The sequence below is a fragment of the Ascaphus truei genome, chromosome 3 (assembly GCF_040206685.1).
Source record: "Ascaphus truei isolate aAscTru1 chromosome 3, aAscTru1.hap1, whole genome shotgun sequence".
NCBI lineage: Eukaryota > Metazoa > Chordata > Amphibia > Anura > Ascaphidae > Ascaphus > Ascaphus truei.
The window spans coordinates 132,084,056-132,156,144 of record NC_134485.1 but is presented as its reverse complement, the minus strand read 5'-3'; the positions used below and the strand labels follow the sequence as shown (position 1 = coordinate 132,156,144).

The 72,089-nt window shown below is 41.0% G+C and overlaps 11 non-coding genes and 2 pseudogenes across 11 annotated transcripts; all 13 read right to left on the bottom strand.

Moving 5' to 3' along the window:
* Nucleotides 1-24,010: 24,010 nt before the first annotated feature.
* On the bottom strand, nt 24,011-24,227 carry LOC142491711 (small nucleolar RNA U3). The gene has a single exon (XR_012800471.1). It is a non-coding gene; the product is annotated as a small nucleolar RNA U3 (small nucleolar RNA).
* Nucleotides 24,228-32,443: 8,216 nt separating this feature from the next.
* Nucleotides 32,444-32,630, bottom strand: LOC142491757 (small nucleolar RNA U3; annotated as a pseudogene).
* A 2,388-nt stretch (nt 32,631-35,018) lies between these two features.
* LOC142491725 (small nucleolar RNA U3) lies at nt 35,019-35,235 on the bottom strand. Its single transcript, XR_012800483.1, has one exon. It is a non-coding gene; the product is annotated as a small nucleolar RNA U3 (small nucleolar RNA).
* Nucleotides 35,236-36,088: 853 nt separating this feature from the next.
* LOC142491744 (small nucleolar RNA U3) lies at nt 36,089-36,306 on the bottom strand. The gene has a single exon (XR_012800500.1). It is a non-coding gene; the product is annotated as a small nucleolar RNA U3 (small nucleolar RNA).
* An 856-nt stretch (nt 36,307-37,162) lies between these two features.
* Nucleotides 37,163-37,379, bottom strand: LOC142491733 (small nucleolar RNA U3). The gene has a single exon (XR_012800491.1). It is a non-coding gene; the product is annotated as a small nucleolar RNA U3 (small nucleolar RNA).
* An 868-nt stretch (nt 37,380-38,247) lies between these two features.
* Nucleotides 38,248-38,464, bottom strand: LOC142491710 (small nucleolar RNA U3). Its single transcript, XR_012800470.1, has one exon. It is a non-coding gene; the product is annotated as a small nucleolar RNA U3 (small nucleolar RNA).
* An 856-nt stretch (nt 38,465-39,320) lies between these two features.
* Nucleotides 39,321-39,537, bottom strand: LOC142491732 (small nucleolar RNA U3). Its single transcript, XR_012800490.1, has one exon. It is a non-coding gene; the product is annotated as a small nucleolar RNA U3 (small nucleolar RNA).
* Nucleotides 39,538-40,405: 868 nt separating this feature from the next.
* On the bottom strand, nt 40,406-40,622 carry LOC142491709 (small nucleolar RNA U3). The gene has a single exon (XR_012800469.1). It is a non-coding gene; the product is annotated as a small nucleolar RNA U3 (small nucleolar RNA).
* An 868-nt stretch (nt 40,623-41,490) lies between these two features.
* LOC142491708 (small nucleolar RNA U3) lies at nt 41,491-41,707 on the bottom strand. The gene has a single exon (XR_012800468.1). It is a non-coding gene; the product is annotated as a small nucleolar RNA U3 (small nucleolar RNA).
* Nucleotides 41,708-42,563: 856 nt separating this feature from the next.
* Nucleotides 42,564-42,794, bottom strand: LOC142491755 (small nucleolar RNA U3; annotated as a pseudogene).
* Nucleotides 42,795-43,658: 864 nt separating this feature from the next.
* LOC142491752 (small nucleolar RNA U3) lies at nt 43,659-43,875 on the bottom strand. The gene has a single exon (XR_012800508.1). It is a non-coding gene; the product is annotated as a small nucleolar RNA U3 (small nucleolar RNA).
* An 853-nt stretch (nt 43,876-44,728) lies between these two features.
* Nucleotides 44,729-44,945, bottom strand: LOC142491736 (small nucleolar RNA U3). Its single transcript, XR_012800492.1, has one exon. It is a non-coding gene; the product is annotated as a small nucleolar RNA U3 (small nucleolar RNA).
* A 15,512-nt stretch (nt 44,946-60,457) lies between these two features.
* Nucleotides 60,458-60,674, bottom strand: LOC142491749 (small nucleolar RNA U3). The gene has a single exon (XR_012800505.1). It is a non-coding gene; the product is annotated as a small nucleolar RNA U3 (small nucleolar RNA).
* Between the last annotated feature and the right edge of the window lie 11,415 nt (nt 60,675-72,089).

The following is a 72,089-nucleotide window of genomic DNA, read 5'->3' as shown; positions in this document are numbered from 1 at the left end:
AGTTGCTTCTAATGTACCAAAGCTGGACTTAGACATAATTTCACTCTCACAACATTACTGTATGGCTGGTTGGAGAGAGTCCGAACCACAAGTACCGGGTCCATGGTTCTGTGCGTATACTGGGGGGATGGGGGGGATTCCCATTAACCCCTGACTATACCGGGGATACGCTTATCACAATGCCTTTCTGGTCTGTGCTGAAGCAGGGCATTCTGGCAGCCAAGTGGCTTGACCTTTATTAGTGAGCCTGGTTACCCCCTCTCGGAACCACAGACTTAGAAATCGCCAGCTCATATACAGTGCATAAAATATATTTATATATATACCCTTATACACCATTTTAATAAAAAATATCACAAAATTCTTCTAAGTCCCTCGGGAAGAGTGAAAGACGCGCACGTTCATTTTCAGAGCTCCTAGACCTTCCTATAAGAAGTTAGCCAAAAAGTAGCTTCGAAAAACGCTTAGGTTAAGTTTCAGAGTTGCTTCTAATGTACCAAAGCTGGACTTAGACATAATTTCACTCTCACAACATTATGGCTGGTTGGAGACAGTCCGAACCACAAGTACCGGTTCCATGGTTCTGGGCGTATACTGGGGAGACGGGGGGGATTCCCATTAACCCCTGACTATACCGGGGATACGCTTATCACAATGCCTTTCTGGTCTGTGCTGAAGCAGGGCATTCTGGCAGCCAAGTGGCTTGACCTTTATTAGTGAGCCTGGTTACCCCCTCTCGGAACCACAGACTTAGAAATCGCCAGCTCATATACAGTGCATAAAATATATTTATATATATACCCTTATACACCATTTTAATAAAAAATATCACAAAATTCTTCTAAGTCCCTCGGGAAGAGTGAAAGACGCGCACGTTCATCTTCAGAGCTCCTAGACCTTCCTATAAGAAGTTAGCCAAAAAGTAGCTTCGAAAAACGCTTAGGTTAAGTTTCAGAGTTGCTTCTAATGTACCAAAGCTGGACTTAGACATAATTTCACTCTCACAACATTACTGTATGGCTGGTTGGAGAGAGTCCGAACCTCAAGTACCGGGTCCATGGTTCTGTGCGTATACTGGGGGGATGGGGGGGATTCCCATTAACCCCTGACTATACCGGGGATACGCTTATCACAATGCCTTTCTGGTCTGTGCTGAAGCAGGGCATTCTGGCAGCCAAGTGGCTTGACCTTTATTAGTGAGCCTGGTTACCCCCTCTCGGAACTACAGACTTAGAAATCGCCAGCTCATATACAGTGCATAAAATATATTTATATATATACCCTTACTGTATACACCATTTTAATAAAAAATATCACAAAATTCTTCTTAGTCCCTCGGGAAGAGTGAAAGACGCGCACGTTCATTTTCAGAGCTCCTAGACCTTCCTATAAGAAGTTAGCCAAAAAGTAGCTTCGAAAAACGCTTAGGTTAAGTTTCAGAGTTGCTTCTAATGTACCAAAGCTGGACTTAGACATAATTTCACTCTCACAACATTACTGTATGGCTGGTTGGAGAGAGTCCGAACCACAAGTACCGGGTCCATGGTTCTGTGCGTATACTGGGGGGATGGGGGGGATTCCCATTAACCCCTGACTATACCGGGGATACGCTTATCACAATGCCTTTCTGGTCTGTGCTGAAGCAGGGCATTCTGGCAGCCAAGTGGCTTGACCTTTATTAGTGAGCCTGGTTACCCCCTCTCGGAACCACAGACTTAGAAATCGCCAGCTCATATACAGTGCATAAAATATATTTATATATACCCTTATACACCATTTTAATAAAAAATATCACAAAATTCTTCTAAGTCCCTCGGGAAGAGTGAAAGACGCGCACGTTCATCTTCAGAGCTCCTAGACCTTCCTATAAGAAGTTAGCCAAAAAGTAGCTTCGAAAAACGCTTAGGTTAAGTTTCAGAGTTGCTTCTAATGTACCAAAGCTGGACTTAGACATAATTTCACTCTCACAACATTATGGCTGGTTGGAGACAGTCCGAACCACAAGTACCGGGTCCATGGTTCTGGGCGTATACTGGGGGGACGGGGACGACTCCCATTAACCCCTGACTATACCGGGGATACGCTTATCACAATGCCTTTCTGGTCTGTGCTGAAGCAGGACATTCTGGCAGCCAAGTGGCTTGACCTTTATTAGTGAGCCTGGTTACCCCCTCTCGGAACCACAGACTTAGAAATCGCCAGCTCATATACAGTGCATAAAATATATTTATATATATACCCTTATACACCATTTTAATAAAAAATATCACAAAATTCTTCTAAGTCCCTCGGGAAGAGTGAAAGACGCGCACGTTCATTTTTAGAGCTCCTAGACCTTCCTATAAGAAGTTAGCCAAAAAGTAGCTTCGAAAAACGCTTAGGTTAAGTTTCAGAGTTGCTTCTAATGTACCAAAGCTGGACTTAGACATAATTTCACTCTCACAACATTATGGCTGGTTGGAGACAGTTCGAACCACAAGTACCGGGTCCATGGTTCTGGGCGTATACTGGGGGGAGGGGGGGGGACTCCCATTAACCCCTGACTATACCGGGGATACGCTTATCACAATGCCTTTCTGGTCTGTGCTGAAGCAGGGCATTCTGGCAGCCAAGTGGCTTGACCTTTATTAGTGTGCCTGGTTACCCCCTCTCGGAACTACAAACTTAGAAATCGCCAGCTCATATACAGTGCATAAAATATATTTATATATATACCCTTATACACCATTTTAATAAAAAATATCACAAAATTCTTCTAAGTCCCTCGGGAAGAGTGAAAGACGCGCACGTTCATTTTCAGAGCTCCTAGACCTTCCTATAAGAAGTTAGCCAAAAAGTAGCTTAGAAAAATGCTTAGGTTAAGTTTCAGAGTTGCTTCTAATGTACCAAAGCTGTAATTTCACTCTCACAACATTATGGCTGGTTGGAGACAGTCCGAACCACAAGTACCGGGTCCATGGTTCTGGCGTACACTGGGGGGACGGGGACGACTCCCATTAACCCCTGACTATACCGGGGATACGCTTATCACAATGCCTTTCTGGTCTGTGCTGAAGCAGGGCATTCTGGCAGCCAAGTAGCTTGACCTTTTTTAGTGAGCCTGGTTACCCCCTCTCGGAACTACAGACTTAGAAATCGCCAGCTCATATACAGTGCATAAAATATATTTATATATATATACCCTTATACACCATTTTAATAAAAAATATCACAAAATTCTTCTAAGTCCCTCGGGAAGAGTGAAAGACGCGCACGTTCATTTTCAGAGCTCCTAGACCTTCCTATAAGAAGTTAGCCAAAAGTAGCTTAGAAAAATGCTTAGGTTAAGTTTCAGAGTTGCTTCTAATGTACCAAAGCTGTAATTTCACTCTCACAACATTATGGCTGGTTGGAGACAGTCCGAACCACAAGTACCGGGTCCATGGTTCTGGCGTACACTGGGGGGACGGGGACGACTCCCATTAACCCCTGACTATACCGGGGATACGCTTATCACAATGCCTTTCTGGTCTGTGCTGAAGCAGGGCATTCTGGCAGCCAAGTAGCTTGACCTTTTTTAGTGAGCCTGGTTACCCCCTCTCGGAACTACAGACTTAGAAATCGCCAGCTCATATACAGTGCATAAAATATATTTATATATATACCCTTATACACCATTTTAATAAAAAATATCACAAAATTCTTCTAAGTCCCTCGGGAAGAGTGAAAGACGCGCACGTTCATTTTCAGAGCTCCTAGACCTTCCTATAAGAAGTTAGCCAAAAAGTAGCTTCGAAAAACGCTTAGGTTAAGTTTCAGAGTTGCTTCTAATGTACCAAAGCTGGACTTAGACATAATTTCACTCTCACAACATTATGGCTGGTTGGAGACAGTCCGAACCACAAGTACCGGTTCCATGGTTCTGGGCGTATACTGGGGGGACGGGGGGGATTCCCATTAACCCCTGACTATACCGGGGATACGCTTATCACAATGCCTTTCTGGTCTGTGCTGAAGCAGGGCATTCTGGCAGCCAAGTGGCTTGACCTTTATTAGTGAGCCTGGTTACCCCCTCTCGGAACCACAGACTTAGAAATCGCCAGCTCATATACAGTGCATAAAATATATTTATATATATACCCTTATACACCATTTTAATAAAAAATATCACAAAATTCTTCTAAGTCCCTCGGGAAGAGTGAAAGACGCGCACGTTCATCTTCAGAGCTCCTAGACCTTCCTATAAGAAGTTAGCCAAAAAGTAGCTTCGAAAAACGCTTAGGTTAAGTTTCAGAGTTGCTTCTAATGTACCAAAGCTGGACTTAGACATAATTTCACTCTCACAACATTACTGTATGGCTGGTTGGAGAGAGTCCGAACCACAAGTACCGGGTCCATGGTTCTGTGCGTATACTGGGGGGGATGGGGGGGATTCCCATTAACCCCTGACTATACCGGGGATACGCTTATCACAATGCCTTTCTGGTCTGTGCTGAAGCAGGGCATTCTGGCAGCCAAGTGGCTTGACCTTTATTAGTGAGCCTGGTTACCCCCTCTCGGAACTACAGACTTAGAAATCGCCAGCTCATATACAGTGCATAAAATATATTTATATATATACCCTTACTGTATACACCATTTTAATAAAAAATATCACAAAATTCTTCTTAGTCCCTCGGGAAGAGTGAAAGACGCGCACGTTCATTTTCAGAGCTCCTAGACCTTCCTATAAGAAGTTAGCCAAAAAGTAGCTTCGAAAAACGCTTAGGTTAAGTTTCAGAGTTGCTTCTAATGTACCAAAGCTGGACTTAGACATAATTTCACTCTCACAACATTACTGTATGGCTGGTTGGAGAGAGTCCGAACCACAAGTACCGGGTCCATGGTTCTGTGCGTATACTGGGGGGATGGGGGGGATTCCCATTAACCCCTGACTATACCGGGGATACGCTTATCACAATGCCTTTCTGGTCTGTGCTGAAGCAGGGCATTCTGGCAGCCAAGTGGCTTGACCTTTATTAGTGAGCCTGGTTACCCCCTCTCGGAACCACAGACTTAGAAATCGCCAGCTCATATACAGTGCATAAAATATATTTATATATATACCCTTATACACCATTTTAATAAAAAATATCACAAAATTCTTCTAAGTCCCTCGGGAAGAGTGAGAGACGCGCACGTTCATCTTCAGAGCTCCTAGACCTTCCTATAAGAAGTTAGCCAAAAAGTAGCTTCGAAAAACGCTTAGGTTAAGTTTCAGAGTTGCTTCTTATGTACCAAAGCTGGACTTAGACATAATTTCACTCTCACAACATTATGGCTGGTTGGAGACAGTCCGAACCACAAGTACCGGGTCCATGGTTCTGGGCGTATACTGGGGGGACGGGGACGACTCCCATTAACCCCTGACTATACCGGGGATACGCTTATCACAATGCCTTTCTGGTCTGTGCTGAAGCAGGACATTCTGGCAGCCAAGTGGCTTGACCTTTATTAGTGAGCCTTGTTACCCCCTCTCGGAACCACAGACTTAGAAATCGCCAGCTCATATACAGTGCATAAAATATATTTATATATATACCCTTATACACCATTTTAATAAAAAATATCACAAAATTCTTCTAAGTCCCTCGGGAAGAGTGAAAGACGCGCACGTTCATTTTTAGTGCTCCTAGACCTTCCTATAAGAAGTTAGCCAAAAAGTAGCTTCGAAAAACGCTTAGGTTAAGTTTCAGAGTTGCTTCTAATGTACCAAAGCTGGACTTAGACATAATTTCACTCTCACAACATTATGGCTGGTTGGAGACAGTTCGAACCACAAGTACCGGGTCCATGGTTCTGGGCGTATACTGGGGGGAGGGGGGGGGACTCCCATTAACCCCTGACTATACCGGGGATACGCTTATCACAATGCCTTTCTGGTCTGTGCTGAAGCAGGGCATTCTGGCAGCCAAGTGGCTTGACCTTTATTAGTGTGCCTGGTTACCCCCTCTCGGAACTACAAACTTAGAAATCGCCAGCTCATATACAGTGCATAAAATATATTTATATATATACCCTTATACACCATTTTAATAAAAAATATCACAAAATTCTTCTAAGTCCCTCGGGAAGAGTGAAAGACGCGCACGTTCATTTTCAGAGCTCCTAGACCTTCCTATAAGAAGTTAGCCAAAAAGTAGCTTAGAAAAATGCTTAGGTTAAGTTTCAGAGTTGCTTCTAATGTACCAAAGCTGTAATTTCACTCTCACAACATTATGGCTGGTTGGAGACAGTCCGAACCACAAGTACCGGGTCCATGGTTCTGGCGTACACTGGGGGGACGGGGACGACTCCCATTAACCCCTGACTATACCGGGGATACGCTTATCACAATGCCTTTCTGGTCTGTGCTGAAGCAGGGCATTCTGGCAGCCAAGTAGCTTGACCTTTTTTAGTGAGCCTGGTTACCCCCTCTCGGAACTACAGACTTAGAAATCGCCAGCTCATATACAGTGCATAAAATATATTTATATATATATACCCTTATACACCATTTTAATAAAAAATATCACAAAATTCTTCTAAGTCCCTCGGGAAGAGTGAAAGACGCGCACGTTCATTTTCAGAGCTTCTAGACCTTCCTATAAGAAGTTAGCCAAAAAGTAGCTTAGAAAAATGCTTAGGTTAAGTTTCAGAGTTGCTTCTAATGTACCAAAGCTGTAATTTCACTCTCACAACATTATGGCTGGTTGGAGACAGTCCGAACCACAAGTACCGGGTCCATGGTTCTGGCGTACACTGGGGGGACGGGGACGACTCCCATTAACCCCTGACTATACCAGGGATACGCTTATCACAATGCCTTTCTGGTCTGTGCTGAAGCAGGGCATTCTGGCAGCCAAGTAGCTTGACCTTTTTTAGTGAGCCTGGTTACCCCCTCTCGGAACTACAGACTTAGAAATCGCCAGCTCATATACAGTGCATAAAATATATTTATATATATACCCTTATACACCATTTTAATAAAAAATATCACAAAATTCTTCTAAGTCCCTCGGGAAGAGTGAAAGACGCGCACGTTCATTTTCAGAGCTCCTAGACCTTCCTATAAGAAGTTAGCCAAAAAGTAGCTTCGAAAAACGCTTAGGTTAAGTTTCAGAGTTGCTTCTAATGTACCAAAGCTGGACTTAGACATAATTTCACTCTCACAACATTATGGCTGGTTGGAGACAGTCCGAACCACAAGTACCGGGTCCATGGTTCTGGCGTACACTGGGGGGACGGGGACGACTCCCATTAACCCCTGACTATACCGGGGATACGCTTATCACAATGCCTTTCTGGTCTGTGCTGAAGCATGGCATTCTGGCAGCCAAGTAGCTTGACCTTTTTTAGTGAGCCTGGTTACCCCCTCTCGGAACTACAGACTTAGAAATCGCCAGCTCATATACAGTGCATAAAATATATTTATATATATACCCTTATACACCATTTTAATAAAAAATATCACAAAATTCTTCTAAGTCCCTCGGGAAGAGTGAAAGACGCGCACGTTCATTTTCAGAGCTCCTAGACCTTCCTATAAGAAGTTAGCCAAAAAGTAGCTTCGAAAAACGCTTAGGTTAAGTTTCAGAGTTGCTTCTAATGTACGAAAGCTGGACTTAGACATAATTTCACTCTCACAACATTATGGCTGGTTGGAGACAGTCCGATCCACAAGTACCGGTTCCATGGTTCTGGGCGTATACTGGGGGGACGGGGGGGATTCCCATTAACCCCTGACTATACCGGGGATACGCTTATCACAATGCCTTTCTGGTCTGTGCTGAAGCAGGGCATTCTGGCAGCCAAGTAGCTTGAACTTTTTTAGTGAGCCTGGTTACCCCCTCTCGGAACTACAGACTTAGAAATCGCCAGCTCATATACAGTGCATAAAATATATTTATATATACTGTATACCCTTATACACCATTTTAATAAAAAATATCACAAAATTCTTCTAAGTCCCTCGGGAAGAGTGAAAGACGCGCACGTTCATTTTCAGAGCTCCTAGACCTTCCTATAAGAAGTTAGCCAAAAGTAGCTTAGAAAAATGCTTAGGTTAAGTTTCAGAGTTGCTTCTAATGTACCAAAGCTGTAATTTCACTCTCACAACATTATGGCTGGTTGGAGACAGTCCGAACCACAAGTACCGGGTCCATGGTTCTGGCGTACACTGGGGGGACGGGGACGACTCCCATTAACCCCTGACTATACCGGGGATACGCTTATCACAATGCCTTTCTGGTCTGTGCTGAAGCAGGGCATTCTGGCAGCCAAGTAGCTTGACCTTTTTTAGTGAGCCTGGTTACCCCCTCTCGGAACTACAGACTTAGAAATCGCCAGCTCATATACAGTGCATAAAATATATTTATATATATACCCTTATACACCATTTTAATAAAAAATATCACAAAATTCTTCTAAGTCCCTCGGGAAGAGTGAAAGACGCGCACGTTCATTTTCAGAGCTCCTAGACCTTCCTATAAGAAGTTAGCCAAAAAGTAGCTTCGAAAAACGCTTAGGTTAAGTTTCAGAGTTGCTTCTAATGTACCAAAGCTGGACTTAGACATAATTTCACTCTCACAACATTATGGCTGGTTGGAGACAGTCCGAACCACAAGCACCGGGTCCATGGTTCTGGGCGTATACTGGGGGGACGGGGGGGACTCCCATTAACCCCTGACTATACCGGGGATACGCTTATCTCAATGCCTTTCTGGTCTGTGCTGAAGCAGGGCATTCTGGCAGCCAAGTGGCTTGACCTTTATTAGTGAGCCTGGTTACCCCCTCTCGGAACCACAGACTTAGAAATCGCCAGCTCATATACAGTGCATAAAATATATTTATATATATACCCTTATACACCATTTTAATAAAAAATATCACAAAATTCTTCTAAGTCCCTCGGGAAGAGTGAAAGACGCGCACGTTCATTTTCAGAGCTCCTAGACCTTCCTATAAGAAGTTAGCCAAAAAGTAGCTTCGAAAAACGCTTAGGTTAAGTTTCAGAGTTGCTTCTAATGTACGAAAGCTGGACTTAGACATAATTTCACTCTCACAACATTATGGCTGGTTGGAGACAGTCCGATCCACAAGTACCGGTTCCATGGTTCTGGGCGTATACTGGGGGGACGGGGGGGATTCCCATTAACCCCTGACTATACCGGGGATACGCTTATCACAATGCCTTTCTGGTCTGTGCTGAAGCAGGGCATTCTGGCAGCCAAGTAGCTTGAACTTTTTTAGTGAGCCTGGTTACCCCCTCTCGGAACTACAGACTTAGAAATCGCCAGCTCATATACAGTGCATAAAATATATTTATATATACTGTATACCCTTATACACCATTTTAATAAAAAATATCACAAAATTCTTCTAAGTCCCTCGGGAAGAGTGAAAGACGCGCACGTTCATTTTCAGAGCTCCTAGACCTTCCTATAAGAAGTTAGCCAAAAGTAGCTTAGAAAAATGCTTAGGTTAAGTTTCAGAGTTGCTTCTAATGTACCAAAGCTGTAATTTCACTCTCACAACATTATGGCTGGTTGGAGACAGTCCGAACCACAAGTACCGGGTCCATGGTTCTGGCGTACACTGGGGGGACGGGGACGACTCCCATTAACCCCTGACTATACCGGGGATACGCTTATCACAATGCCTTTCTGGTCTGTGCTGAAGCAGGGCATTCTGGCAGCCAAGTAGCTTGACCTTTTTTAGTGAGCCTGGTTACCCCCTCTCGGAACTACAGACTTAGAAATCGCCAGCTCATATACAGTGCATAAAATATATTTATATATATACCCTTATACACCATTTTAATAAAAAATATCACAAAATTCTTCTAAGTCCCTCGGGAAGAGTGAAAGACGCGCACGTTCATTTTCAGAGCTCCTAGACCTTCCTATAAGAAGTTAGCCAAAAAGTAGCTTCGAAAAACGCTTAGGTTAAGTTTCAGAGTTGCTTCTAATGTACCAAAGCTGGACTTAGACATAATTTCACTCTCACAACATTATGGCTGGTTGGAGACAGTCCGAACCACAAGCACCGGGTCCATGGTTCTGGGCGTATACTGGGGGGACGGGGGGGACTCCCATTAACCCCTGACTATACCGGGGATACGCTTATCTCAATGCCTTTCTGGTCTGTGCTGAAGCAGGGCATTCTGGCAGCCAAGTGGCTTGACCTTTATTAGTGAGCCTGGTTACCCCCTCTCGGAACCACAGACTTAGAAATCGCCAGCTCATATACAGTGCATAAAATATATTTATATATATACCCTTATACACCATTTTAATAAAAAATATCACAAAATTCTTCTAAGTCCCTCGGGAAGAGTGAAAGACGCGCACGTTCATTTTCAGAGCTCCTAGACCTTCCTATAAGAAGTTAGCCAAAAAGTAGCTTCGAAAAACGCTTAGGTTAAGTTTCAGAGTTGCTTCTAATGTACCAAAGCTGGACTTAGACATAATTTCACTCTCACAACATTATGGCTGGTTGGAGACAGTCCGAACCACAAGTACCGGTTCCATGGTTCTGGGCGTATACTGGGGGGACGGTGGGGATTCCCATTAACCCCTGACTATACCAGGGATACGCTTATCACAATGCCTTTCTGGTCTGTGCTGAAGCAGGGCATTCTGGCAGCCAAGTGGCTTGACCTTTATTAGTGAGCCTGGTTACCCCCTCTCGGAACCACAGACTTAGAAATCGCCAGCTCATATACAGTGCATAAAATATATTTATATATATACCCTTATACACCATTTTAATAAAAAATATCACAAAATTCTTCTTAGTCCCTCGGGAAGAGTGAAAGACGCGCACGTTCATTTTCAGAGCTCCTAGACCTTCCTATAAGAAGTTAGCCAAAAAGTAGCTTCGAAAAACGCTTAGGTTAAGTTTCAGAGTTGCTTCTAATGTACCAAAGCTGGACTTAGACATAATTTCACTCTCACAACATTATGGCTGGTTGGAGACAGTCCGAACCACAAGTACCGGGTCCATGGTTCTGGGCGTATACTGGGGGGACGGGGACGACTCCCATTAACCCCTGACTATACCGGGGATACGCTTATCACAATGCCTTTCTGGTCTGTGCTGAAGCAGGGCATTCTGGCAGCCAAGTGGCTTGACCTTTATTAGTGAGCCTGGTTACCCCCTCTCGGAACTACAGACTTAGAAATCGCCAGCTCATATACAGTGCATAAAATATATTTATATATATACCCTTATACACCATTTTAATAAAAAATATCACAAAATTCTTCTAAGTCCCTCGGGAAGAGTGAAAGACGCGCACGTTCATTTTCAGAGCTCCTAGACCTTCCTATAAGAAGTTAGCCAAAAAGTAGCTTTGAAAAACGCTTAGGTTAAGTTTCAGAGTTGCTTCTAATGTACCGAAGCTGGACTTAGACATAATTTCACTCTCACAACATTATGGCTGGTTGGAGACAGTTCGAACCACAAGTACCGGGTCCATGGTTCTGGGCGTATACTGGGGGGACGGGGGGGACTCCCATTAACCCCTGACTATACCGGGGATACGCTTATCACAATGCCTTTCTGGTCTGTGCTGAAGCAGGGCATTCTGGCAGCCAAGTAGCTTGACCTTTTTTAGTGAGCCTGGTTACCCCCTCTCGGAACTACAGACTTAGAAATCGCCAGCTCATATACAGTGCATAAAATATATTTATATATATATACCCTTATACACCATTTTAATAAAAAATATCACAAAATTCTTCTAAGTCCCTCGGGAAGAGTGAAAGACGCGCACGTTCATTTTCAGAGCTCCTAGACCTTCCTATAAGAAGTTAGCCAAAAAGTAGCTTAGAAAAATGCTTAGGATAAGTTTCAGAGTTGCTTCTAATGTACCAAAGCTGTAATTTCACTCTCACAACATTATGGCTGGTTGGAGACAGTCCGAACCACAAGTACCGGGTCCATGGTTCTGGCGTACACTGGGGGGACGGGGACGACTCCCATTAACCCCTGACTATACCGGGGATACGCTTATCACAATGCCTTTCTGGTCTGTGCTGAAGCAGGGCATTCTGGCAGCCAAGTAGCTTGACCTTTTTTAGTGAGCCTGGTTACCCCCTCTCGGAACTACAGACTTAGAAATCGCCAGCTCATATACAGTGCATAAAATATATTTATATATATACCCTTATACACCATTTTAATAAAAAATATCACAAAATTCTTCTAAGTCCCTCGGGAAGAGTGAAAGACGCGCACGTTCATTTTCAGAGCTCCTAGACCTTCCTATAAGAAGTTAGCCAAAAAGTAGCTTCGAAAAACGCTTAGGTTAAGTTTCAGAGTTGCTTCTAATGTACCAAAGCTGGACTTAGACATAATTTCACTCTCACAACATTATGGCTGGTTGGAGACAGTCCGAACCACAAGTACCGGTTCCATGGTTCTGGGCGTATACTGGGGGGACGGGGGGGATTCCCATTAACCCCTGACTATACCGGGGATACGCTTATCACAATGCCTTTCTGGTCTGTGCTGAAGCAGGGCATTCTGGCAGCCAAGTAGCTTGAACTTTTTTAGTGAGCCTGGTTACCCCCTCTCGGAACTACAGACTTAGAAATTGCCAGCTCATATACAGTGCATAAAATATATTTATATATATACCCTTATACACCATTTTAATAAAAAATATCACAAAATTCTTCTAAGTCCCTCGGGAAGAGTGAAAGACGCGCACGTTCATTTTCAGAGCTCCTAGACCTTCCTATAAGAAGTTAGCCAAAAAGTAGCTTCGAAAAACGCTTAGGTTAAGTTTCAGAGTTGCTTCTAATGTACCAAAGCTGGACTTAGACATAATTTCACTCTCACAACATTATGGCTGGTTGGAGACAGTCCGAACCACAAGTACCGGGTCCATGGTTCTGGGCGTATACTGGGGGGACGGGGACGACTCCCATTAACCCCTGACTATACCGGGGATACGCTTATCACAATGCCTTTCTGGTCTGTGCTGAAGCAGGGCATTCTGGCAGCCAAGTGGCTTGACCTTTATTAGTGAGCCTGGTTACCCCCTCTCGGAACTACAGACTTAGAAATCGCCAGCTCATATACAGTGCATAAAATATATTTATATATATACCCTTATACACCATTTTAATAAAAAATATCACAAAATTCTTCTAAGTCCCTCGGGAAGAGTGAAAGACGCGCACGTTCATTTTCAGAGCTCCTAGACCTTCCTATAAGAAGTTAGCCAAAAAGTAGCTTTGAAAAACGCTTAGGTTAAGTTTCAGAGTTGCTTCTAATGTACCGAAGCTGGACTTAGACATAATTTCACTCTCACAACATTATGGCTGGTTGGAGACAGTTCGAACCACAAGTACCGGGTCCATGGTTCTGGGCGTATACTGGGGGGACGGGGGGGACTCCCATTAACCCCTGACTATACCGGGGATACGCTTATCACAATGCCTTTCTGGTCTGTGCTGAAGCAGGGCATTCTGGCAGCCAAGTAGCTTGACCTTTTTTAGTGAGCCTGGTTACCCCCTCTCGGAACTACAGACTTAGAAATCGCCAGCTCATATACAGTGCATAAAATATATTTATATATATATACCCTTATACACCATTTTAATAAAAAATATCACAAAATTCTTCTAAGTCCCTCGGGAAGAGTGAAAGACGCGCACGTTCATTTTCAGAGCTCCTAGACCTTCCTATAAGAAGTTAGCCAAAAAGTAGCTTAGAAAAATGCTTAGGATAAGTTTCAGAGTTGCTTCTAATGTACCAAAGCTGTAATTTCACTCTCACAACATTATGGCTGGTTGGAGACAGTCCGAACCACAAGTACCGGGTCCATGGTTCTGGCGTACACTGGGGGGACGGGGACGACTCCCATTAACCCCTGACTATACCGGGGATACGCTTATCACAATGCCTTTCTGGTCTGTGCTGAAGCAGGGCATTCTGGCAGCCAAGTAGCTTGACCTTTTTTAGTGAGCCTGGTTACCCCCTCTCGGAACTACAGACTTAGAAATCGCCAGCTCATATACAGTGCATAAAATATATTTATATATATACCCTTATACACCATTTTAATAAAAAATATCACAAAATTCTTCTAAGTCCCTCGGGAAGAGTGAAAGACGCGCACGTTCATTTTCAGAGCTCCTAGACCTTCCTATAAGAAGTTAGCCAAAAAGTAGCTTCGAAAAACGCTTAGGTTAAGTTTCAGAGTTGCTTCTAATGTACCAAAGCTGGACTTAGACATAATTTCACTCTCACAACATTATGGCTGGTTGGAGACAGTCCGAACCACAAGTACCGGTTCCATGGTTCTGGGCGTATACTGGGGGGACGGGGGGGATTCCCATTAACCCCTGACTATACCGGGGATACGCTTATCACAATGCCTTTCTGGTCTGTGCTGAAGCAGGGCATTCTGGCAGCCAAGTAGCTTGAACTTTTTTAGTGAGCCTGGTTACCCCCTCTCGGAACTACAGACTTAGAAATTGCCAGCTCATATACAGTGCATAAAATATATTTATATATATACCCTTATACACCATTTTAATAAAAAATATCACAAAATTCTTCTAAGTCCCTCGGGAAGAGTGAAAGACGCGCACGTTCATTTTCAGAGCTGCTAGACCTTCCAATAAGAAGTTAGCCAAAAGTAGCTTAGAAAAATGCTTAGGTTAAGTTTCAGAGTTGCTTCTAATGTACCAAAGCTGTAATTTCACTCTCACAACATTATGGCTGGTTGGAGACAGTCCGAACCACAAGTACCGGGTCCATGGTTCTGGCGTACACTGGGGGGACGGGGACGACTCCCATTAACCCCTGACTATACCGGGGATACGCTTATCACAATGCCTTTCTGGTCTGTGCTGAAGCAGGGCATTCTGGCAGCCAAGTAGCTTGACCTTTTTTAGTGAGCCTGGTTACCCCCTCTCGGAACTACAGACTTAGAAATCGCCAGCTCATATACAGTACAGTGCATAAAATATATTTATATATATACCCTTATACACCATTTTAATAAAAAATATCACAAAATTCTTCTAAGTCCCTCGGGAAGAGTGAAAGACGCGCACGTTCATTTTCAGAGCTCCTAGACCTTCCTATAAGAAGTTAGCCAAAAAGTAGCTTCGAAAAACGCTTAGGTTAAGTTTCAGAGTTGCTTCTAATGTACCAAAGCTGGACTTAGACATAATTTCACTCTCACAACATTATGGCTGGTTGGAGACAGTCCGAACCACAAGTACCGGGTCCATGGTTCTGGGCGTATACTGGGGGGACGGGGACGACTCCCATTAACCCCTGACTATACCGGGGATACGCTTATCACAATGCCTTTCTGGTCTGTGCTGAAGCAGGGCATTCTGGCAGCCAAGTGGCTTGACCTTTATTAGTGAGCCTGGTTACCCCCTCTCGGAACTACAGACTTAGAAATCGCCAGCTCATATACAGTGCATAAAATATATTTATATATATACCCTTATACACCATTTTAATAAAAAATATCACAAAATTCTTCTAAGTCCCTCGGGAAGAGTGAAAGACGCGCACGTTCATTTTCAGAGCTCCTAGACCTTCCTATAAGAAGTTAGCCAAAAAGTAGCTTTGAAAAACGCTTAGGTTAAGTTTCAGAGTTGCTTCTAATGTACCGAAGCTGGACTTAGACATAATTTCACTCTCACAACATTATGGCTGGTTGGAGACAGTTCGAACCACAAGTACCGGGTCCATGGTTCTGGGCGTATACTGGGGGGACGGGGGGGACTCCCATTAACCCCTGACTATACCGGGGATACGCTTATCACAATGCCTTTCTGGTCTGTGCTGAAGCAGAGCATTCTGGCAGCCAAGTAGCTTGACCTTTTTTAGTGAGCCTGGTTACCCCCTCTCGGAACTACAGACTTAGAAATCGCCAGCTCATATACAGTGCATAAAATATATTTATATATATATACCCTTATACACCATTTTAATAAAAAATATCACAAAATTCTTCTAAGTCCCTCGGGAAGAGTGAAAGACGCGCACGTTCATTTTCAGAGCTCCTAGACCTTCCTATAAGAAGTTAGCCAAAAAGTAGCTTAGAAAAATGCTTAGGATAAGTTTCAGAGTTGCTTCTAATGTACCAAAGCTGTAATTTCACTCTCACAACATTATGGCTGGTTGGAGACAGTCCGAACCACAAGTACCGGGTCCATGGTTCTGGCGTACACTGGGGGGACGGGGACGACTCCCATTAACCCCTGACTATACCGGGGATATGCTTATCACAATGCCTTTCTGGTCTGTGCTGAAGCAGGGCATTCTGGCAGCCAAGTAGCTTGACCTTTTTTAGTGAGCCTGGTTACCCCCTCTCGGAACTACAGACTTAGAAATCGCCAGCTCATATACAGTGCATAAAATATATTTATATATATACCCTTATACACCATTTTAATAAAAAATATCACAAAATTCTTCTAAGTCCCTCGGGAAGAGTGAAAGACGCGCACGTTCATTTTCAGAGCTCCTAGACCTTCCTATAAGAAGTTAGCCAAAAAGTAGCTTCGAAAAACGCTTAGGTTAAGTTTCAGAGTTGCTTCTAATGTACCAAAGCTGGACTTAGACATAATTTCACTCTCACAACATTATGGCTGGTTGGAGACAGTCCGAACCACAAGTACCGGTTCCATGGTTCTGGGCGTATACTGGGGGGACGGGGGGGATTCCCATTAACCCCTGACTATACCGGGGATACGCTTATCACAATGCCTTTCTGGTCTGTGCTGAAGCAGGGCATTCTGGCAGCCAAGTAGCTTGAACTTTTTTAGTGAGCCTGGTTACCCCCTCTCGGAACTACAGACTTAGAAATCGCCAGCTCATATACAGTGCATAAAATATATTTATATATATACCCTTATACACCATTTTAATAAAAAATATCACAAAATTCTTCTAAGTCCCTCGGGAAGAGTGAAAGACGCGCACGTTCATTTTCAGAGCTGCTAGACCTTCCAATAAGAAGTTAGCCAAAAGTAGCTTAGAAAAATGCTTAGGTTAAGTTTCAGAGTTGCTTCTAATGTACCAAAGCTGTAATTTCACTCTCACAACATTATGGCTGGTTGGAGACAGTCCGAACCACAAGTACCGGGTCCATGGTTCTGGCGTACACTGGGGGGACGGGGACGACTCCCATTAACCCCTGACTATACCGGGGATACGCTTATCACAATGCCTTTCTGGTCTGTGCTGAAGCAGGGCATTCTGGCAGCCAAGTAGCTTGACCTTTTTTAGTGAGCCTGGTTACCCCCTCTCGGAACTACAGACTTAGAAATCGCCAGCTCATATACAGTACAGTGCATAAAATATATTTATATATATACCCTTATACACCATTTTAATAAAAAATATCACAAAATTCTTCTAAGTCCCTCGGGAAGAGTGAAAGACGCGCACGTTCATTTTCAGAGCTCCTAGACCTTCCTATAAGAAGTTAGCCAAAAAGTAGCTTCGAAAAACGCTTAGGTTAAGTTTCAGAGTTGCTTCTAATGTACCAAAGCTGGACTTAGACATAATTTCACTCTCACAACATTATGGCTGTTTGGAGACAGTCCGAACCACAAGTACCGGTTCCATGGTTCTGGGCGTATACTGGGGGGACGGGGGGGATTCCCATTAACCCCTGACTATACCGGGGATACGCTTATCACAATGCCTTTCTGGTCTGTGCTGAAGCAGGGCATTCTGGCAGCCAAGTAGCTTGAACTTTTTTAGTGAGCCTGGTTACCCCCTCTCGGAACTACAGACTTAGAAATCGCCAGCTCATATACAGTGCATAAAATATATTTATATATATACCCTTATACACCATTTTAATAAAAAATATCACAAAATTCTTCTAAGTCCCTCGGGAAAAGTGAAAGACGCGCACGTTTATTTTCAGAGCTCCTAGACCTTCCTATAAGAAGTTAGCCAAAAGTAGCTTAGAAAAATGCTTAGGTTAAGTTTCAGAGTTGCTTCTAATGTACCAAAGCTGTAATTTCACTCTCACAACATTATGGCTGGTTGGAGACAGTCCGAACCACAAGTACCGGGTCCATGGTTCTGGCGTACACTGGGGGGACGGGGACGACTCCCATTAACCCCTGACTATACCGGGGATACGCTTATCACAATGCCTTTCTGGTCTGTGCTGAAGCAGGGCATTCTGGCAGCCAAGTAGCTTGACCTTTTTTAGTGAGCCTGGTTACCCCCTCTCGGAACTACAGACATAGAAATCGCCAGCTCATATACAGTGCATAAAATATATTTATATATATACCCTTATACACCATTTTAATAAAAAATATCACAAAATTCTTCTAAGTCCCTCGGGAAGAGTGAAAGACGCGCACGTTCATTTTCAGAGCTCCTAGACCTTCCTATAAGAAGTTAGCCAAAAAGTAGCTTCGAAAAACGCTTAGGTTAAGTTTCATAGTTGCTTCTAATGTACCAAAGCTGGACTTAGACATAATTTCACTCTCACAACATTATGGCTGGTTGGAGACAGTCCGAACCACAAGTACCGGGTCCATGGTTCTGGGCGTATACTGGGGGGACGGGGGGGACTCCCATTAACCCCTGACTATACCGGGGATACGCTTATCTCAATGACTTTCTGGTCTGTGCTGAAGCAGGGCATTCTGGCAGCCAAGTGGCTTGACCTTTATTAGTGAGCCTGGTTACCCCCTCTCGGAACCACAGACTTAGAAATCGCCAGCTCATATACAGTGCATAAAATATATTTATATATATACCCTTATACACCATTTTAATAAAAAATATCACAAAATTCTTCTAAGTCCCTCGGGAAGAGTGAAAAACGCGCACGTTCATTTTCAGAGCTCCTAGACCTTCCTATAAGAAGTTAGCCAAAAAGTAGCTTCGAAAAACGCTTAGGTTAAGTTTCAGAGTTGCTTCTAATGTACCAAAGCTGGACTTAGACATAATTTCACTCTCACAACATTATGGCTGGTTGGAGACAGTCCGAACCACAAGTACCGGTTCCATGGTTCTGGGCGTATACTGGGGGGACGGGGGGGATTCCCATTAACCCCTGACTATACCAGGGATACGCTTATCACAATGCCTTTCTGGTCTGTGCTGAAGCAGGGCATTCTGGCAGCCAAGTGGCTTGACCTTTATTAGTGAGCCTGGTTACCCCCTCTCGGAACCACAGACTTAGAAATCGCCAGCTCATATACAGTGCATAAAATATATTTATATATATACCCTTATACACCATTTTAATAAAAAATATCACAAAATTCTTCTAAGTCCCTCGGGAAGAGTGAAAGACGCGCACGTTCATTTTCAGAGCTCCTAGACCTTCCTATAAGAAGTTAGCCAAAAAGTAGCTTCGAAAAACGCTTAGGTTAAGTTTCAGAGTTGCTTCTAATGTACCAAAGCTGGACTTAGACATAATTTCACTCTCACAACATTATGGCTGGTTGGAGACAGTTCGAACCACAAGTACCGGGTCCATGGTTCTGGGCGTATATTGGGGGGACGGGGGGGACTCCCATTAACCCCTGACTATACCGGGGATACGCTTATCACAATGCCTTTCTGGTCTGTGCTGAAGCAGGGCATTCTGGCAGCCAAGTGGCTTGACCTTTATTAGTGAGCCTGGTTACCCCCTCTCGGAACCACAGACTTAGAAATCGCCAGCTCATATACAGTGCATAAAATATATTTATATATATACCCTTATACACCATTTTAATAAAAAAATATCACAAAATTCTTCTAAGTCCCTCGGGAAGAGTGAAAGATGCGCACGTTCATTTTCAGAGCTCCTAGACCTTCCTATAAGAAGTTAGCCAAAAAGTAGCTTCGAAAAACGCTTAGGTTAAGTCTCAGAGTTGCTTCTAATGTACCAAAGCTGGACTTAGACATAATTTCACTCTCACAACATTATGGCTGGTTGGAGACAGTCCGAACCACAAGTACCGGGTCCATGGTTCTGGGCGTATACTGGGGGGACGGGGACGACTCCCATTAACCCCTGACTATACCGGGGATACTGATAGAGAGAGAGAAAAGTTGCGCCAAAAAAGAGTATCCTACTGTTCAGTATATGGCTCCTGTCCTTGGCACAATGCAGTTCCGCAGCCTGAGTCTCTCAGAGGTGATTCACCAACCTCTGTATGGATACTGGTAGAAAAAAGGGGGGTCCTCCGGCGCGTTGCTCTGCTTGTGGCTCCACGGCGTTTAAAGCATATAAGTGAGGGAGAGAAGAGAGGGGACCACAATAAGGGACCAACACAGTGAATATACACAGCTCTTCGTTTGATTTGGGAGGGGGGAGGGAGTGGGGGTGTTAGGAGATCAATGGAGATTAAAAGGTAATGCTGAATGAAAGGAGACACACTTACATCAAAATATCTAATATCTTGGATTCTTCTACTCTTCTCCTTATATAGCTGTGTTTTGTTGAGGGTGAGGAAAAACCTCCTGGTATCCTCCTTAGCAAAAAAATATAAAGGGAAAAAAATAGTGCAATAAAATTTATTAACAATAGAGAAAAAGAGATTGAACACTTACAAGCGGCCGATAATTTCAGGCATAGAGAGGAGATGCTGCCAGACTCCACAACAGATCCCTTCCTGGGTTGGGGTGGTTTGTCCTGGCTGTTTCCCTGTTGGCAGATGGTTGCTGTGTTGATCTTCACTTTGGGTGGCTAGGGTTGAGAGTTTCCAAAAGCCCGTGCACAGGCTATGTCCTCCTCAAAACGGCCTGTCCCTCAGCATACACAGATACAGCTCCCTGCTCCGGTGCGCGTGCGCATGCGCAGACGGCGGGATCGCCGAGCCAAAGAATACAGGGGAATCAAGTCCTCACTACGGTGGCTTGTAATGGCCAAAAAACGTCAAACGCGTTTCGCCAATGCTTCCTCAGTGACGTGTATAGGCAAAAGGTAGCAGCCGTCTTATATACACTGTAGAATCGTCAATTTAACTCCAAGGGTGCTGGTTTTACTCTTGACATTTACTGTATGTACAGCCCCGCCGTCACTGTCAGTGCTATGTAATACTATCCTTATCCCTGTATGTACAGCGCCGCCGTCACTGTCAGTGCTATGTAATAATACTATTCTTATCCCTGTATGTACAGCGCCGCCGTCACTGTCAGTGCTATGTAATAATACTATCCTTATCCCTGTATGTACAGCCCCGCCGTCACTGTCAGTGCTATGTAATACTATCCTTATCCCTGTATGTACAGCGCCGCCGTTACTGTCAGTGCTATGTAATAATACTATTCTTATCCCTGTATGTACAGCGCCGCCGTCACTGTCAGTGCTATGTAATAATACTATCCTTATCCCTGTATGTACAGCGCCGCCGTCACTGTCAGTGCTATGTACTGCTGCGGCCGAGTTTATTCGAGCATTTGCCCGTTCTCGGCCGCAGCAGTAACCTGGCAAAAAGACTGTCCTCTCGCATGTCAAAAAAGAGACAGTCGCAGAGACATTTCACAAAGGGATTTACAAGGACAAAAGAGACTGTTCTTCGTCCTGTCCAAGGAGAAAACAACCTCCTGACGGCAGTCAACAAAGAGACACAAAGGCGTATCACCAAAATATGTTGAGACGTTCTCGTGCAAGAGGAATGCACCGATGACTTAGGGTGCACAGTTTTCCAGACCACAAGGGACGACGACAAGCAAACACCATCGATGGGAGATAGAGGATTCCTGATGTTAACGGTCAAGGAGCTCGTCAAAGACGGACCGGGCAGTTGGGTGAACCCGCTACCATTCCATTCACCAAGAAGGTGCCTCTCACACAGTGGAGAACATGCCATCTCTAGGTTCACTTTGCACCTCTGTGACCTACGAAGGGAACCGGAGACCAAAAAGAACTTTGTGGCCTTCATCCAAAAGATATTCCTTGCCGGCCACGCAAAGCCAGAACCTCTAATAAAGAAAGGTGAAGAATGCAGGTAGCTCCAATCATCTGGGGTTTACCCCCCTCAGGAACCCGATAAAATCCGGGTAGTGTTCAGCCCCAGCGCTCAGCTCCAGGGAGTCCCCCCGAACGACGCCCTCTTTACTGGACTAGATTCGACAACCAGTCTTCCAGGAGTGTGGATCCGCTTCCGAAAGGAGCCAAAACCCATCTTCTTCTGCCAACCGCCAGGTGTTAGAGTGACAGGCTGCCACAACTGGCATACGTACAAGGGGATGCAGTCTATAGGTAAAACTACAGAGACAAAAGGACTGTTCTTCCATAAGTTCAAAAAGAAACAGTGCCAGAGACTTTCATCAAGAGAGACACTGTGGTGCACCCAGCTAACCTGGAGCGGTGCATCCACTTTGCATCCTTTGACCAAGAACCTTGGCCAAGGGACATTGAAGCTAGTGATGCCAGCCGGTATCACATCGCTATGTGGACATGGACTTTTGCATTGTTATATTATGTTTGCATTGCACATATGTTCCACATACTTTAATATTGTGGTATCTCCAGATACCAGACGGGGAGTGTCATGGAAAAAGAATCACATCTCTGTTTCACCCCCCCCCCCATTTTCTTTGCAGCATCAGCTTGTCAGTTCCTCATTTCCAGCTGCATGTATTTTGCTCTGTACACACACACAGTGCCTGTGTGTTAGACACAGTGTTGCAATCCCTGTCCCTGCATTATGCCAGTGAGTTGCTACAGAAACCTCAGCCTTTCTATCAGAATGGGCTAGCCTGCTCTCTCCCCCTCTGCCTTGTTCACAGATGGTCTGTTCCAGGCTATCTTGTTACCCAGAATACACTGGCACTTCCTTTTCACATTCAACATTGCCTGAGTGAGTACCTTCTGTAATTTGCTCTACTGGCAAGGCCTCATCCTTTTCACCTTTCCCCACAATCCAGCGCACTCACCATAGAGACATTATCCCACAACACCATCATCCACAAGTGCCTTTGTAAATCCACGCTTTTCTCAATAAAGAAAGAAAGAAAAAAAAACTTGTTGTGCTTGTAAAAGGAACGAGTTGAACCTATCTGGGCTATTCATACCACACATGACTCGGGCCTCAGAATAGTATTTGATATTCCTATATGTTAATGTTAGTGATGCAAGTTACTAGAGACTGAAGAAACCTATGCCTTCTGCATAGCCTGCAAGAAAGAAAACATCGAAACACTGTAGTATGTATAAAAGAAATACATATTTTGGAACTAAATTAACATTCAGGAAATGAATCACTCTGCTGAGCTACAAAACATAAATAGTTTAGAGTAGTCCCTTATTGTTGTTAAGTCTGAGGATCTGTATTAATACTGCACACAGTAATAAATATCTGTAAGAAAACAATAAATGGTACTGATTTGAATATAATTAAATACATGTTTAGAATTAGAAACACAGAGCACATTGTTTCACCTTATCCAGTGTGCAAATCCAAATAATTTTATTTGATATTCCTACACTGGCGACACAGTTTATTGCACTGCGGCCAGATCCGCAAGCCGGGAGATTTCCCGGCTTGCTAGTGGCCGCCCCTCGGCGTGCCGCGCGTCAAAGACGCGCGGTCACGCGTCATCGGGAGCGTGCGCCCCCTGCACGCGCGTCCAGGGCTCCCCGAGGGAGCCCTGGTGTCCCGCGATGTGGGGGACGGCGGCAGGGGGTTCCGGGAGACCCGGCGGACCCGGCAGCGGTAGGGAGAGCACCCCGATCAAAGGGCGCTCTTCCGCTGCTTCGGCGTGCGCCCGTCACCCTCCAGCGCGCGCCAGGCTACTGCTGCGGCCGAGAACGGGCAAATGCTCGAATAAACTCGGCCGCAGCAGTATATGTTAATTCACTGCACCCAGTTGCTAATTTTAGCTAATGAGTGAGTATTGTGCTTTAAAATAGGTTTAAAAATGAATGTGCGCTCACAAATACATCTGTATTAAAAATATTTCTAGACTTAATAGAAAAGTCATATCAACAACAACAACAACAACAACATTACTCTTCTTTTGGTTTCTGTTTTTTACTTGCAATAAAGAACTAACCACTCAGCTTGTGTTCTCTCCCTCCAACTCTCCTTTGCAGGAGAGAGGAACAGTCATCAAAAGCAAACAGCAGCTGCATGAAAGCAACACTGTAAGCTCACTTCACGCTCAGGAGAAAACACTGAAGCTCTTCCTCGTGGGTTGTGAGTTTGGACACTTTCGAGCACATTTCTCCAGTTTGGAACTATAGAAATGATCCCTGAAAGTATAGTCTTAACCAATTAATGCTGCAAAGAAAATGCACACAGTACGTGACCCTCTTTCAAGTTATAGTAAGTTTTTCCAAAAATGTTAATATTCTGGTGCTCAAAGGGTGAGAAACTTTCTCAAATACAGGGTAGTATAATTGTGATGCCAATATATTATCACAAAGTCTTTATTAAGGCTCTTATTGAAGTTATAAGCAAACTATCCTAGCAATTTGCATGTGTCTCGCCCAGTAGCCAATAAGACTGAAGTTACCTCTCTGGCACTTTGGAAATGCGTGGCATGTACATGGTGAATAATGTTAGTGATGCAAGTTACTAGAGACTGAAGAAACCTATGCATTCTGCTTAGCCTGCAAGAAAGAAAACATCGAAACATTGTAGTATGTATAAAAGAAATACATATTTTGGAACTAAATTAACATTCAGGAAATGAATCACTCTGCTGAGCTACAAAACATAAATAGTTTAGAGTAGTCCCTTATTGTTGTTAAGTCTGAGGATCTGTATTAATACTGCACACAGTAATAAATATCTGTAAGAAAACAAGAAATTGTACTGATTTGAATAGAATTAAATACATGTTTACAATTAGAAACACAAGGCACATTGTTTCACCTTATCCAGTGTGCAAATCCAAATAATTGTATTTGATATTCCTATATGTTAATTCACTGCACCCAGTTGCTAATTTTAGCTAATGAGTGAGTATTGTGCTTTAAAATAGGTTTAAAAATGAATGTGCGCTCACAAATACATCTGTATTAAAAATATTTCTAGACTTAATAGAAAAGTCATATCAACAACAACAACAACAACAACAACAACAACAACAACAACAACAACAACAACAACAACAACAACAACAACAACAACAACAACAACAACAACAACATTACTCTTTTTTTGGTTTCTGTTTTTTACTTGCAATAAAGAACTAACCACTCAGCTTGTGTTCTCTCCCTCCAACTCTCCTTTGCAGGAGAGAGGAACAGTCATCAAAAGCAAACAGCAGCTGCATGAAAGTGATAAAACTCTGTGAAATAACAACACGAGTCTGAGGTATGTTTTGCAGAATAGACAAATAAGTTTATTGCTTGTGCGGTGCACACGCAGAGGAGGGTTTCAAAATAAAAACTCTCCCAAAGACATGGTAGCATACAGGCATTATTTATACACAAAATACTAAACCCACGCCCCCTCTACAAGGTTGCGTGTCGTCATTACGTAAGCGTAAAAGGTAAACAAATTATGCACACGAATACATTGAGTTGATGACATTATGGGGTGTCTAAATGAGATGATTCAGCAATAATACTTTATTAAGCTGGTGACCTTTTCTCTACATACAGAAACCATCCCAATCAGTCTGGCCTTTTTCATAACATTGGCACTTTGCTCAAGGTTTTTCAGTTAGCTGCTTGGTTTATTCTCACTTGAAAGTTGAAAGCAAAAACCTCATTCAAAAACGTCCATCTCATAACCCGTTCACTCAGACAAAACCTAAGATGGATGCTGACTTAAAATGGTTGCATAGATCCCAGTGCTGTTATGTCAGACCCTCCCCTTACGTCAAATTCTCACTTTGTCACTCCCTCCTTTTTATTCTTAAAACATAGCTTTTGAGAATTAAGTTCATGATGATAGTCCAGGGATAACTCAAAGGACAAGGGCGCGTGCCCTTCACTGTCATAGTCTCATAAGGCGCTGCGGCCAATATGTCTTTTGATGAATTGAATAACTGGTCGGCATCTTCTTTCTTCACGGTACTGCTGTTTTCTGGCATCTGTAAAGAGTGGCATCCGAATGGGGGAGGGGGTCGCACTCTTGTGGATCATACCTTTGCAACACGTGACACCCACATATATGACAACAAGTAACACTCCCAAACACATCAAAACATTCAAAAGTTTTTGCTCCAAGTGATCTAAGCCATTCACCTAACCCCAAGGGTGATAATCTGTCACTTCCCTTTGTAAACCTCTTTTGACTCTCTTGTATTTCATCTAGTTCATGCTGCACATTGCTACACTGATCTGGAATAAAAACACAACATTGTTCCTCAATTAGGACACATACCCCTCCTTTTGAAGCTAAAACATAGTCTAAAGCAATTCTGTTTTGTAAGGCCATAAGCCTAATCTGAACCTGTTCTTGGTTTAATGATAAAATTAAAACTGCAAAATTAAGGCCACATCCTTCCTGTAAATTGTTATCTGACTAAACATACATTTTTACACAGGTTTCATTGGTTGGTGGAGACACTTGACCCATAAATTGATTCTTGTTCCTAGTGTCTGATACACCCTTTAAAGAGGTTCCCTTAAAAAATTGGAAAAATACAGAAATTATACACATAATACTAAAAACCTTATTTTATGCAAGCAACCTTTCTTTGGGTATGCAGTTGCTAGATAAAGGAAATTGCATCTATCTCTATCATCATATACTTTTAGAATCATCACAACATTCTATTACTGAGAATTGAGGGGGTTTGGTATCTGTGGAAGCGAAATGCATGATCCTCACCCTGCACGCATTGTATACATCATTCACTCAGAATATCAGAACAGACAATGTCTGCGATGGTCAACATGGCTGACTTATGATCCTTTCCTTGTGGCTGACAGACGCCCCTGGGTGACCCCCTCCTTTCGGTGGAGGTGCAACACACTTCTGGATCAAAGTTTTGCTGCACATGACACATACATAGAGAGTGATGAGTACTGCCAAAACACATACAAGAGCTTTCACAAGCCACGCTTCCAGGAAACCAATCCTCCCATCAAGGCTCACTTGTACATACACCTTAAATTTCTAACTTAACACACTCTAAAGAATAAAAATATTGAGTCTCTGAAAAAATGAAATGTTCTGATAAAACCTGGCCTTAGCCTGGTGTCTTATTTTCCTCGTTGGTTAACGGTTAGAGTTTTGACTCGGCAAGACGTTAACTTGATGCGACTGTGCTTTAGGTGACTTTGGTCTTTGGTGGCGCTGGAACGAGCTTTACTGTACTTTGGGTCCAGGAAAATGACTCTGCTACTTTAATTGCTGTATTGGTGATTACTTTAGGCCTTTTCACCTGGGATGAAGAGCATGCTTGCACAGGAAATATGTGACTATTAACCCCATCTCGAGTAGGTGCACTTTCAACGTTGCCTAGAGAGACTCAAAAAATGTATTAGTTGCATACAACTTATTGTTTTATTACCAATAACATGGTCCTTAATTCTTTCCTTTGGACTGTTGATAGTTACAAGTCATCCCATATGTGTCTCATAGGGAGATAATTTATACCTAGGACTAAATTCTTGTATCAATGTGTTTACTCCTGTCTTAGCATCCACATATAGACAGAGGTATTCCCTATTAATGTTCCTCAAATTAAAACTAAGTAGCCAATGTGAACCTGACTTTGATACAATCTAAGTTCCTGAAACTTTAGGGCCTCATCCCTTGCTAACCCACTTGCTTCCATAATTAATTCTATCCTGTCTGCAGGCCATATCCCTAAGACCTGGGAAACTACCAGAGTTTTTCCCAATCTTCAAAAGTGGGGACAAAAAACACTGTCTCAAACTACAGGCCAATCTCTCTTCTCCCAATACTATCCACTGTTATGGAAAAATATTCCCTCCCAATTAAACCATTATTTTACCCATACAAATTTCCTAGCCACTCCCTATCTGGCTTTTACCCCAAACACTTCACTGTAATGATTCTGTTAAAAAATTGAAATGCCTTCTACATAATGCATACCTTATTCACTTATGTAACTGCTTTTGCAACTATGTATCCCCTGTATTTAACCCTATGCACAAGACACACCCACAAATGAGAGGTGACTCCCAAATTCACCCCTTCCTGGTAAACCCATTCTAGATTACACAGCAATTTTTACATTAACCACTGCTTACGGACACCTTTGGAAAAAATAAATGGTTAATTCGTTATAAAATACATCACATTCAGTTAATAGACAAATGATTTTGTATAAGACTTCACACTAATGTCTTGCTTTATATAATCTCTTTGCACAGTGCTGAGCACACGGTCAGCTTTATAATTTTAAAGACACTCTGCATATTCATCTGACTAAAGAAAAAATATTTTCTATAAGACTTGTTTCCGGGCAAAGAGCCATTTTGTTTCTGGGCGTTTCGCCAATTGACCCTGAAAAGATAAGATAAAGGTACACCACGGCTTCTTCCTGAAAAATAATAATTATTGGATTGGAACTTTTGCTTAAAGTTTAAATACATGGAGCTTTGTCCAGAGCCCTAAGAACTACATTTTTTATGGCCTTTTAAAAATTAACCCACAGGCTTTTATATAGCTAAGGTTTATATAACTTCTTAACACACAAATAACTCCACACACTCATGCTATTTCCCTCCACTCAGTTCTTTTTAATGCTTTCTGTTTTGAACTTTCATAGTTTCACTGACTTCATTCACTACAAATTTATGCTATCCTGTTGCAATTCTGTCCTTTCTCAAGCTACACAAACCTATTTCTCTCCATTAATCAACACTCACAAGTCTAACCCTCACTAATTCTTCCTTCATCTCACCTCAGGACTTTTCTGACTATTTTAAGAAAGAGGTTGAATTCATACACCAGAACATTCCCTCTTTTTCCTCCTATCCTACTTTTGCTTCCTACTCTCTTCCTGCTTTCCTTGACTCTTTTTCCACTGTCTCAAAAGAGTGTCACCATCACTGTTAATCTCCTCTTCTCCCTCTAATCTGCTACATTTCCATTCTCCTTAAAACATGTAATAGTTATACCATGACTCAAAAATAGCAAGCTTGACCTTACCTGTCTTTCTAACTACTGAACTTGTTTTGTATCCTCTTGCTTGCTCCATTTTCTCAACACCCATTCTCTCCTTAACCCTCTACAATCTGACTTCTGCACTGCTCCCTCCACGGAGACAATTCTAACTAAAATAACTGATTACCTATATGCTGCCCCAGACAGAGGTCATTACACTCTGCTCCTATTACTCTCTGCAGCATTTGCCTCTGTGGCCCACACTCTTCTCTTTTCTCTGTACACACTCTCTGTAATTGACCTAATAACATCTCTTGGGTTTAAATATCACCACTATGCTGACAACACCCTCATTTACTTTTCAACCCCTGACCTTACACCTGCCATACAAACCTACGTTTCTGAATGTCCCTCTGTTATCTCATCCTGGAAGACCCTCTTTTGCCTTAAACTTAACATAGCAAAAACAAAGTTCCTCATACTTCCTCCCAAACCTGACCCTATTATCTAGTTTCACATTACTCTTGAATCTTCCATGCAGAAGCTCTAAGCACGCTGCTTAGGGGTCATTCCCTCAACTCCTCTCTCATATTCTCCTCTTTCATTCAAAACATTTCTATAACTGTCACTTTTTCCTCCACAATATCACAAAGATACACCTGTTCCTCTGTTGCTCAACTATTAAAACTCTGATTCAGATCCTCATTCTCTCCCCTCTTGATAACTGTAATCCCCTGCTATCCCAGCTTCCTGACTTTCACCTGTCTTCCCTACTATCTCTCCCAAACGCTGCTGCCAGATTCACTCTACTCTTAAAACTCTGATTCTGCATTTCCCCTCCTGAAATTCCTCTCCTGGCTTCTAATCAAAGCCTACTGCTTCTGTACGCTCTCCCTACCTACCAATTAGATTGTAAGTTCCTCAGAGCAGGGACTTCTCTTCCTTAATGTTACTTTTATGTCTGGATCACTTATTTCATGACCTCTTACCTTTACCATTTGCTAACTATATGATTACGACGTGCACCACTTCTGTGAAGCGCTGTGCATATTAATGGCGTTATATACATGAAAACATACAATACAATATATACTTCAAACAATGCTTATGATCTTTTACCCACATTTTTAAACACAAAATATTCCCAAACATCTTAATCCTCTAGAAATAAAATTGAAATGTGTTTTTACTGGTTACACACAATACAGAACACACACAATACAAAAAACTTCTCTCATACACAGCCACACAACATCACAAAAATAACAAACAAATAAAAGAAAACCCTTTCTCCCCTATTACCCAACAATTTCACCCTGCAACTATTAATAAAAGTTCTCTTCTCTTTCTTTATTCTCATAAATAACCTGACTTTAAAACTTCTCTGATGCTCCGGAGCTTTTTGAGTTAACTTTCGTATCTTAGCACATTCCTCGCGCTGGAGAAAAAAGTGGGGGCACGCTCTGTGCTGCTGCGATTTTGATTCTCTTTCTTGCAGACATTTGATTTCATTGTGAGCAAAAAATATTCCTGTTTTCGTACGTACTTGCAAGTTTCTGGATGGTGATTTGTGCACACGTGATACTTAGCATGGTTTATCTTTCACACAGGTAATCATTCAGGAAAAATTCATTAGGGTATCAAATCCATCTAACCACTCTCCATTAAGGGCGCAACAGTTTTACTTGCCGGCACCGAAACTTGAGTTTATATCAGGAAATGATTTATAACCACTTATTGCATGTGGGGAAATGGAAGGAAAAGCTTATACGTTCACAACTGATTTCTGCAGTATCAGGTCAGCCGGGCCTGCCATGCTTGACTTTTGCCACAAAAACCTCATAAAATCCAAAGATTTATACTACCACAGACACACAGGGATCACTGAAAGTTAGAAGGTTCCACTATGAGCCCTTGCGTTCGCATTCTTACGAATAAGAAAACCGGTGCGGCTACTCATAGTTTCACTCTTCCTTCTATAGTAATTTATTGCAAACAAACTTTTTTCATTGGGGTGGCATGTTTTTCACTGGGACTTGCATGTGTATTTTCATTTGAACTTGCATGTATATTTTCATTGGCCAACAAAACATATTTATATTGTCTCTTCTTGTTCTCTGTATCCATTCTTTATTATTTTTGTCTGCAGACACACAACCTCTAACGGCAAATTTTGAGAACTTTGGTTTCCCATTATTCTCCTGTTACAGTAATCAAATTTAATTGACCTGTACAATACTTCTTCGGTTACAGAAATCAAATTTAATTGTCCTGTACAATACTTCTGATACAATAATCAGCGCAAGCTGATCACGTACAACTCTTTTGGCATGTTATTGTTCTGATTTTTTTCACCATAACTATACCCAAGAAAACACTTGAATTACTTCAGCGGGTCCAACCCAGCCCTGATAAACCTTATTCTTCTATAACATGGATACAGATAAGACCTTCTAAACAGATATCCATAAATAAACTCACATGGTATGTTAATGACAAGACAGAGCAAATGTACAATCAGGGACCCTTCCTGCTCAGACAACAAAAATATTTATCACAACCCAGGACAGTCTGAAAAACAATCCCTAAAGCATACAAACACTCACCTTCATCACCAAAACACCAAAAAATGTAACGGGATTCTCACCTTAATCCCAATAAAACTTAACATCTATAACACTTTAAAATGGATACAGGAACAGACAAATAAACTTATTTGACACTGCTAGGTTAACCCGTCAACACAGATTGAGACACCCTTCAAAACACATCTCTCTACACATCACTCAAAACAACTTTTTAAACTCAGGCTTTCCTCAAAAGGTGCCTTTTACCTTGATTCTTATGAGCGCTCAGATTTGAGTGACCGAGGAGTGGTTTTTTCAGGTGCTCAGCTTCCGGTGTTTTTTGGGTTTCTATTCGGAGCGCCATACTATTAAAAGCTGTGAATAACAAAACACAAGTCTGAGGTATGTTTTGCAGAATAGACAAATAAGTTTAATGCTTGTGCGGTGCACACTCAGAGGAGGGTTTCAAAATAAAAACTCTCCCAAAGACATGGTAGCATACAGGCATTATTTATACACAAAATACTAAACCCACGCCCCCTCTACAAGGTTGCGTGTCGTCACTACGTAAGCGTAAAAGGTAAACAAATTATGCACACGAATACATTGAGTTGATGACATTATGGGGTGTCTAAATGAGATGATTCAGCAATAATACTTTATTAAGCTGGTGACCTTTTCTCTACATACAGAAACCATCCCAATCAGTCTGGCCTTTTTCATAACATTGGCACTTTGCTCAAGGTTTTTCAGTTAGCTGCTTGGTTTATTCTCACTTGAAAGTTGAAAGCAAAAACCTCATTCAAAAACGTCCATCTCATAACCCGTTCACTCAGACAAAACCTAAGATGGATGCTGACTTAAAATGGTTGCATAGATCCCAGTGCTGTTATGTCAGACCCTCCCCTTACGTCAAATTCTCACTTTGTCAAAAGCAACACTGTAAGCTCACTTCACGCTCAGGAGAAAACACTGAAGCTCTTCCTCGTGGGTTGTGAGTTTGGACACTTTCAAGCACATTTCTCCAGTTTGGAACTATAGAAATGATCCCTGAAAGTATAGTCTTAACCAATTAATGCTGCAAAGAAAATGCACACAGTACGTGACCCTCTTTCAAGTTATAGTAAGTTTTTCCAAAAATGTTAATATTCTGGTGCTCAAAGGGTGAGAAACTTTCTCAAATACAGGGTAGTATAATTGTGATGCCAATATATTAACACAAAGTCTTTATTAAGGCTCTTATTGAAGTTAGAGAAAACACTAGGGTTAGGGAGTGATCACAAGACCACACCAATTGAAGCAAAGTAATGAATAAATATGTGGTAATTGAAGAAGTGGGTGCAAACTGTGAACTGAAAAGTGAATCAGAAAAGGGGGGGGGGGAAAACACAAAATGAGTGTGTCTCCTAAAGAATTCACTATACTGCACTCCTACTTAATATAAAATTTAACTTTTAATATAATTACATAAAACATAAATTACCAAATCGTTGTGTATTGTGCATTAAAAATAAATTAAATTATCAAAACAAGCGTATGTGTCAGTGATTGTACGTTGGAATAATCTCAAACAACAATTATATTAGAGATAGCAGGGCACAAAACGCTAATAGTCAGGGTAAAAAACCCCCTCTGGGACACCTATGAGAACAAATACATATGTGTATATGTATAGATGTAACTAATAAACTCAGTGAATGATAGTATCACAAGACAGCTACCTGCTTGAACTAATAAATCACAGAGCACTAAGGGATGATAATATAAGGATGTATAACCATCCACTTAATATAGAAGTGCTGCTAATAGTGTGATAATGGAGGATGAATGATTCATAGCGTAGTGAAGCAATTGTTCACAGCATCATAGTCAATGAATCATTATATAGCTCACTCCAAATGAACATGTCACATATAAAGCAGGAGGTATGTACACTGAGTATTAGTAAAATGACCAATTTAAATCTACATAGATAGAGCCAGAAGACTACAAAGCACTACATAAAAGCAGCTCCAAGTAGGAGACTGACAACAAATTTTCAAATTTGTCCCTGAGGAAGCTCCTTTGCTGGAGGGAAACGCGCGTTGGACGCGCAATGTTGTCAGTCTCCTACTTGGAGCTGCTTTTATGTAGTGCTTTGTAGTCTTCTGGCTCTATCTATGTAGATTTAAATTGGTCATTTTACTAATACTCAGTGTACATACCTCCTGCTTTATATGTGACATGTTCATTTGGAGTGAGCTATATAATGATTCATTGACTATGATGCTGTGAACAATTGCTTCACTACGCTATGAATCATTCATCCTCCATTATCACACTATTAGCAGCACTTCTATATTAAGTGGATGGTTATACATCCTTATATTATCATCCCTTAGTGCTCTGTGATTTATTAGTTCAAGCAGGTAGCTGTCTTGTGATACTATCATTCACTGAGTTTATTAGTTACATCTATACATATACACATATGTATTTGTTCTCATAGGTGTCCCAGAGGGGGTTTTTTACCCTGACTATTAGCGTTTTGTGCCCTGCTATCTCTAATATAATTGTTGTTTGAGATTATTCCAACGTACAATCACTGACACATACGCTTGTTTTGATAATTTAATTTATTTTTAATGCACAATACACAACGATTTGGTAATTTATGTTTTATGTAATTATATTAAAAGTTAAATTTTATATTAAGTAGGAGTGCAGTATAGTGAATTCTTTAGGAGACACACTCATTTTGTGTTTTCCCCCCCCCCCTTTTCTGATTCTTATTGAAGTTATAAGCAAACTATCCTAGCAATTTGCATGTGTCTCGCCCAGTAGCCAATAAGACTGAAGTTACCTCTCTGGCACTTTGGAAATGCGTGGCATGTACATGGTGAATAATGTTAGTGATGCAAGTTACTAGAGACTGAAGAAACCTATGCATTCTGCTTAGCCTGCAAGAAAGAAAACATCGAAACATTGTAGTATGTATAAAAGAAATACATATTTTGGAACTAAATTAACATTCAGGAAATAAATCACTCTGCTGAGCTACAAAACATAAATAGTTTAGAGTAGTCCCTTATTGTTGTTAAGTCTGAGGATCTGTATTAATACTGCACACAGTAATAAATATCTGTAAGAAAACAAGAAATTGTACTGATTTGAATAGAATTAAATACATGTTTACAATTAGAAACACAAGGCACATTGTTTCACCTTATCCAGTGTGCAAATCCAAATAATTGTATTTGATATTCCTATATGTTAATTCACTGCACCCAGTTGCTAATTTTAGCTAATGAGTGAGTATTGTGCTTTAAAATAGGTTTAAAAATGAATGTGCGCTCAGAAATACATCTGTATTAAAAATAGTTCTAGACTTAATAGAAAAGTCATATCAACAACAACAACAACAACAACATTACTCTTCTTTTGTTTTCTGTTTTTTACTTGCAATAAAGAACTAACCACTCAGCTTGTGTTCTCTCCCTCCAACTCTCCTTTGCAGGAGAGAGGAACAGTCATCAAAAGCAAACAGCAGCTGCGTGAAAGCAACACTGTAAGCTCACTTCACGCTCAGGAGAAAACACTGAAGCTCTTCCTCGTGGGTTGTGAGTTTGGACCCTTTCGAGCACATTTCTCCAGTTTGGAACTATAGAAATGATCCCTGAAAGTATAGTCTTAACCAATTAATGCTGCAAAGAAAATGCACACAGTACGTGACCCTCTTTCAAGTTATAGTAAGTTTTTCCAAAAATGTTAATATTCTGGTGCTCAAAGGGTGAGAAACTTTCTCAAATACAGGGTAGTATAATTGTGATGCCAATATATTATCACAAATTCTTTATTAAGGCTCTTATTGAAGTTATAAGCAAACTATCCTAGCAATTTGCATGTGTCTCGCCCAGTAGCCAATAAGACTGAAGTTACCTCTCTGGCACTTTGGAAATGCGTGGCATGTACATGGTGAATAATGTTAGTGATGCAAGTTACTAGAGACTGAAGAAACCTATGCATTCTGCTTAGCCTGCAAGAAAGAAAACATCGAAACATTGTAGTATGTATAAAAGAAATACATATTTTGGAACTAAATTAACATTCAGGAAATGAATCACTCTGCTGAGCTACAAAACATAAATAGTTTACAGTAGTCCCTTATTGTTGTTAAGTCTGAGGATCTGTATTAATACTGCACACAGTAATAAATATCTGTAAGAAAACAAGAAATTGTACTGATTTGAATGGAATTAAATACATGTTTACAATTAGAAACACAAGGCACATTGTTTCACCTTATCCAGTGTGCAAATCCAAATAATTGTATTTGATATTCCTATATGTTAATTCACTGCACCCAGTTGCTAATTTTAGCTAATGAGTGAGTATTGTGCTTTAAAATAGGTTTAAAAATGAATGTGCGCTCACAAATACATCTGTATTAAAAATATTTCTAGACTTAATAGAAAAGTCATATCAACAGCAACAACAACAACAACCTTCTTTTGGTTTCTGTTTTTTACTTGCAATAAAGAACTAACCACTCAGCTTGTGTTCTCTCCCTCCAACTCTCCGTTGCAGGAGAGAGGAACAGTCATCAAAAGCAAACAGCAGCTGCATTGAAAGCAACACTGTAAGCTCACTTCACGCTCAGGAGAAAACACTGAAGCTCTTCCTCATGGGTTGTGAGTTTGGACACTTTCAAGCACATTTCTCCAGTTTGGAACTATAGAAATGATCCCTGAAAGTATAGTCTTAACCAATTAATGCTGCAAAGAAAATGCACACAGTACGTGACCCTCTTTCAAGTTATAGTAAGTTTTTCCAAAAATGTTAATATTCTGGTGCTCAAAGGGTGAGAAACTTTCTCAAATACAGGGTAGTATAATTGTGATGCCAATATATTATCACAAAGTCTTTATTAAGGCTCTTATTGAAGTTATAAGCAAACTATCCTAGCAATTTGCATGTGTCTCGCCCAGTAGCCAATAAGACTGAAGTTACCTCTCTGGCACTTTGGAAATGCGTGGCATGTACATGGTGAATAATGTTAGTGATGCAAGTTACTAGAGACTGAAGAAACCTATGCATTCTGCTTAGCCTGCAAGAAAGAAAACATCGAAACATTGTAGTATGTATAAAAGAAATACATATTTTGGAACTAAATTAACATTCAGGAAATGAATCACTCTGCTGAGCTACAAAACATAAATAGTTTACAGTAGTCCCTTATTGTTGTTAAGTCTGAGGATCTGTATTAATACTGCACACAGTAATAAATATCTGTAAGAAAACAAGAAATTGTACTGATTTGAATGGAATTAAATACATGTTTACAATTAGAAACACAAGGCACATTGTTTCACCTTATCCAGTGTGCAAATCCAAATAATTGTATTTGATATTCCTATATGTTAATTCACTGCACCCAGTTGCTAATTTTAGCTAATGAGTGAGTATTGTGCTTTAAAATAGGTTTAAAAATGAATGTGCGCTCACAAATACATCTGTATTAAAAATATTTCTAGACTTAATAGAAAAGTCATATCAACAGCAGCAACAACAACAACAACCTTCTTTTGGTTTCTGTTTTTTACTTGCAATAAAGAACTAACCACTCAGCTTGTGTTCTCTCCCTCCAACTCTCCTTTGCAGGAGAGAGGAACAGTCATCAAAAGCAAACAGCAGCTGCATGAAAGCAACACTGTAAGCTCACTTCACGCTCAGGAGAAAACACTGAAGCTCTTCCTCATGGGTTGTGAGTTTGGACACTTTCAAGCACATTTCTCCAGTTTGGAACTATAGAAATGATCCCTGAAAGTATAGTCTTAACCAATTAATGCTGCAAAGAAAATGCACACAGTACGTGACCCTCTTTCAAGTTATAGTAAGTTTTTCCAAAAATGTTAATATTCTGGTGCTCAAAGGGTGAGAAACTTTCTCAAATACAGGGTAGTATAATTGTGATGCCAATATATTATCACAAAGTCTTTATTAAGGCTCTTATTGAAGTTATAAGCAAACTATCCTAGCAATTTGCATGTGTCTCGCCCAGTAGCCAATAAGACTGAAGTTACCTCTCTGGCACTTTGGAAATGCGTGGCATGTACATGGTGAATAATGTTAGTGATGCAAGTTACTAGAGACTGAAGAAACCTATGCATTCTGCTTAGCCTGCAAGAAAGAAAACATCGAAACATTGTAGTATGTATAAAAGAAATACATATTTTGGAACTAAATTAACATTCAGGAAATGAATCACTCTGCTGAGCTACAAAACATAAATAGTTTAGAGTAGTCCCTTATTGTTGTTAAGTCTGAGGATCTGTATTAATACTGCACACAGTAATAAATATCTGTAAGAAAACAAGAAATTGTACTGATTTGAATAGAATTAAATACATGTTTACAATTAGAAACACAAGGCACATTGTTTCACCTTATCCAGTGTGCAAATCCAAATAATTGTATTTGATATTCCTATATGTTAATTCACTGCACCCAGTTGCTAATTTTAGCTAATGAGTGAGTATTGTGCTTTAAAATAGGTTTAAAAATGAATGTGCGCTCACAAATACATCTGTATTAAAAATATTTCTAGACTTAATAGAAAAGTCATATCAACAACATCAACAACAACAACAACAACAACATTACTCTTCTTTTGGTTTCTGTTTTTTACTTGCAATAAAGAACTAACCACTCAGCTTGTGTTCTCTCCCTCCAACTCTCCTTTGCAGGAGAGAGGAACAGTCATCAAAAGCAAACAGCAGCTGCATGAAAGCAACACTGTAAGCTCACTTCACGCTCAGGAGAAAACACTGAAGCTCTTCCTCGTGGGTTGTGAGTTTGGACACTTTCGAGCACATTTCTCCAGTTTGGAACTATAGAAATGATCCCTGAAAGTATAGTCTTAACCAATTAATGCTGCAAAGAAAATGCACACAGTACGTGACCCTCTTTCAAGTTATAGTAAGTTTTTCCAAAAATTTTAATATTCTGGTGCTCAAAGGGTGAGAAACTTTCTCAAATACAGGGTAGTATAATTGTGATGCCAATATATTATCACAAAGTCTTTATTAAGGCTCTTATTGAAGTTATAAGCAAACTATCCTAGCAATTTGCATGTGTCTCGCCCAGTAGCCAATAAGACTGAAGTTACCTCTCTGGCACTTTGGAAATGCGTGGCATGTACATGGTGAATAATGTTAGTGATGCAAGTTACTAGAGACTGAAGAAACCTATGCATTCTGCTTAGCCTGCAAGAAAGAAAACATCGAAACATTGTAGTATGTATAAAAGAAATACATATTTTGGAACTAAATTAACATTCAGGAAATGAATCACTCTGCTGAGCTACAAAACATAAATAGTTTACAGTAGTCCCTTATTGTTGTTAAGTCTGAGGATCTGTATTAATACTGCACACAGTAATAAATATCTGTAAGAAAACAAGAAATTGTACTGATTTGAATAGAATTAAATACATGTTTACAATTAGAAACACAAGGCACATTGTTTCACCTTATCCAGTGTGCAAATCCAAATAATTGTATTTGATATTCCTATATGTTAATTCACTGCACCCAGTTGCTAATTTTAGCTAATGAGTGAGTATTGTGCTTTAAAATAGGTTTAAAAATGAATGTGCGCTCACAAATACATCTGTATTAAAAATATTTCTAGACTTAATAGAAAAGTCATATCAACAGCAGCAACAACAACAACAACCTTCTTTTGGTTTCTGTTTTTTACTTGCAATAAAGAACTAACCACTCAGCTTGTGTTCTCTCCCTCCAACTCTCCTTTGCAGGAGAGAGGAACAGTCATCAAAAGCAAACAGCAGCTGCATGAAAGCAACACTGTAAGCTCACTTCACGCTCAGGAGAAAACACTGAAGCTCTTCCTCATGGGTTGTGAGTTTGGACACTTTCAAGCACATTTCTCCAGTTTGGAACTATAGAAATGATCCCTGAAAGTATAGTCTTAACCAATTAATGCTGCAAAGAAAATGCACACAGTACGTGACCCTCTTTCAAGTTATAGTAAGTTTTTCCAAAAATGTTAATATTCTGGTGCTCAAAGGGTGAGAAACTTTCTCAAATACAGGGTAGTATAATTGTGATGCCAATATATTATCACAAAGTCTTTATTAAGGCTCTTATTGAAGTTATAAGCAAACTATCCTAGCAATTTGCATGTGTCTCGCCCAGTAGCCAATAAGACTGAAGTTACCTCTCTGGCACTTTGGAAATGCGTGGCATGTACATGGTGAATAATGTTAGTGATGCAAGTTACTAGAGACTGAAGAAACCTATGCATTCTGCTTAGCCTGCAAGAAAGAAAACATCGAAACATTGTAGTATGTATAAAAGAAATACATATTTTGGAACTAAATTAACATTCAGGAAATGAATCACTCTGCTGAGCTACAAAACATAAATAGTTTAGAGTAGTCCCTTATTGTTGTTAAGTCTGAGGATCTGTATTAATACTGCACACAGTAATAAATATCTGTAAGAAAACAAGAAATTGTACTGATTTGAATAGAATTAAATACATGTTTACAATTAGAAACACAAGGCACATTGTTTCACCTTATCCAGTGTGCAAATCCAAATAATTGTATTTGATATTCCTATATGTTAATTCACTGCACCCAGTTGCTAATTTTAGCTAATGAGTGAGTATTGTGCTTTAAAATAGGTTTAAAAATGAATGTGCGCTCACAAATACATCTGTATTAAAAATATTTCTAGACTTAATAGAAAAGTCATATCAACAACATCAACAACAACAACAACAACAACATTACTCTTCTTTTGGTTTCTGTTTTTTACTTGCAATAAAGAACTAACCACTCAGCTTGTGTTCTCTCCCTCCAACTCTCCTTTGCAGGAGAGAGGAACAGTCATCAAAAGCAAACAGCAGCTGCATGAAAGCAACACTGTAAGCTCACTTCACGCTCAGGAGAAAACACTGAAGCTCTTCCTCGTGGGTTGTGAGTTTGGACACTTTCGAGCACATTTCTCCAGTTTGGAACTATAGAAATGATCCCTGAAAGTATAGTCTTAACCAATTAATGCTGCAAAGAAAATGCACACAGTACGTGACCCTCTTTCAAGTTATAGTAAGTTTTTCCAAAAATGTTAATATTCTGGTGCTCAAAGGGTGAGAAACTTTCTCAAATACAGGGTAGTATAATTGTGATGCCAATATATTATCACAAAGTCTTTATTAAGGCTCTTATTGAAGTTATAAGCAAACTATCCTAGCAATTTGCATGTGTCTCGCCCAGTAGCCAATAAGACTGAAGTTACCTCTCTGGCACTTTGGAAATGCGTGGCATGTACATGGTGAATAATGTTAGTGATGCAAGTTACTAGAGACTGAAGAAACCTATGCATTCTGCTTAGCCTGCAAGAAAGAAAACATCGAAACATTGTAGTATGTATAAAAGAAATACATATTTTGGAACTAAATTAACATTCAGGAAATGAATCACTCTGCTGAGCTACAAAACATAAATAGTTTACAGTAGTCCCTTATTGTTGTTAAGTCTGAGGATCTGTATTAATACTGCACACAGTAATAAATATCTGTAAGAAAACAAGAAATTGTACTGATTTGAATAGAATTAAATACATGTTTACAATTAGAAACACAAGGCACATTGTTTCACCTTATCCAGTGTGCAAATCCAAATAATTGTATTTGATATTCCTATATGTTAATTCACTGCACCCAGTTGCTAATTTTAGCTAATGAGTGAGTATTGTGCTTTAAAATAGGTTTAAAAATGAATGTGCGCTCACAAATACATCTGTATTAAAAATATTTCTAGACTTAATAGAAAAGTCATATCAACAACATCAACAACAACAACAACAACAACATTACTCTTCTTTTGGTTTCTGTTTTTTACTTGCAATAAAGAACTAACCACTCAGCTTGTGTTCTCTCCCTCCAACTCTCCTTTGCAGGAGAGAGGAACAGTCATCAAAAGCAAACAGCAGCTGCATGAAAGCAACACTGTAAGCTCACTTCACGCTCAGGAGAAAACACTGAAGCTCTTCCTCGTGGGTTGTGAGTTTGGACACTTTCGAGCACATTTCTCCAGTTTGGAACTATAGAAATGATCCCTGAAAGTATAGTCTTAACCAATTAATGCTGCAAAGAAAATGCACACAGTACGTGACCCTCTTTCAAGTTATAGTAAGTTTTTCCAAAAATGTTAATATTCTGGTGCTCAAAGGGTGAGAAACTTTCTCAAATACAGGGTAGTATAATTGTGATGCCAATATATTATCACAAAGTCTTTATTAAGGCTCTTATTGAAGTTATAAGCAAACTATCCTAGCAATTTGCATGTGTCTCGCCCAGTAGCCAATAAGACTGAAGTTACCTCTCTGGCACTTTGGAAATGCGTGGCATGTACATGGTGAATAATGTTAGTGATGCAAGTTACTAGAGACTGAAGAAACCTATGCATTTTGCTTAGCCTGCAAGAAAGAAAACATCGAAACATTGTAGTATGTATAAAAGAAATACATATTTTGGAACTAAATTAACATTCAGGAAATGAATCACTCTGCTGAGCTACAAAACATAAATAGTTTACAGTAGTCCCTTATTGTTGTTAAGTCTGAGGATCTGTATTAATACTGCACACAGTAATAAATATCTGTAAGAAAACAAGAAATTGTACTGATTTGAATAGAATTAAATACATGTTTACAATTAGAAACGCAAGGCACATTGTTTCACCTTATCCAGTGTGCAAATCCAAATAATTGTATTTGATATTCCTATATGTTAATTCACTGCACCCAGTTGCTAATTTTAGCTAATGAGTGAGTATTGTGCTTTAAAATAGGTTTAAAAATGAATGTGCGCTCACAAATACATCTGTATTAAAAATATTTCTAGACTTAATAGAAAAGTCATATCAACAACAACAACAACAACATTACTCTTCTTTTGGTTTCTGTTTTTTACTTGCAATAAAGAACTAACCACTCAGCTTCTGTTCTCTCCCTCCAGCTCTCCTTTGCAGGAGAGAGGAACAGACATAAAAAGCAAACAGCAGCTGCATGAAAGCAGCTGCATGAAAGCAACACTGTAAGCTCACTTCACGCTCAGGAGAAAACACTGAAGCTCTTCCTTGTGGGTTGTGAGTTTGGACACTTTCGAGCACATTTCTCCAGTTTGGAACTATAGAAATGATCCCTGAAAGTATAGTCTTAACCAATTAATGCTGCAAAGAAAATGCACACAGTACGTGACCCTCTTTCAAGTTATAGTAAGTTTTTCCAAAAATGTTAATATTCTGGTGCTCAAAGGGTGAGAAACTTTCTCAAATACAGGGTAGTATAATTGTGATGCCAATATATTATCACAAAGTCTTTATTAAGGCTCTTATTGAAGTTATAAGCAAACTATCCTAGCAATTTGCATGTGTCTCGCCCAGTAGCCAATAAGACTGAAGTTACCTCTCTGGCACTTTGGAAATGCGTGGCATGTACATGGTGAATAATGTTAGTGATGCAAGTTACTAGAGACTGAAGAAACCTACAGTATGCATTCTGCTTAGCCTGCAAGAAAGAAAACATCGAAACATTGTAGTATGTATAAAAGAAATACATATTTTGGAACTAAATTAACATTCAGGAAATGAATCACTCTGCTGAGCTACAAAACATAAATAGTTTAGAGTAGTCCCTTATTGTTGTTAAGTCTGAGGATCTGTATTAATACTGCACACAGTAATAAATATCTGTAAGAAAACAAGAAATTGTACTGATTTGAATAGAATTAAATACATGTTTACAATTAGAAACACAAGGCACATTGTTTCACCTTATCCAGTGTGCAAATCCAAATAATTGTATTTGATATTCCTATATGTTAATTCACTGCACCCAGTTGCTAATTTTAGCTAATGAGTGAGTATTGTGCTTTAAAATAGGTTTAAAAATGAATGTGCGCTCACAAATACATCTGTATTAAAAATATTTCTAGACTTAATAGAAAAGTCATATCAACAACAACAACAACAACAACAACACTCTTCTTTTGGTTTCTGTTTTTTACTTGCAATAAAGAACTAACCACTCAGCTTCTGTTCTCTCCCTCCAGATCTCCTTTGCAGGAGAGAGGAACAGACATAAAAAGCAAACAGCAGCTGCATGAAAGCAACACTGTAAGCTCACTTCACGCTCAGGAGAAAACACTGAAGCTCTTCCTCGTGGGTTGTGAGTTTGGACACTTTCGAGCACATTTCTCCAGTTTGGAACTATAGAAATGATCCCTGAAAGTATAGTCTTAACCAATTAATGCTGCAAAGAAAATGCACACAGTACGTGACCCTCTTTCAAGTTATAGTAAGTTTTTCCAAAAATGTTAATATTCTGGTGCTCAAAGGGTGAGAAACTTTCTCAAATACAGGGTAGTATAATTGTGATGCCAATATATTATCACAAAGTCTTTATTAAGGCTCTTATTGAAGTTATAAGCAAACTATCCTAGCAATTTGCATGTGTCTCGCCCAGTAGCCAATAAGACTGAAGTTACCTCTCTGGCACTTTGGAAATGCGTGGCATGTACATGGTGAATAATGTTAGTGATGCAAGTTACTAGAGACTGAAGAAACCTATGCATTCTGCTTAGCCTGCAAGAAAGAAAACATTGAAACATTGTAGTATGTATAAAAGAAATACATATTTTGGAACTAAATTAACATTCAGGAAATGAATCACTCTGCTGAGCTACAAAACATAAATAGTTTACAGTAGTCCCTTATTGTTGTTAAGTCTGAGGATCTGTATTAATACTGCACACAGTAATAAATATCTGTAAGAAAACAAGAAATTGTACTGATTTGAATAGAATTAAATACATGTTTACAATTAGAAACACAAGGCACATTGTTTCACCTTATCCAGTGTGCAAATCCAAATAATTGTATTTGATATTCCTATATGTTAATTCACTGCACCCAGTTGCTAATTTTAGCTAATGAGTGAGTATTGTGCTTTAAAATAGGTTTAAAAATGAATGTGCGCTCACAAATACATCTGTATTAAAAATATTTCTAGACTTAATAGAAAAGTCATATCAACAACAACAACAACATTACTCTTCTTTTGGTTTCTGTTTTTTACTTGCAATAAAGAACTAACCACTCAGCTTGTGTTCTCTCCCTCCAACTCTCCTTTGCAGGAGAGAGGAACAGTCATCAAAAGCAAACAGCAGCTGCATGAAAGCAACACTGTAAGCTCACTTCACGCTCAGGAGAAACCACTGAAGCTCTTCCTCGTGGGTTGTGAGTTTGGACACTTTCGAGCACATTTCTCCAGTTTGGAACTATAGAAATGATCCCTGAAAGTATAGTCTTAACCAATTAATGCTGCAAAGAAAATGCATACAGTACGTGACCCTCTTTCAAGTTATAGTAAGTTTTTCCAAAAATGTTAATATTCTGGTGCTCAAAGGGTGAGAAACTTTCTCAAATACAGGGTAGTATAATTGTGATGCCAATATATTATCACAAAGTCTTTATTAAGGCTCTTATTGAAGTTATAAGCAAACTATCCTAGCAATTTGCATGTGTCTCGCCCAGTAGCCAATAAGACTGAAGTTACCTCTCTGGCACTTTGGAAATGCGTGGCATGTACATGGTGAATAATGTTAGTGATGCAAGTTACTAGAGACTGAAGAAACCTATGCATTCTGCTTAGCCTGCAAGAAAGAAAACACCGAAACATTGTAGTATGTATAAAAGAAATACATATTTTGGAACTAAATTAACATTCAGGAAATGAATCACTCTGCTGAGCTACAAAACATAAATAGTTTAGAGTAGTCCCTTATTGTTGTTATTCAAACTTTCAAGGGCCTATCAGTGCGGCCTATGTATCCACTCCCACAACCACATCTCAAAAGGTATACCACAAAGTTGGTATTACATGTCTAAAATGTTTCAATGTGATAAGTTTGATTTGTGTAAACATTCCTAATTGACTTTAGTGGTGTGGCATATTTACATGAGCTGCAGTTACCACATTTGTGGAATCCTTTGGGCATTTTATTCTTGTTTGTCTTTGTAGAACAATAAAGACTAGGGGATACAAAATTCCCAATAGTTTTGGCTTTTTTGAAAACTATTCTAGGGTTGGATTTTGTGTACTGCTGCGGCCGAGTTTATTCTAGCATTTGCCCGTTCTCGGCCGCAGCAGTATCCTGGCACGCGCCGGAGGGTGCCGGACGCGCGCCAAAGCAGCGGAAGAGCGCCCTCCGATCGGGGCGCTCTCCCTACCGCTGCCGGGTCCGCCGGGTCCCCCGGAACCCCCTGCCGCCGTCCCCCACATCGCGGGACACCAGGTCTCCCTCGGGGAGCCCTGGACGCGCGTGCAGGGGGCGCTGACACCCGATGACGCGTGACCGCGCATCGGTGACGCGCGGCACGCCGAGGGACTGGGGCTAGCAAGCCGGGGCATCCCCCGGCTTGCGGAACTAGCCCTGCTCGATTTAAACGTGTCGGTAGTGTAGGTTTCGAGATCATTATCTAGTTTTAAAATTGACCAATGTTTTAGTAGAATAGACCTGATTTGCTCCGCCTGTTTCGAATATGTTGTTATAAAGAGTGGTAACTGGTCTGTTGCATCTTTTTGAGTATAAACTCCACCTTTATTCTTGTTATTAATGCGGTTTCTATTCTTTAATAGAAGTTCTTTCCTATTTGCGTTTAATGCATATTCAAATGCAACCTCCAGGTCCCTCTCTCTATAACGTCGATTCATGAACCTTTGTTTGAGTTCTTTTGCCTGGATAAGGAAAGATTGTTCTGTTGAACATATCCTCCTAAGTCTCAAGTATTGTCCTTTAGGAATGCCTCGGATCAAAGGTCTTGGATGAGCACTGTTAGACCTGAGCAGGGAGTTGCGAGAGTTAGCTTTCCTATAGACGTTCGTTTGTATTCTAAGATCAACGTCTATATATAAATGCAAATCAAGATAATCTATTTTTGTATCATGGTATACATGAGTAAACTTTAGGTTGTAGGTATTTGCTTCCAGATATTCAAAAAAGGAGTAAAGAGTGTCTGTGTCACCATTCCAAATAAATAATAAATTATCTATAAAACGGCGATAAAAAATAATATGTTCTCTAAATGGAATATTATCACCGAAAATGTGTGTAGTCTCCCAAAATCCCATAAAAAGGTTCGCATATGACGGTGCGAATGACGTGCCCATTGCTGTGCCTTGTGACTGTAAATAATATTGTTTATCAAACATAAAATAATTATGTTGTAACAAAAATATTACTGAATCTAATCAAAAAGTGCTCTGTGCTAAGTGTAAATTAGAGTGATTAAGAAAGTGACTGATAGCCTTAGTGCCTAAAGTGTGATCAATTATAGTGTATAATGAGGTCACATCCGATGTGACCCACATAAACGTGCATAACCAATTGATGTTTTGAATATCTAGAAGCAAATCTGAAGAGTCCCTCAAGTATGAGGGAAGCTCTTTCACTAATGTCTGTAAAAAATAATCAACGTACCTAGATAAACCATCTCCCAAAGATCCAATGCTAGATATAATAGGTCTACCCAGAGGATTGACACTGGATTTGTGGATCTTTGGGAGATGGTGAAAAATAGGCATGGTGGGAAAAGGATTGTATAAATAAGATGATTGTATTACAGAGTAGATCCCAAAAGGATCAAAAAAGGCTCCCTCATATATCGAGCACTCAATGTTGGGGTACAGTAGTAAGACTCACAGTGGTCTATCGGTGTAAATACCGTTGATAGGACAAAATATGGCCCATCTTTACCGAATAGCTCAGAAAAATAATACAATTTTATTCAAGTAATTTCAATTAGTAAGGTTAAAAACACATATAAAACATTCAAACATTAATAAACCCCATTAGGAAGTGGTAAGGTGAGCAATCAATCAAACAATTAGTATCAATGTAATATACAAATTTAGTTGCTCTCCACAGATGTCTTATTGCGGAATATAATTATTCCTGGACAAGCAGGTAAGTATCCCTTCAAGCCTATATAGTGAAATATTCACGATGTATATAGTTATAGGTAAGGTGGTATCAGAGGTGCAATATATACACCTTTGTTGTCAGGTGTATGCACTGGCTCAGGAATGGTATGCGAACTGTCACACAATCTAGGATGCAGTACAGCGGGTGCAAGGGGCTCCGCTCCAAAGGGAGAATACAGTGGTATATACTACTATGTCACTAATATAGTACTTATGCTTCCCCAGGAAAGCAGGACACCCCCACCGCGGGTAAAATATGACTTAGTATCGCATCCAAAACACAATGTGTATCAGGTGTATGTACCGGCTCAGGTGTATAGCATAAAACACAATGTGTATCAGGTGTATGCACTGGCTCAGGAATGGTATGCGAACTGCCACACAGTCTATGATATAATACAGCGGGTGCAAGGGGCTCCGCTCCAAAGGGAGGAAAAATATAGTAGTATATACTCTTGTTACTAGTGTAGTAGTAAGTAGTAAGCAGGACGCCCCCACCGCGGGCAAAAATGACTTCGTATCGCATCCAAATCAGAATGTATCCTGTCTGAATACAAGCCTGGCTGGAGTCTCTCTGCTGCTGTCTCAAAACGCAGACGCTGCCACTTCAGATGACGTCGCCTATGACGTCACCACGTCCCGACGATCGTTTCGCGTAGACTGACATGCTTCTTCAAGGTGAGGAGTGTGTTTCCTAGCTATGCCGGTGAATATTTATAGGAAAAAGGTCCCGCCCCTCTTAGTCAGGGGGGCGTGATTACTGCCCGAGATCCAATCGGGTCAGAGAAAGTATACTTCGCCATTGTGTGGATGGCAGGTGTACTTAGAGGTGCACCATGGGCTGTCTTTATAGCTTCTAAGTGGAGGTATGGAGCAGGTAAGTTTAATAGGCCAAAAATGCCATAATGTTACAACAATCTATATGCAAGGGTTTAAACATATATGCACTAGGAGACACCCGACTATATCATGCTATGCTGTAATGTTTCTTATCCTTATAGAGTGGATCGATCAAATTGGAACGGCCAATCAGAGTGAAATATAGTAGATATTTAAATGTGTTCATAGTTTATTCCCATTATATGTGTGTATGGATGTGCCGAACAGAAATGTGGATTGTGTATGAATAAATAAAATAAATAAATAAATAAATATGGTGTCGTACTTCTTGTGTCGTTTCTAGTGTACATATATACCAAAATGAATTAAATAAAACATAAAAGTGGGGAGGGAATGGAGTCTGTGGAGTGTACTGTAGGAGTGAATAATATCATAGAGACCTGCCCATAATGGTCAATACAGGTCAAAGGTACTTAAGGTATATTTCACATCAACATAATCAAATAAAATTGGTGATATAGTGACTTGTTTATACTTAGTTATAAGGATAAAAATAAATAATAAAAATAAAATACACAATTAAAAATGAAAAACTGTGTCGTGTAGGAATGGAAGTGCAGGTCAAATTAGTGGTTACTAGTGTCTAAAAATGAATTTATAAGAACTCAGTGTCTTGTGAATGACTATGTCATGTTCATAAAACGTAATCCATTATAAATCAATTGTGTAGGAGTGATGGATGTCTAGGTGACCTGCCCATAATGGTCAATACAGGTCCAGAGGGTATTAATATCTATATACCTGGATCCCCAATTGTTTAATATAAAATAAATGAAGAAACATTAATTCCAGCGGTAAAAAATCTGTATGTCAAAGCTCCATGCATATATGTATTAGACCCGTTGAATAATAGCATATCCCATTGTTAGTGGTATATCAAAGGATTTCCCTCTAGATAAAGGAGGAATATATGAAACCCTCATTAAGACCAAGGGGTGAGAGGGTCTGAAGTTGATAAATCCAACGACACTCTTTTTGAAGCAGTCGTTTATCCCAATCACCCCCTCTAGGGTACCTAGGTACATGCTCGATGCTGCAAAAGTGCATGGCTCTCGAGTCCCCTTTGTGATGTTTAATGATGTGCCTGGCTACCGGTGTATCTATAGAGTTCCGTACACTGCCCACATGCTCCAAAACTCTGGTCTTTAGTTGTCTGTGAGTCTTTCCAACATATTTGAGACCACAGTCACAGGTCATCAGATATATTGTGCCCACAGTGAGACAATTGATGAAGTCTTTTATCTGAAAATTCTTGGTATTAGATGAGTCAGAAAACTGTTTTGTAACTGGCATATTACTGCATGCTTTGCACCTGGAGCATGGATAAGATCCACAGGGTTTAGTACCCAACCAGGTTTTTTTGTGAGTTTGTGAAAAGTGACTATGCACTAATCTATCCTTCATATTAGGACTACGTCTGTAGCCTATGTTAGGGTATTCTTTGAGGATTTTTTGTAAGTCTGTGTCCTCCATGAGGATATGCCAGTGTTTGTGGAGGACGTTCTTAACCTCCCGCCATTGCCTGTTATAAGTTGAGATAAATCGAATGGTTTCGTCTTTCGATTCTCTCTTCTTATTAATCAGCAATTTTGCTCTCGGTTCTGTCAGGGCCCTGTGGTATGCCTTTTTGATTAATTTATTACTGTATCCTCTCATTTTAAATCTTAAAGACATTTCCTTAGACTGTTTAGTAAACTCAGATGTGGTGGAGCAATTCCGACGTAATCTCAGAAATTGACCTATTGGTATATTGTTGGTAATGTGTTGAGGATGGTGGCTGCTAGCCATTAAGAGACTATTAGTGGCTGTGGGTTTCCTGAAGATTGTAGTTTCTATGTACCCCTCTGTTGATCTGGAAATGTAGAGATCTAAGAATTCTATTCTCTGTCTGTCTACTTGTGCTGTCAGCTTCAGATTATGAGGATTCTGATTAAGTGTATTGATGAATTCATAAAGTAGATCTTCTGTTCCTTTGCAGATAAGGAAAATGTCGTCAATGTATCTGACCCACAATTCCACACATTCAGTGTAGCGTTCTTGTGTTTCTATGAAGACCACTGTTTCTTCCCACCAGCCTAGGTATAAATTGGCATAGGTGGGAGCACAGGTGGTCCCCATAGCTGTTCCTTGTATCTGATGATAAAGAATGTTATTGAACAGAAAGAAATTGTGGGTCAGAACATAGTCCAACAGTTTAAGGACAAATGCATTATGAGATATGCAATCTGTACTTCTGGCTTTCAAGAAATGTTCCACTGCTCTTATACCATAGTCATGTGGAATGCTTGAGTACAGTCCTTCCACATCTAAGCTTACCATGATGGTGTTCATATCCAAACTGACATCCTCAATTTTTCTCAGTACATCTGTTGCGTCTCTGACATATGAGGGCAGAGTTTCTACAAACGGTCGCAAAAAGTGATCAAGATATACACTAGTGTTTGAAGTCAGGTTGCCTATGCCGGACACAATCGGTCTTCCAGGAGGTGGTCTCACCTTTTTGTGTACCTTTGGTAAATGGTAAAACGTTGCCACTTTAGGATTTTTTGTTAGCATAAATTTGTACTCTTTTTGGGATATCAGTTTTTCTTCCAGTCCTTCATTGAGTATGTCTGTTAATTGTCTAAGGTATGTGAGAGTTGGATTGGTCTGTAAGATGGAGTAACAGTTCGTATCAGATAGTAGGCGTTTACATTCCTATACATAGTCTTCCTGGTTCAAGATAACAATATTTCCACCTTTATCAGATGGTTTGATGATTATATTTTTATCTTGTTCCAAATCTCGTAGGGCCAATCTCTCAGAATAGGTCAAATTTTGCTTATTTTTGTGACTATGGAGTCTTTGTATATCTTGGGTTACAAGTTTGTTAAAGACGTCTACATTGTTACTACAGTCAAAGGGAGGTACAAAAGTGGATTTATTTTTAAGGTCTGTGAAGGGACCTTCCCCAGGTGGTCTTAGACTTTCTTCTTCGAGTTGTTCAAGGATGTCAATGGTGTCTAACTGTTGTGTGTTTAATAGTTCCATTGGTGTATTTACACTTTTCCACTGTCTACGTTTTTTGAAAAACTTGTGCAGTGACAGCTTTCTACAAAAAAGGTTTAAATCCTTAACACATTCAAAGTGGTCTAATTGATTAGTAGGGCAAAATGATAGACCCTTAGATAGAAGGTTAGTGTGGTCTTTAGTCAAGGTTTTGGTAGACAAATTGATCACCTGTGTCTCCTCATTCGTCTGGCCCTCCTGGGAGGTTCCTTGTAAGCCCACCTTTGTCGGTCCCGTAAATAATCCTCCCTTTCCCCTCCTGGTTTTCCTCTTGTGGCTGGTATAGGGAAAAGACCCGGGTTCTCTAAAAAAGTCTCCGTCCTTATGGGGAGGGGAAAGGGGATTTCAAATCCTGAATAGGAAATATGTGTACCCGTGTCTACTTCTGTATCACTAGCCGAGACCTCCCATTCGGTGGAAGATTCTTGTGTTTTGGGATAAGGGTTGTAGCACCGATATCTGCTTTTGAAATGGAAACATTTTCCTTCTTTGAAATCTTCGTAATCACGAATATACTTTTTGTGTTTCCTGTCTTTTATATCTTTTTTTATTTTTTCTATGTTTGTTTTTAGTTTATTTTCCAAAGATTCAAAGGTTGGATCAGGTTTCCATTTATTCACATCTGCCAAAAGGACTTTAATTTCAGCCTTTACTGTGTCTAGTTTTTTTGTTTCATAATCAACCAAAAGGCCCATTAGTTGTGCTGAGCATTGGAGTAAAATCTTATTCCAATTGGAGTGAAAAGTTGCATCAGTTATTTGGTGAGAGGGTGGGAGCTTTACTCTAAGGCCCCTTGGGACCAAGTTGGTCTTAATATAGTTTTCAAGACTTACCACTTCCCACCAAATTTTAGTTCTTGAGCTGTAAGTTCTTTCTAAATCACTAAAAAAACTTTTGATATCTGCTACTGGGGTCTCTGCACTAGGTATGGATGTAACCGAAAAGGTTTCTTTTGCCATTTCATTCATCCACTCGTCAAAGTCATGGTCATCTGTCAAAAAACTCGTCATCGTGTATGGTGTCTCACAAGAGTTAGTGTACACCTCACACAATATGGATCAGAAGATTCTCACTATATATTCTGGAGAATTGGGAGCTGGTTTATATAATGAACATTAGCTGTTCCAAAACCATTTACATTTATAAAGGGCAAATAAACCGCTCATCCATGTATGTATACGTATGTATATTGTGCAACAGGTGCTCTAAGGGAAAAGTCAATTGTATTACAGAGTAGATCCCAAAAGGATCAAAAAAGGCTCCCTCATATATCGAGCACTCAATGTTGGGGTACAGTAGTAAGACTCACAGTGGTCTATCGGTGTAAATACCGTTGATAGGACAAAATATGGCCCATCTTGACCGGAATAGCTCGGAAAAATAATTAAATTTTATTCAAGTAATTTCAATTAGTAAGGTTAAAAACACATATAAAACATTCAAACATTAAAAAACCCCATTAGGAAGTGGTAAGGTGAGCAATCAATCAAACAATTAGTATCAATGTAATATACAAATTTAGTTGCTCTCCACAGACGTCTTATTGCGGAATATAATTATTCCTGGACAAGCAGGTAAGTATCCCTTCAAGCCTATATAGTGAAAAATTCATGATGTATATAGTTATAGGTAAGGTGGTATCAGAGGTGCAATATATACACCTTTGTTGTCAGGTGTATGCACTGGCTCAGGAATGGTATGCGAACTGTCACACAATCTAGGATGCAGTACAGCGGGTGCAAGGGGCTCCGCTCCAAAGGGAGAATACAGTGGTATATACTCTTGTCACTAATATAGTACTTATGCTTCCCCAGGAAAGCAGGACGCCCCCACCGCGGGTAAAATATGACTTAGTATCGCATCCAAAACACAATGTGTATCAGGTGTATGTACCGGCTCAGGTGTATAGCATAAAACACAATGTGTATCAGGTGTATGCACTGGCTCAGGAATGGTATGCGAACTGCCACACAGTCTATGATATAATACAGTGGGTGCAAGGGGCTCCGCTCCAAAGGGAGGAAAAATATAGTAGTATATACTCTTGTTACTAGTGTAGTAGTAAGTAGTAAGCAGGACGCCCCCACCGCGGGCAAAAATGACTTCATATCGTATCCAAATCACAATGTATCCTGTCTGAATACAAGCCTGGCTGGAGTCTCTGCTGCTGTCTCAAAACGCAGACGCTGCCACTTCAGATGACGTCGCCTATGACGTCACCACGTTCCGACGATCGTTTCGCGTAGACTGACATGCTTCTTCAAGGTGAGGAGTGTGTTTCCTAGCTATGCCGGTGAATATTTATAGGAAAAAGGTCCCGCCCCTCTGAGTCAGGGGGGCGTGATTACTGCCCGAGATCCAATCGGGTCAGAGAAAGTATACTTCGCCATTGTGTGGATGGCAGGTGTACTTAGAGGTGCACCATGGGCTGTCTTTATAGCCTCTAAGGGGAGGTACGGAGCAGGTAAGTTTAATAGGCTAAAAATGCCATAATGTTACAACAATCTATATTTCTCTGACCCGATTGGATCTCGGGCAGTAATCACGCCCCCCTGACTCAGAGGGGCGGGACCTTTTTCCTATAAATATTCACCGGCATAACTAGGAAACACACTCCTCCCCTTGAAGAAGCGTGTCAGTCTACGCAAAACGACCGTCGGGACGTGGTGACGTCATAGGCGACGTCATCTGAAGTGGCAGCGTCTGCGTTTTGAGACAGCAGCAGAGAGACTCCAGCCAGGCTTGTATTCAGACAGGATACATTGTGATTTGGATGCGATACGAAGTCATTTTTGCCCGCGGTGGGGGCGTCCTGCTTACTACTTACTACTACACTAGTAACAAGAGTATATACTACTATATTTTTCCTCCCTTTGGAGCGGAGCCCCTTGCACCCGCTGTATTATATCATAGACTGTGTGGCAGTTCGCATACCATTCCTGAGCCAGTGCATACACCTGATACACATTGTGTTTTATGCTATACACCTGAGCCGGTACATACACCTGATACACATTGTGTTTTGGATGCGATACTAAGTCATATTTTACCCGCGGTGGGGGCATCTTGCTTTCCTGGGGAAGCATTAGTACTATATTAGTGACAAGAGTATATACCACTGTATTCTCCCTTTGGAGCGGAGCCCCTTGCACCCGCTGTACTGCATCCTAGATTGTGTGACAGTTCGCATACCATTCCTGAGCCAGTGCATACACCTGACAACAAAGGTGTATATATTGCACCTCTGATACCACCTTATCTATAACTATATACATCGTGAATTTTTCACTATATAGGCTTGAAGGGATACTTACCTGCTTGTCCAGGAATAATTATATTCCGCAATAAGACGTCTGTGGAGAGCAACTAAATTTGTATATTACATTGATACTAATTGTTTGATTGATTGCTCACCTTACCACTTCCTAATGGGGTTTTTTAATGTTTGAATGTTTTATATGTGTTTTTAACCTTACTAATTGAAATTACTTGAATAAAATTGTATTATTTTTCTGAGCTATTCCGGTCAAGATGGGCCATATTTTGTCCTATCAACGGTATTTACACCGATAGACGACTGTGAGTCTTACTACTGTACCCCAACATTGAGTGCTCGATAAATAAGATGATTCCTGTTTAGTCAAAACTCCTATCTCCCTGCCCAGGTCCAACAGATAACAAATTTCAGATAGATATGATTGTGTGGGATCCGTATCCAACTTGCAGTATGCCTGATTATCATTGAGTTGTCTCAAAGCTTCTAAATGATAAAAGTCTGAATGCATAATAACCACCGCTCCCCTTTTGTCTGCACTTTTTATAACAATATCTGTTCTCTTTTTCAATGAACATAGATGTGAACATTCTTCCTTGGTTATATTGTCAAAAAAGGGGGTGGAAAATGAATAACCTTTTGCCAAAGTTTGTAGATCCTTCTCAACCATTTTCTCAAAGGTTTCAAGATGAGGACCTTTGGAGAAGGAGGGACAAAAAATGGATTTATTTTTAAAGTGTGTATGTTTTGTCCCACTAAGAAATAGAGATTGTTCTTCCTTATCTACAAAATCAACAACTTCTTTTTCACCTGCTAAATCAATTAGATCTTGAAGTTCCCCATACTCTCTGAAGGATAGTCTATCCCAGCGGTGCGCAAACTGGGGGGCGCGCCCCCTTGGGGGGGCGCAAGATTATGTAGGGGGGGCGCGGGCTGAGTGCGGGGAAACCTGGGGGCAGCCAGAGCTGTGCACGGGCGGCCAGAAGCTCCGCGCACTGGCTGCTTCCCTGCTGTCTGTGTCAGAGGGGGCGGGGCCAGAAGCTCCGTGCAGAGACTGCTGCTGCTGCTGCTTCTATGCTGTGTCTGCCTGCAGAGGGGGCGGGGCCTTGCTGCGGGGCCTTCCCTGCACACAGACAAGCCCTTCTCCTCCTCCTGTCTGTTACCCGCCCGTTTTCTGCAGCACATGGGGGGACCGGAGCAGGTTTAGTTACTCCCTCCCCCAGGTAGTGTGTGTGTGTGTGTGTGTGTGTATATATGTGTGTGTGTGTGTGTGTGTGTGTATGTGTATGTATGTGTGTGTGTGTGTATGTATGTGTGTGTATATGTATGTGTGTGTGTATATGTATATGTATTTATGTGTGTGTATATGTATGTATGTATGTATGTGTGTGTGTGTGTGTGTGTATGTATGTGTGTGTGTGTGTATATATGTGTGTGTGTGTGTATGTATGTATGTATGTATGTATGTATATGTGTATATGTGTGTGTGTGTGTGTGTATATGTGTGTGTGTATGTGTGTGTGTGTGTGTGTGTGTGTGTGTGTGTGTGTGTGTGTGTGTGTGTGTGTGTGTGTGTGTGTGTGTGTGTGTGTGTGTGTGTGTGTGTGTGTGTGTGTGTGTGTGTGTGTATGTATGTGTGTGTATATGTATGTGTGTGTGTATATGTATATGTATTTATGTGTGTGTATATGTATGTATGTATGTATGTGTGTGTGTGTATGTATGTGTGTGTGTGTGTGTGTGTGTGTGTGTGTGTGTGTGTGTGTGTGTGTGTGTGTGTATGTGTGTGTGTGTGTGTGTGTGTGTATGTATGTATGTATGTATATGTGTATATGTGTGTGTGTATGTATATGTGTGTGTGTATATATATGTATATATGTGTATATGTATATGTGTGTATGTATATATATATATATATATGTGTATATATATGACTGCAGTGTGTATTGTGTCTGTGTGTTGGTGGTGATTGAATGCAGCGGTGCACAATCTGAGGGGGGTTGCTCCGGCGCAAGATTATTTAGGCGGGGCGCGTGCGGCAAAACCTGGCTGCGCAGGCGAAAAAGATGTGCGCGCGCGGCCGAACAGAATAGTGCAGGTGGCGGTCACATAATTCGGAGGTACGGGGGAGGAGCACGCGCGAGCCCTGTGATGTCAAACGCCCCTCCCTCCGGTGTCTGCCCTACAATAACGCTGTGTTGCTGCTCTCCTCCGCTGGCAACCTGCTTCGCTGCGATCCTCTGCAAGTGAAAGGGTAGGCTGCCACTTTATCACGCATACTATGAATGTACAGAATTAAGGTAAAAAAAGTGTAAACACTTCCCCACTCGTGCTTGCAAAATTATGCAGGACACCCTGTGCTCATGCTTGGAGAGTTGGTGATGTCACCGCTCTCAGCGGCAGCGAGGACGCAGTCTAATTTTGCAAGAGCGAGCTGTTGAAGTATGTAAGTATTTAAGCTGCGCTTATAGTGCCGGCGACGCGACGTCATCTGAAAAATGCATTGTCGCTGCCGCGTGTGCTTATAGTAAGCGTGACGTGGCGATGCGATTTTTTGAAGCCGGCAATATTTGATTTTTCAGGGGCTGTCGCCTCATGTGACAGCCCCTGAACCAATCAATGGCCAGGTCGCCCGCACCGCCGCCGCAAAGCGAAATACAACTTTTGTTAGCGTCGCCGTCGCGGGCACTATACGCGCGGCCTTAGACATATTTGTATTTACATTGTATACCGTTTAATAAAGGTTTTTTTTTAATGTGATTTTGATCAGACAGGGGGGGGGGCCCGAGAAATTTCATGGATTAAAAGGGGGGCTCGGCCTAAAAAGTTTGCTCACTCCTGGTCTATCCTCCCAGGTGTCATCGATCACATGAAGGGGATTGAAACATCCCCAGCATGTGTGAGAGGAGACACAGGAATCAAAGTATTCCTGGATAAAAAGAATTTCTTTAGCGAAAGTTTCCTGATATACCTCTGGAGGTCAATGACTGTGTTGAAAAGGTCAAAGTTATCCATAATAGCAAAATTAAGACCTTTATTCAAAACAGCCATTTCCCCATCAGGGAGCACAACACCTGAGATGTTTATAACATTATCATTATGTGTCAAGGGTTGATCTTTCTTTTCTTTAGTGACCCTTCTTTTTGGCGAGCACCTTGTCCTTTTAAAATGTTTTTTGATGACTTTTGACTTCTAAGGTCATAGGACGTACTGTAGAGGCTTCTCCCTGATTTCTCTGATGTCTTGATTCGTAATCCGTACTGTCCCGGCACCTATCCGTGTCATCATCCGTTGAAAATGAAACTATTTGCTGACGAGTTTCCCCGTCCGAGATGTCAGAGATACTAGATGTTTCAGGAAATTTCTTTAGAATGGATCATTTTGTTGTTGATTTCTTATGGTATTCTTTTTTGGATTGAGGATTCCTCTGTGTGAAGTCCTGGCGAGTCGGTGTTGTTAAGGGAGGTAACCTTTGCCAAACATATATTTGGTTCCTTTCATAATCGATCCGATCCCTGTCGAATGTTTGTTGTTTTTTTATCATAATTTCCTTCTCGGCCTTTTCCACATTATTGGAGAGTCTCTCATCCATGGTTTGGAAATCTTCCATATCCTTAAAGTTGTTAAGTCTCTCTTGTAGATCTTTTATATCCATCTTCACGCTAATCCGTTCTTGTACCTTCATTTTTCAATGTCATGACTACTGTATTATATATAAAAAAGAGAATTGTCCACCCCCCCCTCCTCCCTCTTCTTTCCTCACCATCTCCCTCCTTTGTTCACCCTTTTTAATTTATTTTTATTTCTTTCACTAACATATTCAACATATGATCTATTAATAAGTGGACAGGCAAGTGTTTATCCGTGGCCAAATTATCCCTTCATATTATGGTCATATAAAATTATTTGCATTTTATTCATTTGTCATATACCATGTAACGTTTCTCTTGTATTGTCATACCTGCGTTTGCTCACTAAACATATGGGTATTAGAGTATAAGCATACATTATGAACCCACCCAATGTTTATTGTGATTTATGTATTACAACTATGGAGATATCCTATTTCATACTACAGTATGTCTCCCTCAATCATCATCCATAATTGGAACCAATTCGCGAATTTATAAATATATGTGTTAATTGTTTGTTCGTTCTGTTTTAACAGCTTCTGTTTGTTTACATTTTGTCCGTCCTCGCAGTCAAATAGGAAACCTCACCCGCATCAGATGCACCCTCTCAATCTAGAGCTCTGATTGGGAGTTGGATTTACCAATATCTTTGAACCTTGATTTTCGCGCCAAAATCGCGCAACATCAGTGAGTTTTGTGGGCGGGGAATCCCCTTTATAACTGCAGGGATATGAGACGCGATCGTACTCTTTGATAAAGGGCGCGTTAGCCTGAAACGCATCAGAGTGTGTTTGCATTCCCCCTCTATACCATGTTCCAATAAATACTCGTTTTTAACCCATATTTTTGGTACTGGTCCCCTCCTTCCGCTGTGCACCGCTGCAATCTTTGGAATCTCTACTTTGCCTACAACATACTGCGTGATGCACGCACCAATGGAGAAGTGGCTGTATAAGTGAGTATTGTTTCTTCCCTTGTTTATCAAGGGAAGTTGCTGACCAGGAACAGTGATGCAGGTAAGATCAACATAGTCCGGTGAAGCAATATCAGGATTGTTTGATACACATACACTACCGACACGTTTAAATCGAGCAGGGCTAGTTCCGCAAGCCGGGGGATGCCCCGGCTTGCTAGCCCCACTCCCTCGGCGTGCCGCGCATCACCGATGCGCGGTCACGCGTCATCGGGTGTTAGCGCCCCCTGCACGCGGGTGTCCCGCGATGGGGGGGACGGCGGCAGGGGGTTCCGGGGGACCCGGCGGACCCGGCAGCGGTAGGGAGAGCGCCCCGATTGGAGGGCACTCTTCCGCTGCTTTGGCGCGCGCCCGGCACCCTCCGGTGTGCGCCAGGATACTGCTGCGGCCGAGAACGGGCAAATGCTCGAATAAACTCGGCCGCAGCAGTATCTACATTTTTCTTCAACCATATAGACATTATATATTATTCTACTTTTACTGCTATCAAGTGCACTGGGTCCAATACCACAGACAGCTTTATTTCAAGTCTCCCCCAATTGGCTACAATTGATACTGTTTGCCTTCATATGTATCCACCTAGCTGAAGCACTGCTATTTGGATTTTTATCCTGTTTTTCCTTATTGTTGTTAAGTCTGAGGATCTGTATAAATACTGCACACAGTAATAAATATCTGTAAGAAAACAAGAAATGGTACTGATTTGAATAGAATTAAATACATGTTTACAATTAGAAACACAAAGCACATTGTTTCACCTTATCCAGTGTGCAAATCCAAATAATTGTATTTGATATTCCTATATGTTAATTCACTGCATCCTGTTGCTAATATTAGCTAATGAGTGAGTATTGTGCTTTAAAATAGGTTTAAAAATGAATGTGCGCTCAGAAATACATCTGTATTAAAAATATTTCTAGACTTAATAGAAAAGTCATATCAACAACAACAACAACAACAACAACATTACTCTTCTTTTGGTTTCTATTTTTTACTTGCTATAAAGAACTAACCACTCAGCTTGTGTTCTCTCTCTCCAACTCTCCTTTGCAGGAGAGAGGAACAGTCATCAAAAGTAAACAGCAGCTGCATGAAAGCAACACTGTAAGCTCACTTCACGCTCAGGAGAAAACACTGAAGCTCTTCCTCGTGGGTTGTGAGTTTGGACACTTTCGAGCACATTTCTCCAGTTTGGAACTATAGAAATGATCCCTGAAAGTATAGTCTTAACCAATTAACGCTGCAAATGAAATGCACACAGTACATGACCCTCTTTCAAGTTATAGTAAGTTTTTCCAAAAATGTTAATATTCTGGTGCTCAAAGGGTGAGAAACTTTCTCAAATACAGGGTAGTACTGTATAATTGTGATGCCAATATATTAGCACAAAGTCTTTATTAAGGCTCTTATTGAAGTTATAAGCAAACTATCCTAGCAATTTGCATGTGTCTCGCCCAGTAGCCAATAAGACTGAAGTTACCTCTCTCAGAAATCAATCAGGAAGAATAGCTCAGAATAATGGTGTCTGTTTTAATTGTGGTGGTTTTGGTCATTGGCAGAGAGTGTGCCACTATCAGTCAGAAGCAGGGAAGTGCTGCTTTGCCTGTGGGGGCTCAGAGTGCAAGTCTCTGTAAAAAAAATTTTTTTAAAAACACCGCTACCTTATGTAAAAGAGTTTGTTTGTAACCCTGATTAATTTTTTCCTGAATGATTTCTTGTGTGAAAGATACTGTGGGTCATGCTGATTATCATGTGTGTACAAAAAATATGAATATTAGTTGCTTATGATGAAATCTAAATTTTAAAAGGTTTTAAAAAGGTGTACACCTTTTGTGTACAGGAGAGAAATATAGAAATAGAATAAATATAAATATAGAAATCCTTCTGTATAGGAGAGAAATACCTCACAACGGAAGGGGAGTATATTCAGCTCTGTCCCTGGTTATAGTTTGAAAGGTTTATTCGTCCTGGCCAGGCGGATACTTTTTAAACCGGACACATTTCTTTTCGTTTGTGGTATTTCTATCTTAATAAAAGGAGGAGCATAGCCTCTCCCTTACATTTTAAAGAATGCGAAGCATTCACATTAAAATTAACTAGCTCTGTGCTTAAGCAGTTTATTTATGAGAACAAGGTAATGTAGAACTGTCTTCTTATCCGTAAAGCAGTAAGATAACACATTTCAATTTTATTTCTACAGGATTAAGATATGTTTGGGAATGTTTTTGTTTAAAAATGCTGGTAAGAGATCACAAACACTGTTTGAATTAATATATTGTATTATATATGTATATAACGCCATTAATGTGCATAGCGCTTCAAAAGGAGGGTGTCCGTGGTGGCAGGTGCTGCGGGGAGGTTGAGTGGTGTGAGCGGAGTGTGGTGATATCTGTCTTTAGCAGCATGGAGGTCATCAGTTATTTTAGCGAGAATTGTCCCCGTTAAATAAGCAGCCATACAAGACAGGTAGGGTCAAGCTTGCTGTTTTTTAGTCATGGTATAACTGTTGCATGTTTGAAGATATTTTGTTTAGTTTAAGAGAGGGCATAGTTAAAACGGGATAGCATAAAATTGTATTGATGGAAGTTTGCAGGAATATGAGATTTCTTTCAGAAGGCATTCAGGGGAATGAGTGCTCTTGTTGGCATAGATTTGGTGTTTATAAGTAATTTGAAATATTCCGTTATTTAATTTTTGAAAGGCCATACATAATGCAGTTTTAGGACAGCGTGGAAAGCTTCATAACATTAAACTAATGTTACAATCCCCTGCGCGAGGATTAATCCAGCAGTTAATATGAATTAGACAGCGAAACCCGTTGTCTGCTATCTGTACTTTGAGGTTTCTGGCGAAAGGCCTGGAATAACTGGCTGTTTGCCCAGAAAGAAAAAAAAAGCGCTTTGAAAATTATTTTTTTCTTTTTAAAGTCAGAGTGTCTTTAAAAGTTAATGCTGGCCGTGTGCTCAGCACTTTGCAAAGAGTTCAAAATTATTTGTCTATTTTAAAAGGAAGTCTCTTGTTCAGGATTTCAGGATTTTTTATATTGTTAATGCCACAGTTGTTAAAAGACCTACTGCAGGCTTTTTCTTTTAACACAAGCAGTAAATATTTTTATAGTCACTACACATACAAATCTATTTAGTTTAATTTTGCTATATATCAAGCAACCTGTTTCATAACTATTTTTGTATTTTTGTTCACATAATTGTATAAGATAATATATGAACAAAAGAGGGGAGATACAAAGGTTATTGAAGGACTCTCTGAAATCCCTATAGAGGTTCAGAGCTTGATATGTTGTAAATAATACACAATGCACAGCAGGTTCAGAATTTATTATAGCAATGTTAACTCCAAGGACTCTTGCAGTAATAAAAGTTGCTGCCATACTAACAGGGCTGACAGGCCCCTGGTAAAAATAATAATAATACCTTTGCAGATGTCACAGCTAAGCAGGTAGCAAGCCGTCCCTATGTTGAGGGATATATCATATCTGCCAAATTTATAATTTTGTAACCATTTATTCGTTTTTGGGTATGTCCTGGACATACAGTTAAAGGACAGGGGATATATAATTGCATGTGTGAACAGATTATATATTATATACAGGGCATTTCACATTTTTTTTTAGCAGAATAGTTACAGTGGAGTGTTTGAGGTGAAAGCCAGGAGTGACTGTGGGTGTGGGACAATAGCCATGAGTGCAGGCTGTTGGGATGCTTGATTTGTGGGGCGAGTTTTAAGGTTAGTTAGTATTAAATGACTAAAAGGTTGACACCATTTACATCAGAGAAAATGGCAGATGGCAGTTAGGTATGAATGAGAGGAAGTGTGTATTGGGAGAAGAGAGATTGATTTGTAGTTTGAGACAGTGTTTTTGTCCCCATTTTTGAAGATTGGGACAACTCTGGCAGTTTTCCAGGTCTTATGGATATGGCCTGCAGACAGGATAGAGTTGATTATGGAAGCAATTGGTTTGGCACAGGCTGAGGTACCAAGTTTTAGGAACTTGGATTGTAGCAAAGTCAAATCCACATTGGTTGCTTAGTTTAAAATTTGAGGAGCGTTAATAGGGAATATCTCTGTTTAATATGCAGATGCTAATAATAGTAGTAACCATATTAATACAAGAATTTATTTCTAGGTATAAATTCTCTCCCTATGAGACACTTATGGGATGAGTTATGACCATCAGTAGTTCAAAGTAACGAATTAAGGACCATGTTATTGGTAATAAAACAATTAATAAGTATTGCATGCAACTAATATATATTTTTGAGTCTTTCTAGGCACAGGTTGAAGCTGAAAGTGCACCTACGCGAGACGGGTTAATGGTCAAGTATTTTCTACGCAAGCACGCTCTTCATCCCAGATGAAAAGGCCATTTAAATACTACTCATCACCAGCATTGCAATAAAAATTTCTTATCATCATGGATACACATCACGCACGTCAAAATAGTGCCAGCCTAGGCACAAACAGCTACTGTAATAAAGACAAAGACATAGCACCTGCAAATAAGTGTTTGATGGACACAATACTCTCTGACCACTAATCATCAAGGGAGAAAGGTCATAGGCAAAAAAGTCCAGGCCTCAACACATGAACTTTGAACTTTTTATTTTTACAGGTTTTTATTATTTTTCAGTTACATATGTATGCTCTATTATGTTTGTGTAAGTGGCGTCCCATAAGGATGCCAAAATACTGCTGCGGCCGAGTTTATTCGAGCATTTGCCCGTTCTCGGCCGCAGCAGTATCCTGGCGCGCGCCGGAGGGTGCCGGGCGCGCGCCAAAGCAGCGGAAGAGCGCCCTCCGATCGGGGCGCTCTCCCTACCGCTGCCGGGTCCGCCGGGTCCCCCGGAACCCCCTGCCGCCGTCCCCCACATCGCGGGACACCAGGGCTCCCTCGGGGAGCCCTGGACGCGTGTGCAGGGGGCGCTGACACCCGATGACGCGTGACCGCGCGCGGCACGCCGAGGGAGTGGGGCTAGCAAGCCGGGGCATCCCCCGGCTTGCGGAACTAGCCCTGCTCGATTTAAACGTGTCGGTAGTGTAGTATAAGGTATTATTTGTTTAACTCTGTTTATTTTGTTTGGATTTATAGGTTAATAGAATCTCCCTGCAGAATGATATCCCGGTGGGAGAATGCTTTATCAGTCAAACACACGGTTATGTTAATTGCTCACAGGTAGAGTTAGAAACAAAAGAGAGACACCCAATACACAAGTGCTAAAAAGTAGTCTATGGGAAGAATAAGTTTCAGGGAATTTATTCCCAAATGTAGGAGTTGGGTTACTGAATGACAGGTTTACAAGGATATCCTCAATCATACAACCACAGACATTTACTCACTTAACCAAGAATAGGTTTAGTTTAAATTAATGGCTCCGCAGAATAGAATAGCTCTAGACTATATTTTAGCCTCAAAAGGAGGGGTATGTATGCGCCCTAGTTAAAGCGCAATGTTGTGTATTTATCCAGGATTCAGGGACCATGGGGACTTGGTGGTTCGATTGATTTGCTTTGAGCGAAGCTAGCGAATGTTTTTGTATGTGTGTGTTTGTCCTACTCATTGCTCTCTATGTGTTAAGTACAGCAAAACTCTGATCCAGAAGTCGTTGCAACCCCCACCGACGCTATGCCTCTCTGCGGTGATGATGTCGCCAGTCCCCCAGAAGAAGAGACCAAAGAAGAAATCAACTGGGCTGATATAATGGCCGGAAAAAAAGGAATGAAGTTATGCACAACTTGGACATCTTGGTCCATCAGGACTATGAAATGGTTAACTGTTCTGTAAATAGACTGTCTCTTAAGGATATATATGTCTCTATTGGTCACTACAAGGCCATAGTCATAGAGAAGAGTACCAAGTAAGGGTATTTGTTCTTTAGAGAACAAAAAGGAAGGAATTGTTAGGACCAGTAGGTCAGGCCAGAATCTACACTTGTGTTAAGCTTCCATTTTGTCTGATCATAACTAGTTAAGATTCTGTAGTCAGCCTTTTGCTGAAATATAATTCCTAAATGCACTCAGTTTCTGCCAAAATGCATTTCCTTTCTTCCTGCTCAGGATATTGCTAAGAAACTTTTTGTATGGACAGTCTCCTGCTGTTTTAGTTAGAATACAATAAACTGGTTCTAAGCAAGAAGCAAAATAGTGTAATATAGTTGCTAAAGACTCAAGGTCTCTTTTGATAACAGACAATGAATAAGCTATGTAATCAGACATTGCTTGTATTTGGGAGAGACATGTCCCAAAATCATGCCACTAATATGTCCTGCCCCTAAATCCCGCCTCTAATCAAAGCTACGCCCAAGACACACCCAGGATATGTCTATGTTATGCCTCTAACTAATATCTTTTTTTTTTTCTGTATAAAAGTCATTACCCTATGAGTAATAAATTGAGACAAAGGATTTGAAACCTGGCTTGCGTTACGTTTCATTTCTTTCATTTACCAGGCCTGTAAGTTCACCAAAGATCGAAGATAACAGTGGCAGGGGGTGAAAGCTTCCCTGGGAAGTCTGCTGCAAAACGGTGCAGATTGTGTCCAGTCACAGGGCCTTCAGTTTAAAGTCTAGGCGAGGAAAAATGGTTTTCCTTCACCCATTATGGCTCAGGGGCACCCAGCCAGGCCAAATACCTTTATTAATGGCCTGGGTACCCTCTCACCGTCACACCTCCCCACCTCAAAGTGTAGGCGCTGTTACGACCATCCCATCCGGCGGTTTAACTGGCTGCACAGCTCTTTAGGTTAATGTGTCCATGGGACTGTCCTTGCGGGATAGTCCATCCGCATTGCAATGCCCGCTGCCCTCCTCCCCTACTGGACTGAGCACAGCCCTGATGCCAAAATCCGAGGAATCCGTCTGCACCAAAAACTTTTTAGAGTAGTATAGGAACACTGAGTGGACAGTGTGGTTTTTAATGCATGTAAAGCAACTTCACAGGGGAGACCAGACAACCAGTACTGAGAGTCGCTTCTGGGACAAGTCAATCAGGGGTTTAGCCACAGCACTGTACTCTGGGACCAACTTTCGGATGTAGCCAGCGGTGCCTAGAAAAGCCAGAACCTGCTTCTTAGTCTTAGGGACGGGCCACTGCACTACTGCCTCAACCTTAGCTGGCTCAGGTGTAAGATGCCCTCCGCCCACCCTGTGCCCTAGGTACAATAACTCTGCCATTCCGACTAAGCACTTAGTGGGTTTCAAAGTGAGCCCCACTTCCCTAATTCTGGCTAGCACCACTGCTACATGCACTAGATGTGAATCCCATGAATGGCTAAATACAGCTATCTCCTCCAGGTATTCCCTTGCATAACTTTGCACTCCCTCCAGTAACCTATTGACCAGGCATTGGAAGGTAGCCGGGGCATTCTTCATCCCGAATGGCATCACTAAAAACTCATAGAGGCCACTCGGAGTGATGAAGGCTGACTTCTCCCTAGCCTCCTGGGTCAGGGGGATCTGCCAGTACCCTTTACTTTGATCCCTAGTTGTCTCTGCAGATACCCGGTAGGCATGCTTATGCAGAGGACGCAGATCTCCTGTGAGCACAGGAAGATCTGTACTACTGTATGTGTCCTGCCCAGCTGGTCCGAGAACAGAACCATATGCTGTTCTAACCTAGCCCTGGCTACTGCTCCTGGCTAGAAAAACAAAAGGAGATACTGGCGCACAGCCAAGAGTGGGTCCCAAACAAATTGAGTTTAAAAAATATCCTTTATTAATCCATCTAAAAAGGTGGAGGTAAACACCCTCCTATGCATTTCGTGTTTACCTCCACCTTTTAGATGGAATAATAAAGCATATTTTTTTAACTCAATTTGTTTGGGACCCACTCTTGGCTGTGCACCAGTATATCCTTTTGTTTTTTCTAGACCAGCATCTCTACATTGAAGATAAAAAAGAGAAGGAAAGGTAGGTGCGCCAAATGATTGATTCGTGAAACCCTTTAGGTTAAAATTAATAAATACACAAATGATTATAACGTGACATGAACCATTCCGGAGCATAAAGGGTCTTATTATGAGTATAAACACTAATAAAGTAAGTAAAAAAAACAAAACCCAAATTAATTGCTGCTTCCAATACAAGGGACCCCAGTCCTTGGTTGTGAGATCAAAAGAAAGAAAAAAACATAAGGAAGCGAAGTAAAAACGGGTAAATGGCTAAAAGACAACTTTATGTGGATATAAAACACAAAATGAATAATATACAACAATTGTTATATTAAAAACAATATTAAGAATAGTGTCCATATGATTGGAATCACTGGTGAGCGGTGATCGTAGCTAGCTGCTGCAAGCAGAGAGTCAAAAGGATAAACACAGGTGAGTAAAGCTGGGACCTGTATCTCTGGAAGCAGGGGGTCCCCAGACCTGAAACCAACGTGGTCCTGCTCCGTAGACCCCCTGAACATCTACACTGAGTAAAACACACATATCAATAAACAATAATTCATTACCGTACCGACTATCCGCTACGGTAATGAAGCAGCATTAATGTATTGTTAATAATATTGTGTGGGAGCAGGGGGTCTCCTGAGCTGCCAAAAACAATGTGTGTGCAGCGCACAGCAAAACAGAGAGACAGGTCTGACAAAAATGACTACTTTATTGAATAAACATTATTTTTGTTAAATAAATCATGACACGGTGTAATATGTCATCTGTTGTTGTTCATCTGAGGTTGTATTTACCTAATTTTAAGACCTGATAAGGAACAGATGATTGTTATTATGTCCTGCTATGTAAAAAAAAATGTATCCACACACACTTTTAGTTGTGCTACAAACTCTCACATTTCCACACCCACCCACACCATTTATATCCACTCCCACTCCACACACAACTTGTGTAAAGCACTGTATATACTGTGGGCACTCCATTCATTTTTATTCACACTGATACACATACACACTCTTTCTTCACTTGCTTTCAGTAACCTTTTGACACCTCTAGCCATAAAACACATCCACACCGGGGGAAGGAACAGCACAGATAACATTCCAAGAGACACTGTTTTTAAGTATACCTTTTGCTTCATTCATTGTAACATCGCCGGAAGAAGAGATCAGTGTATCTCGAAAGCTCGCACAAATAAAAGCATTTCGTTAGCCACAGAACGGTATCATCTATTTATTTTTTGATTATTGAAGCTCGGCTAGCACGGTACTGATACCTCTACACACACACATATATATATATATATATATATATATATATATATATAGTCAGATAAGGCAGTTGGCACTCCAATAGGTGCTGGTAAGCCACAGGTGCACGTCCCATATAGAGCATGTAGTTATACGTTACCATTCCAAGGATTGGTAAACAAGAGACAGCACTCAGGGGAAGGTCCCATTCTGTAGGACCGAAACGTTGGGTTTCTGGATGTATTTTTGCTATCACTAATACACTTTGATTGATTTTCAACATTGAGTGCTGTCTCTTGTTTACCAATCCTTGGAACGGTAACATATATCTATATATATATATATATATATATATATATTGAGACAGAAACCAGGGGATGGTAATAAATTCCATATATAGGGCTCCCAGGATACTGAACAGTTTCTATCCTGTTTAGGCTGGAAGTGCAGCCTCATAATACATGCACTCCATCCCACAGTTTGGCAAGTGCTGGAACTGAGGGATGAGGGATCCAGACCAGAGTTTGTCTGCTGCCTAATTTCTGTCACCTGTCCTGCTAGTTAGAAATCAGGTATTTAAGACTGATTTCCTGGTTCCTCTTCCCTCTCCCCAAGAGCCTGGAGGCAGGAAGGCTGCTGGAAGCAGAGAGGGGAAAATCCTCTCCCCAAACAGGTTAAATCATTCTGCTTCTTTTTTCTAAAACTGCAATGCTCCTTATTTTGTTGTTGGAAGTGGAAAAGCCACTCCAACCCTGAGTCAGGGAAAACCTTAGTTAAGTTATTGCTCAGGTGAGCAGGCTTTAGTTTTGCTTGTGTTTCTTTTGTATGCACTGTGGCAGTCTCAGTGCCTGGGACTGAATAAACCAGGCATAGCCTGTTTAAAGGAACAGCACGTTACGCCTCGTCATTTAACCTACCCTAAAAGACTGTGTTCTAACAGTCCCGGACAGACGGCGGAGCCCCGGAGTAAGCCGTTTGTAACATATGGTGGAGAATGCGGGCAGAACACTAAAAGGTCTGCGGGTTAAAGAACTTTAAAAAAAAAAAAAAAAAAGTTTTTTTTTATCTCCAAACAAGATGGAAGACGTGGTGAGTGCGCTGGTACGCAATGTCGCTGCCCAGAAAGACACGAATGAAACCCAGCAACATGTGAATGCAACCCAGCAACAGCTGTTAATAGCCCAGCAAGAGACTAATGCAAACCAGCAACAGACGAATGCAGCCCTGCAAAAGGCGAATGCAACCCAGCAACAGACGAATGCAGCCCTGCAAGAGGCGAATGCAGCTCTGCAAAACGCGACTGCAAACCAGCAAGAGACAAACCGCTTGCTGAGAGAGGAGCAACAACGGTTCACCCAGGGATTACAGCAGGAGCTCGAGATCCTGAGAGGGACTATCATTAAGACTCCACTGGCAGAGGCAGCCCAGTCCCGAAAATGACCAGGGCAAGCCACTAACTTCAGAAGATGGGGCCCTCGGATGATGTTGTAACCTATCTTCTCACGTTTGAACGCACGGCACAGAGAGAGGGATGGCCAGAAGCTGAGTGGGCCAGTCTAATCGCACCCTTCTTAAGCGGCGAATACCAGAAGGCTTACTTTGATCTAGAGCCAGCCAAAGCTAACGTCTATGCAAAATTGAAGTTCGAGATCCCCTCCCGCCTCGGCGTAACCACGGCTGTTCGTGCCCAAAGGTTCCACGCATGGTCCTTCATGTTGGATAAAGCCACCCGAAGCCAGATGTATGACCACATCCACCTCGCTCGGAAGTGGCTACAACCCGAGATCAACTCAGCAAGCCACATCGTAGAACAGTTGGTCATGGACCAGTTCTTGAGGAAACTTCCCTCTGCCCTACGCCATTGGGTCAGTCAGAGTGACCCCACAATGCAGATGAGCTGGTGGCCCTCGTAGAAAGGTACAATGCAGCAGAAGAGCACCCGCAACCCATAATCATGGAGCATCCCCACTACCCAAGGTTCCAGGACTCTTCCAGAGACGGTAAAAGGGTACCATGGTTAAGGGGGGCTGAAGAGCAACGACCGTCTTCACACAGCACCAGCAACAGTGGCTCATATAATAAGGGCAACAGCCAACATATGGAGCCGAAAAAGGGCTCTAAGTCAGACACAGACTATGTACCTAAATGTATAAATTGTTATGAGCGGGGCCACACTGCGAAAGTCTGCCCACTAAATGCTGAACCAATGCAATGCAACAGCGTTGAACCTTATTCGTTGTGGTCCCAATGTATGGGCCCTAGCCCAGAGGACCCCTTGAATAACCATCTGTGGGCATTTGTAAAGGTAAATGGTAAGAGGGTTCGGGCACTTCTTGAGTATGTTTACACTGGTGTCTGAATACCTGTTGCCCATTGAGAAAAAACAGGTAAACAGTTCACAAAGAGTGGCAATTTGTTGTATACATGGGGATAATCACGAATATTCCACTGTTGATGTTTGTATTGAAACAGAGTTTGGTTCTTTAGATTTCAAAGTGAGTATAGTACCCAAACTGGCACATGATGTGTTAATAGAGACCGACTTTCCCCATTTTCTAAAAATGTGGTCCTCCTCTCAGAATAGCGCCCAGCGTTCAATAGCGGACCATAAAGAAGTAACAGAAGAAACAAATCCTTTCCCTTTTTCAGAAATAGAGGTTGACGATGGCCCAAATAAGAAGGGGAAAGAGGATGAGTGCTGTAAAATTCCCTTCCTCATGGCTACCTTGGTAGGGAATACCCCAAATCAAGATGCTGAACAGGCGCTTACCAACCAAGAACCTAGAGGTCAGTCCTGGGAGTTTTAAGAAGTCCCAGTGGGAAGACCCCACATTAGCGGAAGCAAGGGGGAATATACGGGACCAGAAAAGTACTCCTGGCCAACCAGATAGGTCACTTGCCTACCCCTACTTCACGATAGAGAATGACCTAGTATATCGGGTTGATAAAAGGAAATCAATTATAACTAAACTATTGTTGGTACCACGGACATTCCGTAATGTAGTATTACACCTCGCACATAGTCACCAATTGGGGGGACACCTAGGGGTGGAAAAGACAAAAGAAAAGGTTCTCCGAAGCTTCTATTGGCCTGTGGTTCTGGCAGAAATTACAAATTATTGCTCCTCATGCCCAGAATGTCAGCTCACCGCCCCGTTCAAAGCATATCGTAGTCCATTGGTACCCCTTCCCATAATAGATGTACCATTTAACCGGATTGCTATGGATCTAGTAGGACCCCTAATAAAGTCAGCTAGGGGACATCAGCATATATTGGTAATATTAGATTATGCCACCCGATATCCGGAGGCAATTCCCCTACGTAGCACCTCTGCTAAAAACATAGCAAAAGAGTTAATAGTCCTGTTTACCCGGGTCGGAATTCCTAAAGAGATCTTAACTGACCAGGGAACACCATTTATGTCTCAAGTAACAAAAGAGTTATGTAAACTCCTAAAACTCAAGCATCTCAGAACCTTAGTCT